A 69,366-nucleotide genomic window follows, 5' to 3' on the forward strand; every position below is an offset into this window, starting at 1 on the left:
GGAAGTTTGGGGTCACCAGGGTCCCCGTCTGCTCCCCCAGTGCCGGCTCGGCTCTGGGCTCTGCTATTGGCACCGTCAGTGCCCCAAGCCCGTTTCTGTGCTGTCCAGGGCCCCCCTGAACCCCGCCAAGCACATCTGTGCTCAAATCAGACTCAGCCCAGAAGTCAACTGTCCAGCCCAGTCCTGCGTGGCGGCCCTCTGCAGGGGTAGCCCGTGAGGACCAGCCCGTGCTTGGTCTCAGGAGAAACTTGCCAACTCTCTGGGCCAGAGTGAGCCAGGGAAAGCAGGACTCCCTCCGGGACCCAGCTGAGCAGATGTCAGGGGCACAGTTCACTGTTCGTGGTCCCTACAGCATGCAGCTGTAGGTGGGCCCCAAAGAAGGCCCCAGCTACCAGATCTACCGCAGGCCCAGGGTCCTTCTGCTGGCCAGTCAGGAGGCTCCTGGGCAAGCGGGGGGCAGTGGGTGATGTGGCCTGGGAGGCAGAAGCCCTGGGTTCTAAGCCTGACCATGGGTAGCCTCAGAGAGTCCCCCAGCCTCGGCAGGTCTCCAGCTCCCATTTATAGAATGTGGGGAGCAGGCTGTGAGCTGGATGAGGCCTGGGAGCTTCCGGGGGCTTTGGAAGGTGTGGCAGGGCGAGGGGTGCTGGACTCCAGCTGCGAACGGGAGGTGGCAGGGGGCTTCCCACTGCGGAGGGGACAGGCTGGGCCTCACCTGCCCGGCAGAGCCTCAGGTGGTGAGGTGTGAGTGTGAGAGTGCGTGTGTGCTGGGAACTCAGCGTGCGTGTCTGAGTGTGAGTTCTTATGTGCGTGCTGTGTGCTTGAATATGAGCACTCTGGGTGCACTTTCATGGGCATTGCATGGCTTAGGTTCCCTGTGAATGTGCTGTGACACGGCTCCTGTTCATACACGCTCACACGGCGGTGGTGTGCATAACAGCCAGTTACACAATGCCTCTGTACCGCTCTCAGGGTGTGTCTCTGCCCCAGATTGCAGCTGGCTTCCAGAACCCTGCCAAGGAGCTGCTGTGGCCCTCGGTTCCCCGAGGCTCCTAGGAGCAGATGCTACACCTCTCGGCTCCCCCTCCCCTGTGGCTCACCCCCCACAGACTCCCCGCTGGTCCGGAGTGGGTCCTGCTCCATGGTCCCTCCCACCTGAGCACCATTGTGGGGCGAGGCTGCTGGCGGGACTGGCAGGTCCCCTGGCTCCTTGCAACCCAGAGTCGGGAAGATTTGGAAGCAGCGCCTTCACCCAGTCTGGAGACCCTCTGGGGCATGTGGCTCCTGGGGACGTGTTTGTGTGAACTGGTGGGTAATGAGTGCTCCCTCCCTTTGCCAGGCGTGGTGGCAGATACCGGTCATCCAGCAACTCAGGCTGAGGCAGGAGGATGGCAAGTTCAAGGCCAGCTTGGGCAACTTAGCGAAACCCTGTCTCAAAATAAAAATATAAAAAGGGCTGGGGGCATGGCTCAGTGGTAAAGTATCCCCGGGTTCAGTCCCCAGTACCTCAAGATCATAACAATAACAATAATGATAATCAGCAACACCTTTGATGGGATCCAAAGTATTTTTAAAGCCATTGTCTTCTGGAACCCAGTTTGGGAAGTAGGAAGTAGGTGGACTCATTGGCCCCATTTTACAGTGAGGAAAACAGGCCCAGAAAAGCCAAGGACAGTCCAGGGAGGAGCAGCAAGTGGGCAGCCGAGCCCAGCACCACCCTCCTGCCTCACAGAGCCGCTCTCTGCACCCGTAGCCGAGAGTGAAGGCCCCGGAACCGCTCCAGGGGTAGAGAATGGCCACGGGGCCCGGCCTCGGCCAGCAGAGAAGCGGCCAACAGGGTGGGGGTGCCACGGGCCAGCACTGGGGCTGGGGGCCAATACCGCAGGCACCTGGAGCCATTCCAAGAAGAGGCGCATCGGTGCCAGAGCCCTGGGAACAGCAGCCTCCTGGCTGGGGACTTTTGGGCCACTGAGGCCTAAGGATGCCCAAAGCCTGTCAAGACTTGGCACAGCTGTCCCCTCTAGCCTCGACCTGCCTGGGGTGGGCTGGGGAGGTGGCTCAGGCCTCTCTCACCACCCGCCAGCCCCAGCCAGTGGGACTCCAGAAGTCAGTTTGAATTGAATTCTGCCACTTGCCAGCAGGGTGACCTTGGACTAGTTCTATAAGCCCCAGTTTCCTCCTCTGTAAATTGAAGATAATAGTATACCTCACAGAGGTTTATGGGATTAAATGAATTTGTGCACATTGAATTTTAGTACCGTGCCTGGCATGTAGTGTAGTACGTGCTCAATCAGCTGACCATAACAACAGAGTGTCAACAAGAACAAGACCAGGTAGGACGGGTCGTGGGGGCGTCTTGCCAGACACTGGCCTTTACAGGGATCTCTTTTCCCCCAGGCCTCTCGGACAGGCTGTTCATTCCTTCCTTCCTTCCTTCCTTCCTTCATCTCTACATGTTATAAGTGTTTACTGAGCATCTTCTGCCCAGCTCTGGGCAAAGCATCAGGGAGACGGCAAGGGTGAGACCAGTGTCTCCAGCCTGGTGGATCCACCCAGCGCACAGAGGAGGCCTGTAGGGGACACGGGGAAATGAGAGTCTGAAACACTTAACACCTTTGGAAACACTGTCGAGAGCAACCAGGAGACAGTTGGCTGGGGCCTAATAACAGTGTTCACTCAGAGACCCCTGTGGCCGCGCAGGCAGGGGACCTCGGGAGGAGGGTGGCATCTCCCTGAGATCTAAGGCCAGGGGAGGAAAAGAAACAGCCAGACAGAGAAAGAGGGAAAGGGCCCCAGACAGAGATGGCGGAGGTGAAGGCCACGGGGAAAGACAGGCCGAGAGATACACACAGGGAGGGTGTCCACGGGTCTATCGTGACACCCTCCCTGTGTGTATCTCTCGGCCTGTCTTTCCCCGTGGCCTTCACCTCCGCGATCTTGTCCTGAGGAACAAAGGGGCAGCCTGTGGCAGGCCCAGAGCTCCCCACCCTTGCAGGGAATGTAGGCCCCTGAAGGCAAGTGGGACCTTCTGGTCACTCTGTCTGGCCTTGCCCCTTCAGAGGGGTTTCCCTGCAGGGAGGGGATCCAGCTCCACCTGACAGAGTTATTAGAACACCTCTCTGTGTGCGTGTAGGTGTTCTCGAGCGTGAGCACGTGTATGTGCACCGCGTGTGTGCGGCCCTAGGGAGGGGTCTCTGGAGCAACGCAGATCTAATCTGATTTCTACTTGGCCACCCAAAGTGACAAAAACCTCTGGGTCTCAGTTTTCTCCCCTATAGAGGCCAGTGGTAGAGCCCACCTCGAAGGATAATTGTAATAATGATGTCGGAGTCGTTCAGTCATGGAGCGTTGATTGAGCACCTACTATGCGCTGAGGACTCAGTAAACAAAAGAGACAAGATCTCTGCCCTGGTGGATCTGAAGGGTCGGGTGAGATAAGGAGAGAGACAAGGTGAGCTAGGGAGTGTCTGGATGCCAGGTCACGCGGTGTGGGCACAGACTGATAAAGAGGGACTGGGAGACGTGGCGCTCTGAGAGGGTGGGCTGCACACCCGGAGGGCCCGCTGGGTCTCGCCAGAAGCTAATATCAAGCAAACGCCTGAAGGAAGTGAGTGAGCCCACCACGTGGGCCCAGGGAGAGCGTCCAGCAGAGGGGTCCTTGGCGCCCAGCCCCACAGGAGGAGCTGCCGCCACGCCGTGGAGGCCTCTTCTCCCATGAACTGGAGGACCACAGGGAAGCAGAGGTGGCCTCTCCAGGTCCTCAAGTTCTCGTCCCAAGTCCCAGGCCAGACGCCTTGGGGAATTCAAAGCTTTCCCAGGACAGAAGGTAAACTGCACATGCTCTGTGTGCTCCGAATATAAGCAAGAAAGTCTGGGCGGCGTTCCAAAGTCAAACGCATTCCCACCCGTGCAGTGAGACAAAACCTGCACACAACTGGACCCTTGAGTGGGGCCCTGACAGGCCACAGAGATGGGGCTTCAGTTCTGACCCTCCCACCAGCTAGGTATGTGACTTGGGCAATCTCTTAGGTCCTCTCTGGACCTCAGTTTCCTCTTCTGAAAATGGGTCTGAACATGATCCTGCCCCACGGGGCTCAGGGTGAAAGAGCTCCCATGTGGGAAACAGCACTGGGGTATGTGAAGCTCTGAAACAAAGGGAGGACATGTCCCTGTGACAGCAGAGATGCACTATCTGTCATGAAACTCATGCCAATTCAGTTAAACACACCAGGCACCGGGAAGAGAGAAAAATAGCTGCTTAAATAAGCAAAGGCCACTCTGACCACCATCCGCTGCCTGTGTGTGGACGCAGGCCCTGTGAGCCAGATTAAACTCCAGTCTGCCCTCTCAGTTTCTTCTGGCAGGCTCCATTCCCCTCGCCTCTCCTGGCTTGGGTGATGCTCCAAATGTTTTGCATTTGAAAAGGCTCCCAACCATATCCCAACTCCTTCATCTGGTGCTCCAGCAAGACCCAAAATGTTGGTCATGTCTGATCTTTGGTTCCCCGGAAGCCCTGCTACTATTTCAAGATGGACTCGGCACCTGACTAATGCTCTATCAGGAAGGTGGGGATCCTGGCCTCCAAGCCAGCCAACGCGGAGGGTGCCAGGGGAGAGATCCTGCGTCCTCCCCCAGAGCCAGCCAGACACCGAGTTGGATGCTGGCCACGGTTGGTGAGAGCAGTACAGCTGTTGGAGGGGACTGTCATCTATGAAGAAAAGGGTCATCTGACTTCCCAAGCACACAAAAGCAATTGCTTGGCTTCCTTCTCTATAACAGTGGTGACAGTCCCCATCAATGAGGCTTCAAGGAAGAAATGGGGTCGGGGTCTTCTGTTGAAAACCCTTGCTCTGGAGTTTGTCCCAGCTAGGAGTGAATCCACTGTGATCATTGTCAATCAGGTACCAGCCCTTCCCTGGCTGCCCACCAGATCCTAAGCTGCCCACACCCTGAGTCTCCATTTCCCAGTGTGTACCAGCCACAAACACCACACAGGACCTCTGAGTGGATCAGAGGCAGGGACAGGGGTCCAGGATCTGCAACCAGCGGGCCTGGGCTAAATCCTGTCTCTGCTGAGCCCCCTTAGGAGCACAGTAGCAGCCTCGTCGTCTGTAAAACAGGATGCAGCCTGGCGCTCCAGCAACACCCATCTGCGATTCCAAAACCGGGACTCGCTGACAATCTCTGACAAATGCAGTTGGTGTTGAGCCGGACCCGATCCAATGGGAGGCTGCGGATACTCTCGTTGCATCCCACCTGGTGTGGAAATTCGTATATTTCACTGCGGACGACATCGTGTGCTTAAAGCCAGAACCCTCCAGACGCAGAGAGAAAGAAGGGTGCCCTCGGGTGCTGCCAGATCAAAAGGCAGCTGCCCGGGGCTCCCGGTGAAGCAGCCCAGAACCAGGACACCCTCTTTTTCGAAAATATCTTAGGATTTGTTCAAAAGCAAAACAAAAGAGAATCTTTTATAAAACTGGCTCAAATGCATGAGGCTCTGAGTTCACTCCTCCACAGGATGCGGAGCTGAAGGCCAAAGTGGGAATCCTTCTGAGTGGGGAGGGAAGAAGGATCTACATGTCTCCACGCCACCCTCAGGAATTCATCTAGCCTCACCAAAACCTCGGGGCAGGCCAGGTCAAAGTGACCCAATTTCTACAGATGCAGGGACAGTGAGACTGGCGCCTGGGGACAGTGGGAAGTCCCTCCGACTCTCTGGCTTTTAGGACATAGCAAGTCCAAGCCCTGGATCATGGGGGCTCGAGGGAAGGTGGGTGGGGAAGGAAAGGGCCTCTGAAGAATCCTCATGCCCAGCCCGCCGCTCCGAGGACGGTGGTGGACGGTGGGTGAGGAGATGGCGCGATGCTCCCATCCCCTGCCCCTGGAGGCCTGAGAGCCCCAGAGCGCAGCCCTGAGCCTCGGGCTGCAGGAGTTCTCTCTAGAAAGAATGTGGCAGGACTGAACTGCAGCCCTGAGGGGTCGGGGAGACCGGAACACAGGGCTCAGAAGAAGCAGGGTATTAGTCAGACACCGGGGAGGATCCTAGAAAAATGAAAATAGGTGGTGGACGATCAAAACCTGAAAGTAGCACTGGACAGGTAAAGAATAGGCACTCCACGTCAGCCGCGCATCTCTCTGCCCACCTCGGCCCCTCCTCCCAGCTCCTGAGATACATTAGGAACTACCTTATAGAGCATGGAGGTTTTAACCAAGAGGAAGGTAAGGGGTCATGGAATAGCACTTCATCACCTTAAGATGAGGAAACCGAGTCCAGAGAGGTTGAATGGCTGCCAGTGTCACACAGCAAGTCCCTGGTTAAGTCTTCCCGTGGCACGTGCATGAACTGAACAAAGTCATAAGTTCATTCCCTTCCATCAGGGCTGCCTGCCAGGAACATGCAGGAATTGGGGACACTGAGCAGAGCACCCCAGGCCTCCCTCGGAAGGGAGGAGAGATAGCTTGGTCTAATGGGCAAAGCACAGCCTCTGCCACTTGCAGCTTGGACAAATTATTTAACCTCCCTCATCTACAAAATGGGGACCAAAAACGATGACACCCACTATACTGCCTTGTGGTGGGGATTGAGAGAGTGACGCACAAAAATATCCAGGGGAGTGAAAACTGTAAAAATGCTGATAGTGGTGGTGATGGTGATGGTGATATTGGTGATGGTGATATTGGTGATGGTGATGATGGTGGGGATGGCAATGACTGTGGTGGTGTTGGTGATGGTGGTGATGGTGGTGATGGTGATGGCAACCATGGTAATTTGGTGATGATGATAGTGATGGTGATGGTGACGGTAATGGTGATGGTGATGGTGGTGACAATGGTGACATTGCTGATGGTGATGGCGATGGTGATTCTGGTGACGGTGATGGTGGTGGTGATGGTGATGGTGACGATGGTGAGATATTGGTGATGGCGATGGTGATTCTGGTGACGGTGATGGTGGTGGTGATGGTAATAGTGATGGTGGTGGACAATGGGTAGAGGACCAGGCAGGCTCCCAGAGGGAGGCAACGCCCTGGAATGCACAGACGGCTTTTCTCAAGAGCACTTTCTTTTTCAATTCCACTTGGTTCCCCGGCACCTCTAGTCTTTCCTGAGAACGTGCTCTGAGCAGCAGCCGTGCTGGGGTGTGCGGGATCTGCAGGATGGCCAGGCCCAGTCTCTGCCTCCAGGGACTTCAGGGTCTGGCAGCTCCAGCCCTCTGGGTCGGGGTCTAGGTAGTGTCCATCTCTGCATCTTCCAATGTGATGTTTTGGAGACAACGGCTGGGTGGCTGAGAGCAGAGGGCACGATTTTGAAGTCAGAATCATGGTTTGAATCCAAGGCCTACCACTTGCTAGCCATGACACACTGGCTGAGCACGTGCCTTCTCCCAACATTTATACCACAAACACACTTAAATCCCATTATGGGGCTGTGTGGGAGAGTCGCCATAATCCCTGTAAGGAACCATCTCAAGTTCCCGGTGTGCAGCAGGTGCTCAATAATTGGTAGCTGCGGTTAATAATGAAAGTTGACTGTGAGCTCTGAGGATGCAAAGTTCCCACTCTATATTCCCGCATTCCCTGTGCTCCCTGGGTTCTGGCCCCCTGTGCTTCCCAGACAGGGCCCCTCCTGCCAGAGCAACTCAGGAAGGCCTGCCGTGCCAGCCACTCCTGCCCCAGCCCGGTACACTCTCCAGACCAGCAGCCCTAGCTCTCAGCACTGAGCCGGGGCCAGGGAGGCACGGGGCTTCCCCGGAGTGCTTCAGCTCATCCTCTCAACGTCCCTAGATTGGTGGTCCCACTCTCATTCCACACTGCCGACGAGACTTGGTCCCCAGGCCCACAGGCAAGAAGTGACAGAGCCGGCTCAGGCCTAGAACACTAAGGAGTCATGAGTGCCTGAAAAGCAGCCCCTGGGTCATACGGCAGCCAAGGGCACACCTAAACATCTCTCCCCAGGGACTCCTCCAGCTGCCTAAGCCCTCGTGCTGTAGCCAAAGGAAGTGGACTGCCCTGCTGCCACGGGGCAACCAGACCATGGGGAAGTAGGAACGAGAGGCGAGGGGTGAGAGGGGAGGCGAGCCAAATGGTCTCCTGCCACCTCTTTCAACATGCTAGCCGGTGCCTGGTCCACTGCCATCAGATGTGATTGACAACTGGACCCTCCCTTTCCACTCAAGCCAGAGCTCTGGCCACTGCGCCAGGCCCAAGATTCCCTGTTTGTAAGAATCAGCATCCCTTCCAAGGCCCAGTGTCCAGATGATTGGGATGGTGTCTCTTGAAGTAAAGGGAACTTATCACAGGGCCACCACAGCTCACTGCCAGGTGCCTTGTGTGGGAGGAGGACGCACCCCACCCCCGCCCCTTGAGAACACTCAGGAAGGACAGGCCCAAGTTTTTTAAGAGCCAACAATAATTTCTCCGAAGCAATTGAAACAGCTGTTTCCTATGTATAAAGCAGCTTCCCCGACCCAGGGCTGTCCCCAGCTTCCAACAGAGAAGGAACCCCAAGAGCCAGACAGATGGAATGAAATACCTGCTTCACTCCATAAGACGGGTCTCTGAGGCCACAGGAGCTCTCTGTCCCACCCCGTCCCCACCCAGATGATACCTCGTCCCCCACCACAGCCACAGGCAAGCTGGCCTCTACCAAGCACCCCACGCCATGGGCTGCCCGGAGGAAGAACCCCAGATGGCCACTGGGAAGACGGGACAACGGGCTGTGCCAGCCTGGGCCAGTCCTGCCATCTGAGCCTGTTGTCCTCTGGAATCCAGGAGCAGTTAAAGACAACTCGCCGCCGTTCTCATCTGTCTAGAAAGTAGCAAGCATAGCCTGGGGTTCCCTCGGACTGATGGCTCAGTTCTCTAAAACCAGAGAGGTTCAACTTTTGGAGTGAAAGCTACACAGGGGACAGTTTTGCGTTGCACCCCCAACCCATAAAAAGAAGTGATGCCCACCCTCCCGATGCACTCTGTCATTCTCCAGTCCCTTCTTTTATTTATTTATTTATTTTTTGATATTGGGGCCCTTCACACACTAAGTCACATCTCCAACCCCTTAAAATATATATATATAATTTAGAGACAAGGTCTTGCTAAGTTGCTTTAGAACCTTGCTAAGTTGCTGAGGCTGGCTTTGAACTTGCGATCCTCCTGCCTCAGCCTCCCGAGCCACTGGGATTACAGGTGTGCTCTCCATTTCATTTTTGAAAGAAAAAAAAATAAAAATAAAAAAGCAATGGTCGCCTTACTACAGAAAGATAGCATGAGGAATCCCTCTGGGCGCCGGCACTGGTATGCATCTGTCTTGATGCGGATGGAGGTCATATGGGTCCTGGGCGTTAACGGTCATAGAATCATGCACTCAAGAAAAATCCGCTTCACTTTGTACTCATTTAAAAAGTTTTTTTTTTTTTTAAAGAAAAAATAATTAATGGTTGCAATCCATTAAATTGATTCCATGATCACTTAGGGGTTCTGAGCTGTGGAATAACAGTCCCTGACTCGGAACCCACGAGAGTGGTCCCTGGGGGCAGCCAGGGCCATTGCTCAGCAGAGGGTAGGTGTGCGTGGGAGAGGGCGAGGGAGAGGGCGGAGGCCTCACTTCCTGACCTTCCTCTCTCCTTTCTGCAGTCACTTCCTGCCTCGGTTGGTTCAGCCTGGAGGACCCAGGTAAGGAAGAGCCGGGTGAAGGGCGGCCTGGGGCTCGGCAGGGGCTGGGGTGCGAATCCACAGGCTGTGGGGGACCTGCCGATTAAGAAGTTGTCACCGGCACCAGAGCGAACCCCACCACAGCGAAGAAACATGATACATATTTGTGAGCTTAGCAGTTCCCCACATTTCACCACGCCCTGTTTTTCACACCGGCTGGGATAGCACTGGGGAGAAACGAGGCCACAAGTCTTGTGAAGTCACTGTGCCATCAGAAGGAGTCACAGGGACTTGGCAGGTCCTGGGCTGGGGCCTGGACCCCACTGACATCCCAGCCCTGAGCTCCAGCCAGTGTTCTATGAGCCTCCAGCTCCCCACCTGTGAGATGGGGAGAAAGACCCTCCCCAGAGGAAGATTCTGGGAGTCAGCCAGCTGGGCGCAGGGTCTGCAAAGTGTCCTACCTCAGTCAGGTGTTGGATCAACCTGCTTTGCATCCAAGTAGCCAGGTGACCTTGGGAAGCCCCCAGCCTTGCGCCCAGGCCCCAAGCGTCCTCATCTGTGGGAAGAAAACAAACAGCGTAACCAGTGGTTCCCCACCAGGAAAACCTTCCACCTCAGAATCCCCCAGAAGAGCCTTGTACATTGAATTGTTTTTTTCTTGAATAAGCAATTCATTAAATTGCCTGGCAATTCTTTATAAAAAGATCTGCAGTGGAGAGTCTCCCTTCCATCACTGTCCCCATCTGTCCAGCCCCTCCTCACCCAGTACCCCAGGTAACAGCACGTTTATTTCTTTTTTGTATATTCTTCTCTAAGCTCTTGGTACATACACAAATATGTATACAGTGAGCCCTCTGTGTCTGTGGACTCAATCAACGGCAGATTAAAAAATGTAGCCAGGTCTAGGATAGCTGTGTCTCTACTGAAATGCACTGATTTTTTGCTTGTTATGAAAATGGCATGGCATTTGCATTGTATCAGGATTGTATATAATCTGGGGTTGACCAAAGTACATGAGAGGACGCATGCAGGCTGAATGCATATTTTATTTATTTTTCCGCTGCTGGAGATGGAGCCCAGGGCCTTGCACATGCTAGGCAGACCCCGCCTCTCACTAAGCTAAATCCTCAGGCCCCCTTTGCCATTTTATGTAAGGAACTTGAGTATCCATGGATTTTGGTATCTATAGGAGGTCCTAGGACCAATCCCCTACCAAACCAATCTGTGCTTATGTGTGTCTATATTTTTCCTTCCGCTCATAAAATCACAAAAGCCACGTACCTACTTATGTCCCAGGAATTCCACTCGGGGTATTTACTCAAGAGAAATGGAAATTTGCCCACACAAAGACCTGAGCAAGAATTTTCACAGAGCTTGATTCATAGGAGGAAAAACCCAGGAGCAACCCAAATGGTGCATAAAAAATCAAGAGTGGCAAATCCACACAATGAAATATTATTCAGCAATAAATGGGACGGATTACTGATACATACAGCAACATGCATAGACCTCAAATACATAAATAAATGAGGAGGGAAAGAAGAAAAACCAAAAAGAAAATAAAACCCTTGCTCTATGATCCTATTCAGATGACATTGCAGAACAGGCAAAACTAATCTCTCATGACAGAAAACAGATCAGTGGTTGCCTACAGCTACATTCAGGGAAATTAACTGTCAAGAGACATGCAGGAACTTTCCGGGTGATGGACGTGTCCCATATCTAGGTGGTGGTGGTTACATGCTTGTACACATTTGTCAAATTGCTTCAACAGTACTCTTAAAATGAGTGCATTTCACTATACATAAATTGTACCTCAATAAAACGGATTTTAAAAGTGAAAAAAAAAAAAAAAAAGATGGCAGACTCCATCTCAGACCTATGTTCACAGAATCTGTAGGAATGGGTGACTGCACTGGACAGTAGGTACCCAGAATATCTTACCCACTGCTCCAAGTTTGGAACCCTAGCTTCAGGGCCTCCTGGGTGCCCCAGCTTGAGTTTCTAGAAAGTTCCTGTAGTGCCCCAGAAGGGACGAAGCTCAGAAGGAACAGGCAGTGGGGCAGGCGGGAACCCAGCTGGCAAGGGGCCCAAAGGGGAAGGGGACAGTCAGGGCTCCAGGGGAGGGCCCTTCCTCTTCACCCCACTGACCCCTGCCACCACTTCTTGACCCAGATCTCCAGGTGAGGCTAACCGGCTCCAACTCCAGGTGCCAGGGCCAGCTGCAGGTCTTGAGTCACACCAGGAACCTGTGGCACTCGGTGTGCAGTGAGAGCTGGAACGGGGTGCTGCACCACCGGGAGGTCTCCCAGCAGGCCGCCAGGTTCTGCCAGAAGCTGCGCTGCGGGGTCTCCTTGGAGCTGACCACCTACTCTCACTTCAACACACCCCAGAACCAGATCATCTGCCATGGGCCCCGGGGGTCCTTCTCCAACTGCAGCACAGACTCACCCTACAAGTGCCACCCGCTGAGCCTCGTCTGCTTAGGTGGGTACTGGCCAGCCGCACGGACACCCTTGGACCGGGCGCCTCCCCAGTTCTGTGCTCCGGACGGAGGCAAGCAGGTGGAAGAGAAAGGGGTCCCTAGTTGAAAACCGCCCCCCAGTCATTTTTACTGCTTGGGGGACAGAGGAGGAAGACTGATGGGCTGTTGGCACATGGGGGATGAAGACACAGGCCCTGTTCCTGCCAACTGCTGACAGCCTCATTCCTAACCTCCTCCTTCCCATCTGTAGCGTGGAGGACTGCCACCTAGCGAAGGTGAGGGTCAGGAGGGCGTATTGGGCACTTATGTCACAAGCTCCAGATCTTCCTCACACTGCAGGCTGCCCCCAGCCCTCCCCACACCCCATCCTTCCCTCCTCCACCCACCCCTCCCTCGCTCACCAGAGTGTCTCATTACAGAGCCCCAGACGACGACACCTCCACCCACAAGCCCCCCAACCACCATGACTCCAGAGCCCACAGGTAAGCGGTTGGGAGGCCTCCTGGAGAGAACCCAGGAGGCCCCGTCACGTAGGGATTTTGGAGGAAATCTAGGATAAGCGTGCCCTGTGCAATGTCTGGGATGCACCACCTCCCACGCCTGTTAGGGATTACCTGCTGGGGTCCAGCAGCGGGCTGTGCTTCAGCGGGCACAGCACTCAGGACGGCTCCCTTCTCCCGTGCCCCCTCTCTCAGCACCCCCCAGGCTGCAGCTGGTGGCGGGGCCCCGGGGCCTGCGGTGTGCCGGCGTGGTGGAGTTCTACAGTGGCAGCCTTGGGGGCACCATCAGCTACGAGAACCACCACGGGCTCCAGGGCCTGGGAGACCTCCTCTGCGGTGCCCTCCAGTGTGGCTCCTTGAAGCAGCCTCCCGAGGCCAAGGCAGTAGAACCTCAAGACCCAGGAGAGCGCTGGGCACGCAGGCTCTTGCCGATTCGATGGCAAATCCAGAACTCCAGCTGCACCTCCCTGCACCAGTGCTTCAAGAAAACGCCAGCCCAGGAGGGAGGCCAGGCTCTCAGCCTGGTCTGCTCAGGTGAGTGAGCCCAGCAAAGCCCCCAGGCCTCCTGTGGCCCGGAAGTGGTCATGGGCCGACGGCCAGGCCAGCTCCAGAAAGCCTTGTGCAGCCCAGGGTACAGAGACACCAGAGGATATGAGCACACTGAGCCTGAGACTCGGGGAAGGACAGGGAGCGGGAAGGTGGACAGGACTCCGTGACCATGGCTCAGCTGCCCCCTGGGGAAGTAGCTTTGGCAGGGCTTCCAGGAGGAGGCAGGACCCTGGTGGGTTTGGCAGAACAAAGCGGAGAAAGTCCTGCAGGGAGCACCTGATGGGTGGGCCTTGCAGGAGGGGAATGTGAAAGTCCCCAGGGATGAGTTTGCAGGATCATGAGGGCTGGCTGGGGGGTCCCTGAGGCCTGGGGCTAGAGCAAGCCCCCAAGAGGGCTCTCTGCCCGGGTCCCTGGGTCACCTCTGACAAAAGACAGAGGTGGTGGTGGTAATGTGGTTGAGGCAAGAACCAGGGAGGCTGAGTCTATGGGACTCCAAGGGGCCAAACCAGGATCAGTAGACAAAACCAAAGAGACCATAGTTCAAAGTCAGGCAGAACCATCGCAGCAGGCGGGGAGGCCGTGGGCCCACATGTGAAGCCGCTCACCTACCTGGTTCCAGGACCGCCACCGGCAGTCTTGAGTTTTCACAACCACTGTAGGAGGCAGAAGCTATTACTATTCCCATTTCACAGATGAGGAAGCTGAGACTCAGACAGGTTCCGTTTCTTGCCCGACATCACAGAACATTAGGTGGGGTTTCTCCTCAGGCAGGGCCAATCCAGACAACTGCTGCACCTTGGCTATTCGAAGCTCGGTCCCTCTGTGGCAGTGCCAGCACCACCCAGGATCTGGTGCAATGCAGAGTCTCGCCTTGGCTGGACCTCTTAACTCTGGGTTTCGGCGGGGTCCCAGAGATTCCCGTACCACGATAGGAGGCATGGCTGTGGACCCCTGGGTTCCCCTGTAAGCAGGGCTGCCCCCCCATGGGGTACCTGGTACAAACTAGTAAAAGGCTGTCCCCTCCAGGCAGAAACCCCCTCCAAGGGTCTCTTGGTCTGAGGAGGGGACATGGCCTGGCCCCCAGCCCCTCGTCCTCAGCTAGAAGCCCTCATAAGGCAGACTACAAGCTGCAAAACCATACCCAGGGGTTTCTTCTAAACAGAAGATTTACTAGGACTTTGAAGATGGATGTTACCATGGAAACTGGCCCAAAGCTGGTGAGATCACAACTCACTCTAAACCGAGCCGAGTGGGCCTCCGCCAAGGGCTCCCATCTCCACCCTGCCGAGCAGAAATGAATGAGCCTCCAGCCAGCCCCGAGTCCCTGACAGTCCAGCCCTCAGGGCCCAGGGCCTGGCAGCAGGACTCCTGGGTTCTGCCCGCTGCGAAGCATGAGGACTTAGAGCTGGGTCTCAGCTCCCCATCCCTGCGCCTCAGTTTCCCCCTTCTGAAAAGCACTCTGTCCCTGCGCTGTGTCTCAGGACGGACGCTGGCATCCAGAGGCCCCAGGGAGTTTGATCAGGGCAAGTGCTGGAAAGAATGCCAAGGGAAGGAAGGTCGAAAGGAAGGCATCTGCCCCCGCGTCCTCACAGAGCCTCCTCGCTGCCAGGGCCCCAGCTTTGCCGGTGGCACCGGCTCCAGGGGCCAGGCACGTGGGCTGGTGCCAAGCCTGCCACCTCACCTCTCATGGTCTTCACTCCCCAGATTTCCAGCCCAAGGTCCAGAGCCGCCTGGTGGGGGGCGGCAGTGTGTGTAAGGGCACTGTGGAGGTGCGCCAGGCCACCCAGTGGGCAGCCCTGTGTGACAGCCATGTGAGCAGGGGCCCAGCTCGGTGGGCGGAGCTGTGCCAGGAGCAGAAGTGCAACGGCCTCGTCTCCTACGACACGCTGGACGCCAGTGAGCCCTCCAGCGGGTTCTCCTGTCCCCAGGAGAAGCTGTCCCAATGCCACGAACTTCAGGAGAAAAAATCCCTCTGCAAGCGGGTGTTTGTCACATGTGAGTTGGCCACAGCCCATGGCGGGGAGAAGGCAGGGCTGGACTTTCCTTCTGGGACCTGGTTAGTGAGCATGTCTCTGGAGGACAGTGCCCCAGAGCCCTGGAAGAGGATGGCGAATGGCGGGGGGACGGGGGGCAGGGGGGCGTCAAGGAACAAGAGACAGCTTGACCAGAGCTCAGGCAGCTATAAGCATGAACCATGAAGAGGGGACAGGGCAAGGCCACAGGCAGATCATCGTTAGGCAATTGATGGGTGACAGAACTCTACCTTCTGTCTCCTACTCTTCCAGGGTGGAAACTAGAAGATCAATGGGTAGACAGTATATATTTACTACATAAAGAATGATTAATAATTCATAGGAGAAAGATGGACAGATGGATGGTGGGTGGATGGATGGTAAACGGTGGATGGATGAATGGTAGATGGTGGACAGTGAAAGGTGATTGGTGGATGGATGGATGGTGGATGGTGGATGGATGGTAGATGATGGATGGATAGAAGAACGGTAGATGGTGGATAGTGGATGGTGATGGATGGTGATGGATGATGGATGGATGGTGGGTAGTGGATGGTAGTGGACAGAGAGCTGGCTGCCTATTGGTATGTCAAATATTGGTACAAGATGGTGTATGAGAGGAAGTTGGTAACAAAAGTTGAGAGTTGATGACAAGAGTGGCCAATAGCTGGATAATCAACTCTAGATGACAAGTTGTGGATGGGCCAATTGGTAGCAGGGACTCCTAGAGAAGGAAAGAGGGACAGCCACATACAGAATTCCCTTCCACACATACTGGTGAGTTTCCAGGAGGAGCAGGGGCTTTGGGGTAGCTGCCCTCGGAGTGGACAGCTGTGGGTCCCTCAGGACTGGGACTGACGGAAGCCTTCCCTTTCCCAGGCCAGGACCCCAACCCTGCAGGCCCGGCTGCAGGCACCGTGGTGAGCATCATCCTAGCCCTGGTGCTCCTGGCCGTGCTGCTGGTCGTGTGTGGCCCTCTCGCCTACAAGAAGCTGGTGAAGAAATGTAGGTGCTGGTACCCAAAGCCGCCTGCCCTTCATCACCCCATCTTTCCCCTCCTGCTCAAAGTAACAGAATGTCAGGAAAATCATACTCTCCAATTGGCCCATATCTGAGGCCCAATAGGGCCCACTACAGGCCAGATGGAGGCTGTGGCCATCCTCTGGGATGTGGCAGGCCCGAGCTGGGTCATTAGCACAGCCTCTGGCGCTGGAGACACGAGGCCTAGGTAGGCCCAGCTCCACCAACCATATGTCAGCTGAGCCACTTCCTCCCTGAGTGCTCATCTACGCAATAGGTAACTGCACCCCTCCCAGGGCGTTGAGAGCCCTGCCCCGCAGAACTAAGGAGAAAATTACTCAGAGACAAGGAAGTGAGATTAAGGATGCTGAGAACAGAGAGCCCGGAGGTGGGCAGTGCTGGCTCCCTAATGCTCACCCAGGTCTCAGTTCTGGCTCTAAACATCTGTGGTCGCTCTTCTGGGAAACCAGTTGCATCGGCACCCTCCTGGGCACCCTCCTTTGGCCCCTGATGACTCCAAGTCCCCTCCCTAGGAAGTCAGAGAAGGAGGCCCTAAGAGTCTGGAGCGGGAGGACCCACTGCCTGCCTTTGGGCCCCTCCCCCCTCCTCCCACCGTCATGCCCTGTGCCCTGACCTGATGTGCTTTCCTGTCTGTTGCCCAGTTCGCCAGAAGAAGCAACGCCAGTGGATCGGCCCCACAGGAATGAACCAGAACAGTAAGTGTCCCCAGAGGTAGGGTCCCCCTCAGGACTCAGGCCACGGGGACAGTCAATGCTGATCATAGAGCTGGTGGCCACTGGAGGCTTCTGATCTCCACCACATTTGGTTAAGGTGTGACCGTGGCCAACAGACATCCCCACACCCGGGAGGGCTGAGGCTTCTTCACAGGGCAGACAACTGAGTGGTTTTTGCCTCTGAAGCCTCAGACACCATGGTGTCCCCCTGTCTCTGTGGTTGACTTAAACAGCGGTCCCTATAGCCTTCACCTACCCCAGCAAAATTCTCCAACACAGCGAGCAAGAGATGCTGATAGGTAGCACTCACAAAAGGGACTGCATGATCAGAGAGAGCTGGAAAACCAGGAGCTGAGCAAAGCTAACACGGTGCTACGTGTCAGGACTTACCAGAGCCTTCCAGGGCGTTTTTGCAGTGTTTGTCTCCAAGGCAGGGAGCATTAAGAAAGGTTGCCCCAGCTAATTTTGTCCTAGAGAAACTTAAAATTTCAATGCAATCAGTTCGCTCCAGCCCTGGTCTTCAGCCTCTCCTTCTGGTCGCAGCCAGCACTACCCTAATGGATCCGAGCCTAACTCTTTCCTGACTCCCGTTCTGCATCCTTCTCCCCTTTACAAGTTTAGGGCTAAATCCTTCAAGAAGATTCTGAAATTGTTCAGTCTTTTTTTTTTTTTTAATAATATTTCAAAATCCCTGGGGGACAGGGATTCCATCTTCCTATCACTGTGCTCCAAGTCCCTCTGGGTAAATGCCTATGGACGGACTGACGGCCTCAGCTGGCCAATTAGATTGCGAGCCAACCTCAAGGTACTCCCTAAGTCTGCCACTACCCTGCTAGCCTGACCCCCCCAGGGAGAAAGGACAGGGAGGTGCGTTAAAGGGACTGTGGGTGTTCCTGCCCTCCCCACCCCACCCCACCCCCGCACCACCTAGTGGGAACAGGATGAGCCCTGGGCCCCTGCTGGGAAGGAGAGAGCACAGATCTAATGAAGCCTCCCCTGCATCTGTGCAGTGTCTTTCCATCGCAACCACACTGCGACCGTCCGGTCCCAGGCCGAGAACCCCACAGCCTCCTGTGTGGATAATGAGTACAGCCAGCCCCCCAGGAACTCCCACCTGTCGGCCTATCCAGGTGAGCAACAGGGGGCTCCTAGGCCAGCAGGCAGAGCTGGACCGGTGCTGTCAGGATGGTCACGTGATGTCCTTGAAGCGCCAGTCCTTGTCCAAAGAGAGAAAGGAGACCCCAGGGGGCAGGGGATCAAACTACCCACTTGACAGCAGGTCACATCAGGGCTGTGGGAGGGACAGTCTTCATAGTCCTCAGCTGTCCCTTTTGAGGCCTGAACCACTCATCTAGAGAGAAGAATGCACTTGGATGGATGTCATTAACCCCAGCCTCGCTGGGACCTAATGGGACTATTTCCCTGCAGGGAGGGCCGTACAGGCTGGATAGTAAGTGAGGCTCCTCAGATTCCTCCAGCTCGAAGAGAGCCATTAAGTGGCCTGCGGGAGCCCTGAGCCAAGGCTCCTCGCTGGTGCTAACAATTAAGCCCCAGGGAGCCTGGAGTTCAGCATCATTAGCCATCGCTTGGCTGATTTGATCAAAACAGATACCAGGGGCTGTCACCAGCTCATAAAGCCCCTGTGATCTTCTGAAGGCCCTTTTCTTTCCCCAGCTCTGGAAGGGGCCCTGAATCGCTCCTCTGCCCAGCCTGACAACTCCTCTGACAGCGACTATGACCTGCATGTGGCTCAGAGGCTGTAGAAGGTGAGTCTGTCCCTGGTCTAACGCCGGCACCAGGACCCCCAGTCCTGGGGACGGCACCAGGGTGAAGCTGCTCTCCTCATCCTACTCCCATATGTGAACAGGGGCCTGAGCACCTCGATTCTCAAAAAAGGGCAAGAATAAGCACCAGCAATTGAGGTGACGGGGCCAACCTGGCGACTAGCAGAGGAATCGTGGATCTTAAATCCAACTCAGAAGACAACGCAAAAAGATCCCTACGTGGAGAAGCCCCTGGCAGCAGAACAGCCACTGTCCCAAGACTGAGCTGGTGTGGGCCAGTCCCCAACTCCCCAAATCACCTCCACAGAGCTTTCCCCCACTGCCCCCGACTCCTGTCCTTCTCACCCCAAAGAACTGGGAACCAGGGACCAAAAAAAAAAAAAAAAAAACCTAGAGCCAGACCAATCTGTCCTAAGGAAATGATCGTCACCACTTGGAAGCGATGCCCCGGTTTCCACTCCCAGCAGGACTTGGCCTGGACAGAGACTGGGGTGCCTTTCCCACACGTCTTCTGCCCTCCATGGCAGCCCAGCTCTCATCCCCGCTCACCCCCAGGCCCTGACCCAGGGGAAGCCAGCTGCAACAGCTTGGCACCTTCCGGGCACCATCACGGTGAGAAGATGGCACCCAGAGGCGAGCCCTTCCAGGCAGACTCGGGGTGTCCAGAAGGGTCCTGTTTCCTAAGCCTGGGCAGCCCCTTCCCCGTCCACTGGGGTGAAGCACTGAGTAGAATCTGGCCTTTTCCTTGGACTCTGGCCACGTGAAGAACAAGGAGGAACTCACACGTGGTGGGAGGCTGTTTCTCTGTGTAGTTTAAATCTGTTCTTTGTAAATAATGCTTTTTCTACTTCTGAGAACTTAAGGGTTCTGGCTTCTTCTGTCCAGGGTCCACTCCTATGGATTCTTCTGGGAATGCCCACAAGAGAGACCTCCCGGGAAAGTCTGCAGCTGTCACGGTCAGAGCTGCACAAAGACAGCTCAGCGTGCTCAGCATCTACCAGCCAGGGAGGGGTGGGTATCCAGGCTTACATGCCACACGTCTGACTCCCCAGGCCCCACATCTGAAGATGCCTTCCTCTCCAGAAGGGCTATCAAGGGCAATGATGCCACCCCAGAGGCTGGCACAAAGGGGCACCTAGTGAGTCTCGGCCCATTAAGCTTTCGGTTTTAAGTGGCAGTTGAAAGTCCCAAGCTAAGGAAGTTTCAGCCAGTCACAGTTAACCTGTAACACGAGAGTCAGAGAAACAGCCTCATATGTTCCTCTGGATTAAATCATTCCTACAGCTAAAATAGTCTCCTCTGCCACTTGGAGATCCCAGACATACAGCTAAATCCAGCAGCACCGTTCCTTAACTTCAAGGAGAGGGTACCTAACCAGGAGCCCCACATCTGATACAGGGAGGGGCTGTGCTAGGCCACTGGGCCTTTGGCATCTGGCAGCCCCCTCAAAAGATGAAGCAGCTTGGTGGTGACCGGTCCTGGGTGGAGCCCTTCTCCACTCAACACGGCCCTGTACCTCCTGGGAGCGGGGAGATGCTGTGGTGTGTGCAGCAGTGGGTGCAGAGTTGGGGTGGGGGGCAGCACTCCAGAAAAATGCCTGATCGGCGCTCTGCCCCCATACACCTTCCACCCAGGTTCTGACAGCCTAGATGGCTAAATCCAGGTCACAGATGTGCCCAGTCGTGCTGGGAATCCAGAAGCAGGGTCACCCACTACCCTAGTGTTACTGGACAACCCCTGGAAGCACTGGCGTGCAGCCCAGGACCTGCTACCTTTGCCTCGTGTTGAGGAAGGCAATCCAGAAGGAAAGCTCCTTAACCTCTGAGCAACAGGCCTCGCTCCCAAGTTATCGGCATTCAGGAACCTGGGGTTCAGGACGGGCCTGGGGGTTCAGGACGGGCCTGGGGGTTCAGGACGGGCCTGGGGGTTCAGGACAGGCCTGGCATCATAGCAGAAAGGACGTTTCAAAGGGCCTCACCCAAGTATCCCCACTAGGCTCAGAATCCCTTCCAGGCTGTATGAAGGGTCTGTCCCCTGTGCAGCCAGAGGCCCCCCGAGGTCTGGTGAGGGCCTGAGGAACGCCTGAGTGTGCCCCACCATCTCAGGCGCGCCGCCCCAGGAAGGAGCATGGAGAGCAGCTGGTTGCAGCTCACAAGTCTTTCCTTAGAAAGTTGGTCCTTGGTGCCCCTGCTGCTCTGGCACCCGACTAAGGCAGGTGACCTGCTTCTGTGGCCACAGTCTATAGCTTTCCCCTACAGCTGGGCCATCCTTGGTTCTCCCTGAGGTCCTGTGTCCTCAGCCACAGACACCCACAAGGTGAGGCCAGTGTGCAGCCAGGACAAGGGCAGTGAGCGCTGGACTGGGCTGGGGGTGCTCAGCCATCCTGGAGATGATTCTGGCACCACAAAGGCACGGCAGAGTCCTGCAGCCTCTGGGATCCCACGGACCCGGGCCCCTGTCCACCTCTGCCCCCAGGACCCGGGCCCCTGTCCACCTCTGCCCTCAGGCTGGACAACCTGGCCACCGTCCCACCTGCCCTGCAGTCTCCTTCCTATTTAAAAGTAGGGCTGAAAGGGCCACCAGAGGCTCAAGGAGAAAACATGCATGAGCACAACAATGCTGTGCAGCCCTGGGGGGACACGGTGTTGGCGGCTGGGCACCCCAGTGCCCTCCACAGGAGGCCTGCCCTTGTCACCTTGTGGGAAAGAAAGGCAGAAGGGCTGACTTAAGGGACCCGCAAAGCTGCTGGTCCTGAGGAAAGCACGACGCCCTCCCCGGCCTCTGACAACCAGCAGCGGAGCACAGGGAAATGCCAGGAAGAGGGCAGGCGGGTCCTTAGTGGACAGCCAGTTTAGTGTCCCCTGCCCCTCTGAGCAAGCCCTGCAATTCCAGCTTCGAAACTGGATGGGCCATGGCCAGGTTGACCAGCACACTGCTGCCAGCCCAGCAGGTGGCAGTAATGTGCATGTCCCAAGCTGGGCTGGGGCCCAGGCGCCCCCTAGTGGGAGTCCATGGCCTTGTATGAAACAGCTCTCCCCCAGGACAAGGCACGGGTGCAGGCTCCACCCAGAAAATACATAATGAGAACCAAAGAACAGGAGGAAAAGGACGCCAGAAAAGCCAGGCCCAGCGGGTGAAGGGCTGGGGAGGGCAGCAGCTCAAGAGTGACAGCCAGCCAGAAGGTGTTCTGTGGACGGGAGCTAGAGGCCTTTCAGCAGAGCGTGCTTCTGAAGGCTGCAGAAGAAATTCAGGACCCCCAAGCAGCCACATCTCCATTTCTAAGCCCACCAGAGTCACAACACTACAAGTTACTCATGGAAGTTTATTATGGCAATTAATTACACGAACATACAGGCGGTCATTCATCCAGGCCAGAAGCACTCAGCAGACTCCATTAGTGATTTTCTTCATAAATAACTTACAAGAAGCAAGCACAGTTGGAGAAGAACTGGCAGCGCTAATCTAGCATCACGCACACCCACAGATGGCACGCAGGCCCGGGACGGGGGCAGGCACCAGAAGGTGAGGTTTCCTCCTTGGCCCCCCACCCCCAGGCCCACCAGAGGCTGGGTACTCGGGGAGTGGATGTCTCAAGGCACATACAACTTCCTAACCCGTAGCAGCTCCAGGATCCGCCGAGACCTGGTTCACATCTGGTACAAAGTTAATGCTTCATTCATCACCCCCTTTGGCCTAGTGTAGTCATTTTTACTACTGCACATGTTTAAAAGCCCAGTGTGCTAGGGCTGCATGTGACCATCACAATCCCTGCCCTTTACATTCTGAAGACGAGAGGTGCAGAGAAACTGACCCCGGTGTAGTGATGGTGTTTTAGAAAGCACCATTGGGGAAGTCACTGTTAAGGTGTCTTTTGACAACGTCTACAGGGATATGGGGACCAGGAAGGCATACACGGGAAGATGAAGGACAGAGGGGGCTGCTTGAGAATGAGATTCAAGGCACTAAAGGAATAGGTAGGTGGGTGGGTGGGCCTCAGAAAAGCCAGCCAGAAGTGGGGGGTCCTGAGAAGGAAAGGGTGGCTGGGAGGTACCCCAACTCCTAGCTGAGCCCAAATGTGAGCACAATCTCCCAGGCTAGAGCTTGTCCATTCCCCCAGCCAGAGGGTCCAAGATGACCCCTGGATTCTCCAACCTGCAAGCAAGGTTAGGGGTCGGCTTCACATCCCGACCCATTCGCTATGCAGGCGCCGCTGGCATTCAGAGCAGCACACGGAGCTTCTGTCGCCAGCCTACTGGGGTTAAATTATGGCTTCACAGGACATAAAATCACTGTTTTTTCCTAATTCTCTTCTCTCCCTCCAGACTACCCCTAGCTGGGGTATGTGAGGCAGAACATTCTTGAATGGTCTTACACCAAGAGCTGCATCCCTTGGATTGGGACTCCATGTCAAATATGCCAAATCCCAGGGGAGAGGTAGGGGGTGGGCGGGGTGGGGACCCCAGGCCACTTTGCCACTGAGATAACTCTGCAAGGAATTCAGATGTCCTTGGAAGTGACACAAGAGGATGTGCACAAATGCATGCACATGCCACTAGCCCTGGCTCCCGCTGGCCTGCAGGACCTGCAGCCTAGAGCCAGTTACCGACAGGAGCGGTTCCCAGGAGGGCCTCTGGCCGGAAGGTCAGCAAGTTCTGCGAGCTTCTGTCATAGCCAACCTGTCACACACACCCTCATTGCCTTTGGGGGTCCTATATGCCCCTGGGGCCTCCTTGTGCTGATGCAGGCCCACGGGGAGCACTAACTCACTTCCCATTAACCTCAAATCTCAGCGACAGGTGGGCTAAAGGCCGTGGTGCAGGTGGAGGAGGGAAGGGCCAAGGAGCCAAACCACGGCTAGTATCCAGGCCAGGCAGGGCCTGGGGGTGGGGAAAACCCATATGGAGGAGTGGGCCCTGGGGGATACGGGGGCCGAGGGGGCACTGAGGGCTGGGGCTGTCCTGGGAAGCCTGGGAGCAGAGGCTGTGTTGGGTAGGGAGGCTTTCCTCCTGTGGGGAGGTAGGGGGTCTGTTGAGGATAGCCAGGACTAGGGGCCCTGCCCCCCGCCAAGGGGTACCCAGGGCCAGAGGTGCTAGTCGGGGCTACAGGAAAGCCGGGCCGAGGTGGAGTGCTCCTCTGTGGGGACCAGGGGTAGCCTGCAGCAGACCTGGGTCCCGGCTGGGCTGGCGGGTAGGCAGGGCCCAGAGGCCCACTGTACGAGGCAGAGGGCTGGGCCACCACGGGGAAGGGGGCCGGCTGCAGGGCTCCCTGGGCAGTGGGGCCCATGGGCAGGGCGGGGGACGGGCTGTAGGGCAAAGGGTAGGGAGGCACAACAGATGGCTGCGGAGGCGGCTGTTCTTCAGCCACAGGGGGTGTCGCCTGAGGGCCTGGTCGCAGGGGCAGGGGTGGCGGGCGGGGTGGAGGGGCATCTCCAGCCAGTTCCTGGGAAGCTCGGGGCCTCCTCACCACGTCTTGGAGCTTCTCCACTCGGACCCGGCGCAGATGGGACAGCATCCTCATGGAGGAGAAGTCCTCCAGAAACTTTTCCAAGGGCACCTCGCCCTCCAGGAACTTCTCAGCCATGGCCTGGAAAACAGGTCAGGTGACAATGGGGGCCTCCCACTTGCCCCTGGGTCAGGACTCTGCCAAGGCCTGCACTGAGCCCACCCCGGGCTCCCCAGCCTTCCCAGCCCCACCCTGGAGCTTCTCTTTGAGGTGCCTCCTCTTCTGACCCATCCTGTGACCTGTGTTCCGTGTTTCCTCATGAGAAGGACAGCTCCTTAAGGGCAAGAACTATGTCTGTCATGGTCACCCCAGTGGCCTGCCCCTGACCTGCTAGACCCACAGTGGTCACTGCACGTGTGCTGCACAGCTGGATGAGTGTGAGCTACTGGGTGGCAAATGCATGCTAGCCTGTGGGCGAGGAGGACCTGGGAGCTGCTTCCACCCGGGGCAGGCGGAGACTGCCCACAGAGGCCGAAGCAATGCCCAAAGGAAGCAGCAAATAGGGAAGGGAGGAGCGGGGACCAGGCCCGAGGTCCTCGAGGCCCCTGGTGCACCGCCCTTCCATCCAGGTCTGTGAGCGGCCAACTATCCAGCTCTGCTTCAGCTAGCAAGGACAGGTCCCTGCCACAGTACTCCTAACTTATCTCCAGTTTCTGCTACCCAAGGACAACGCTGGCCCAAAAATATTAAATGGAAAATTCTGGAAATAAACATTTGATGAGCTTTAAATAACTTTCATTACAGCACACTGTAATAACTGTTCTACTTTATTATAGTTATAGCTAATCTCTTCTGTGCCTAATTTCTATATTAGATGAACAAATACAGGAAAAAAACACCATAATGTATACAGAGCTCAGTACTAGCCAAAGTTTCAGGCATCTACTGGGAGTCTCAGAAAGTGTCCCCATGGATAAGAGGCACTATGTATTTGTTTCCAAAGGGTCTCCACTGGACCCCAGATACACTCTTCCTTTGCCACCTACCAAGCCCCCCCCATCTCTTGCTCTACAGACAGGAGTGTTCATCATGAGCGCCCTGACCCACGGACCCACACCCGTCCAAGGGTCGCTTGCAGAGGAACATCTACTCTCCACCTCACCTCAGACTCCTCCTCGATCTTCATGCCTTCGATCTGCAGAAGGTCCAACAAGGTCCCTGGCTGGAATGCTGAGGAGAACTTCTCTGGAAGGGAGGGCAGGAAAGATTGGCATCTCAACACTGCCTGCTCCTTGCTGGAGGCAAGACCTCAGGAGAGGCGCTCAGGACACCCTCTGCACATACAGAGCCCAGCTGCCACCTGGAGTCTATGCAGAGTCCCCTGGGGGAGGTCTGTCACTTCCCTCTGACGATCCCACTCCTGAGTAGAGTGGGGCAGGAGAGCCCACTCAAGGGCTCAGCCAAGCAGCTCCCCGATACCAGCCCCAGAAGGGAAGGGACGAGATCCTGATGTGCTTCGCCCCACAGGGGAAAGCTCGCCAACCTGTCCGCACTGCTGGCCAGCCATGCAGGCCCTCTGGGCTCCAATCCCAACACCAGTTCTAGCTTTGTAACCTCAGGCCTGGACCTCTCCAAGCCTCCTCTTCCTCATCTAGACAAGGTGAATAACAGCAGGACCCCTACTCTTACACTGCTTTGTGTATGGAGCGCGCTCAGCTCAGGGCCTCCCTGGCTGCAGGCCCTTTCCTGTCCTCCAGCTGTCCTCCCCAGTCCAACCTCGAATGGAGTCCCTGCATTAACAGGGGAGCCACCAGGGCACTCTCCAGGGCCAGCTGTCCCTACCCAGCTTTGCCTTCTGTTCCTGGCACCGTTCCACAAGCCTCCGCAGCTCCTGGTATTTGTCTGAGAGGTTTGAGCGGCTGATCTCTAGGGGTCCCTGGAATTCCAGGTTCCGCTCAGCCAGGCTCCGGTTGGTGGCTAGTGCCATCTCTCGCTCCAACTGCAGGTCCTGGACCTAGAAAAGTAGGAAAACGAACAGTAAGAACAACTGTCCCTGGGCTAAGGGCTTCTGGGTTCATTACTCATCTTGGGGACACTGGGTGATGCTCAGCCTTTAAGCACAGGCAGAGGAGCCTGGGTTCAGACCCTGCACTAGGCACCCTGGTCTGGGTGCCTCACTGTATCCACGACATGGCAGCCCGGTGGGGGGCACACAGGAGAAACTGGCATTAAGGTTAACAGCCTGCCAAGGTCACCATGACTGCAGAACTCCAGGGAGGGAGGGAAGCGATTTGTAGGAGAAGCCAGAGGCTTCACACAAGGGACAGGATCAGAGTCCCAACCACTTAATCCCACACTTGAGTCAAGTGGACTAAGGAGGACTAAGATGGCCCAGCAGAACACAAGCTGGACATTCCATGATGCCCGGAAGTCAGGCTATTCTGAGGGGACGGGGGAGCCAGGATCCTGGCGTCGACCATGATGCTGATGCAGGAGACCCTCCGCATGTGTCCTGCCTAGAAACTGTACAGATGAGCCACCCTGGACGTGCCCTGGAGTGCCCTGCTGAAAACACTTCCCAAGCCAGGCAGCACTGTGCCCCTCGGCCGGGTGGTGCAGCTGCCAGAACCCTGCCCAGCCACCCTGTGCACGAAGCCTTGCCCATCTGTTGAGGAGGTTTGGAGTGTGAGGCTCACCACCCCAAGAGGGTGGGGACCACATACCACAGCACCTCGTGGCACCACCAGAGGGGACCACCACAGGGGTCAGGGTACAGCTCAGCAAGACCAGCTTCCCAGGGAAGACGGTTTCCTTGAGCCATTCAGCTTCGCCACCAACACTGGGGACCTAGGCCAGACTGGCCCATGCTCCACCAGCAACAGCAGCCCACGGGAATCCAGGGAGTCCTGAGGAGGGCGCTGGGGGAGGTCTTCCCACCTGCTGATTCCCTGCCACAGGGCCTCAAGCCCACACTATGAGGCAGGCCACTAGAGAAAGGAAAGCCACAGCTTCCCCCTCCATAAGAGGCTTCCATGACTCAGGGACAGCAGCGCCCAGCGTATGCCCAGCCCACAGCCCAAACGCTCGGCCCCTTCGCCTGGGTTTGCTGCCACACACACCCTTTTCAGCAACCGGTTAGGCACCCTGACCTGTAGACCCTGGTGACTTTCACTCTATCTGTCAGCCGCGGAATTCATTTTCACTCATGTGGCTGAGTCAGAGGGCATGGCCTCCTGTCCGGGCACCCAACGGCCGGGGCCTTCGGGCATGCCCGTGCCTCTACACATTTTCCTCTAAAACGTGTCCTATTTCTGCTCCCTCTCCCCACAATCACCTCAATTTTTTCTCCTTTAGGGGGTCACCATGAAGCCTTCTTCTATTCCTTTGTACACCGTCAACACGCGTCCTACGCCCTGCTCCAAGCAGATCACTCGGCCTGCGCTGGTCCCTCAGTTCACTGTCTTCTATGCAGAAAAAACAGCTCCTACCAACTCCCTTTTCAAGCCACGATCACATCCCAAACCACATGGGCTCCTCTCTCTTCTCACAATTCCAGTTACTCAATTATCTTTTGCCATGGACCATGGCAAAAGAGCTACTCAAAGGTTCTTGGAAAGTCTGAGTAGCGTGCCCTGTTTTGTTTCTGCCCAGTCCACACTGAATAATTTTCTTCCCTCGGAGCCTTCAAATTGATTGGTCAGGCACAGCTACATGCCACAAGATTCCAGTGCCTTTTGCCCAAGAGGTTGTTTCATCAAGGGTGTTTCATAGAGGCTGAATCAGAGCCTACCAGCCTGCTCAGCTTGGAAGTCAACTAAAGATAATTATGTAAAGGTTTGCTTCTGCCAAGCTCCATGCACCACTGGAACTGGAGTCCCCATAACACTGTGCTCATGACAGACTCATGAAGTACTTGGTGCTTAACACACACGGAGTATCCCTAATCCAAAACATCCAAATCTGAAATGCTAAGAAATCCAAAGCTTTTTGAGTGTCTACAGACACTTAAAAAGTTTTGAATTTCAGATGATCTCAGATTTGGGGATTTTGGAGTAAAGTTTACATAAATATTCCAAAATCCAAAAAACTCCAAACTCTGAAATACTCTGGTCCCAAGCACTTTAAGTAAAGGATAGTCAACCCACGTGTGAGAAATGAGTAGAAGAGAAAAGAACGAAGACCTGAGCCAGCTCAGCACCTGTGCCAGGTAGGACAGGTGCGGGAAGAGCTCACAGCCCAGTTAACCATAGGAATTGGCCGTAAGCTTAATTAACCAAGACAGCCTCTGCTTCCCATCCTGGATGAATAAGTTCACCCTGCCTCAGGACAGCAGGACACACCATGCGGAGTCTCAGGACCTCTCCTGGCGCTGTGCCCACCATGAGAGCTTCCAACCTAATCCCCAGCCTCCTCTGTCCCCCAGGTGGAGGAGCAAGGGTGGACAGAGGGCACAGTGAGGGCAGAAGCAGGGAACACATTGAACTGGGCATCCCGAGAGCAAGGGAAGGACTCTGGGGAGGGACGAGCAGGGAGTGCTGGACAGGGCAGCTTCCTTTGATTTTTTTAAATACACTGTGAATCCACAGAAGACACTGTACCAGTTCATCAGTGAATATGAGAATATACTCCAAATGTGACTCAGGTGAGCTGGTGCTGTCTGTGCTTGTGTCTCCCCCACATTAGGGCCATGAGGCCGAAGCATCTAGAGCACTGGGCAGGCCGCAGCCACTCAGGAGCGACCAAGCATATTTCCAGCTGGGTAGCCACAATCAGTCACCTGGCCTCTCTCATGTGCGGGAAGTCACAGGATCACAGGAGGTAGATAGAGACAGGGAGAGCAGGAAAGTCCAATGTTAAGTGTAAAACTGTGTGTATTCCCACGAGGACTCTGTGACTAGGATAAGAAGATGAGGTACCAGTTCTGACAGGAACAGATCAAACAGCAATGAGCTACACCCAGCCAAGAAGGGTGCCTACATGTGTAAGAGTCACTGAAAACTCAGGGTCACACAGGTCCACTGTGGGGAAAAGGCAGGCACCAAGCCACACCTTGAGGAACCTGCTGACTCAGGCTGGAGCAAGTGTGCAGTCTCCCGGGGCTGCCGGGTCCCTAGGAGGGCTCAGGGGTCCAAGTCCACATGGGGGGCTCCCTAACATTCCCTAGGTTCCCAGATGACCCAAGAATTGGCATGCAACCTCAGGGGACCCTCTGGTTGGCCCAAACCTTATCTCCCTTTTCTGTGGATTTTCTGAAATCCACAGAAAAGGGAGATAAGTTTGGCTAAAACTCCCAATAAGCTAAAATCCTTGAAAAGTTTGCTGGTCTTCCTTGGGCCTTGCAACAGCCTCTCTACCTCAGGGGACTCCAAAGCCATCCGGTCAATCGCCTCCGGGTCATTCTGCATCTCCTCCAGCTCCTGCAGGCTCTTATCTTTCAGGGTCTCCATCTTTCCCTGCGAACAGAGAGTGACACCAAAGTGAGGAAGGGGCAGCAGGAAGGGAGAAAGGCAGACCTGAGCCCACGTATTACTTGTCAAAAACAAACAGGAGTTCTAGCGTGGCGCCACCTCACAGGGGAACTCGGGGGGGGGGGGGGGGGTGGGCAGAGTGGAGGGAGACACTCCTGCAGCTCCGCCCGCGCTCTCCCCAGGGAGACCAAGGTGCCTCCTGCACCCAAACCATGAGCAACAGGGCATGGGAAGGCTGCTGCACCGCCACAGGCAAGATCACCGTCCACAGGGGCACTAGATACAGCTCTGAGGAGCGGCAGGAAGGAAGGAGTGCGTCAGGCAGTAGGAATGGAGACTAAATTTGGCCGAAGGCCGCCTGCCAGTGCGGAGGCCACCCTGCCCTCTGGTGGGCGTCTATTTCTGTCTGAACCAGAAATATACCAACCCCACACGCAGGAGCGCTGCTGCTTCCACACCACAGGCTCCGCTGTGTCCTCGCTTGTTATATTTAGAGCACCAGGTTTCCCCGCCACTGCAGTCCTCTCCGTGCGTCACCAAAACGAACTGTCATATGTATGGCCTCATCGGAGCAGAAAAAGAATCACTGAATTGGCCTCTCAGGCAGTCAGGAGGAAAAGAAATCGACTGACCCAAACAGGATGCCTGCTCTGACAGAGAGCTGGTGTCAGTGGTCTTCTCCCTGCCACTGCCCAGAGGGTCACCCATCATCTGTGTGACAAAAGGGTCACAGCCAGCCCAGAAGGGAAGCTGGGACAGAGAAGAGGAAGCACGGACCAGGCATGCCCTTCCTCTCTGTTGGCAGGATTCTCCATCTTTATGCCTCTCGCCAGGGCTGGGCCTGAACCCAGAACCTCACTCATACTAGACGAGCACTCTACCCCCGAGCTACATCTCCAGCCCATGTGGTTTTTTATTCTGTGACAGGGTCTCACTAAGCTGCTGAGGCTGGCTTTGAACTTGCCAAGTGATCCTCCAGCTCAGCCTCCCGAGTCACTGGGATTGGAGGTGTACGTCATGGCGCTTGGCTATTTTTATGCTTTTTATCTTTTCTAGCCATGCATTTTATAGCTACAGTTTGGGCTCTTCTCATTACCAGCGTTGCTAGTTTTCAAACGCTTCCAGCACCACAGCAATCAAGGGTCCCAGGGTCCCCACCATCCCCTCTGTGGGCACTCAGCTCGGGAGCCACGCTATGGCTCAGCCAAGGTGTTTGGGAAGCAAGAACCACGGTGACAGACAGAAGTCCCCTCTCCAGGGCTGCTTCTCTACCAGAACAGGGAGGGAAAGGCGTGTCCTAGGGCTGTCGGGAAGGTGAAAGGGGAGACTGACCAGGAAAGTCTGGTCTCCACCCTCGGTTATGCCCTATTGATGGTAATGCCTTTAATGCTCAAAAATATCCTGCTTTAAAAAACAAATTATGTGGTCACCCTACTAATGAAGAGCTATCCAAAAAAGGCATCACCAGTATTGGTCATTCACTGAGGACTGAACTAGTTCCAACCTCTAAGCCAGCGTGGCCAACCCATCACCCTGCAGGTAGCCAGCCCACCTGCAGCCTCCCCTTCAGCAGGCCAGGCCAGGGCCAGGACCCACAGTCCCTCCTGCAGTCACGAAGCAGCCGGTCCAGGGCCAGTCTTTTGGAAAGAGAACGCCTCAGGAAAGTCCTGTCACAATGGAGCTCACTGGCTTCTGAATAGCCACAGCACAAGTTTCACCCGCACAGTTAAGAATACAGTGGCAGCAACTGTCCCATACACCGATGGCGGATCAGAAAGATTAGGTTGGTTGTGGCCAGCAATAGCAAAGCCAAAATTCAAGACTGGCCTCTGTCTATGCCTCACCCTGCTGTGCCAAAACCCTCGCTCTAGAAGCTGGAGCAGAGAACAGCAGCCTGAGAAGAATGTGGAGTGCAGCAGAGCTTGTGAGGCACACTGCTGTTCCAGCGCAAGCCCGCAGGCCTGCCATGACCAGGAGCAACGCGATGAAGACTCATGAGCTCACAGGCTCCAGTCACAGAGCCAGAGCGAGTCTAGAGCCTGCACTGCCAGCCGTGGGCCTCACCCAACTGGAACCTCCCTGAGTCTCAAGCATCTCATCCACAAACTGGGCCAAGCAACAGCGCCTCCCTCGCAGATTCAAGGAGATAACACAGGCCAAGCCTGGGCCAGCACAGGCCTTGCTTAAAACAAATACGAGTGCAAGATTTCAACATCACAGAGATTGTGTGGGGTTACCACGGCCTCCAGAGAAACTGCCGGGCCACAGCAGCATGTGCAGAACAGCACCGTCCAGGGAGAGGCCTGCCACCGAACAGCATCTGCTCACTCCTACAGTCAGGGCCAAGTGCAGCACATGCTGCAGGTGGAGGATGGAAGCCCCGCATGGGCAGCTGGCTGACCACACACCAAGAGCACCATCAGCAGCTCCATCTGCAGAAGTAGCCCACAGGGTCAGGACCTGCTCTCACCAATGGAAGTTCCTACGCATCTCAGGAGCCCTGGGACAGTCCCCAACTTCCCCCAATTATTTATCCTGGAATGGTATTGCCAGGTGCTGAACTTTAAGGCAACAGAGTCTCAAAGAGACTGGCAAACTTTTTGTCTCAGGACCCTCTTCACTCACAATATTACTAAGGTCCCCAAAAAATTCACTCATGTGGATCACAGCTTTAGTACATACCATATTAGAAACTACAAATGAGAAATGTTTCACACACAAATATACACAGCACACAGCACATCAGCCACCAGAATGGCATGCTCTGAAAACGCCACCGTGCACATGAGAAGGCAGTAAAAAAGGCAAAGGTGTCAGAACTATTAGGAAAATTGCTCTGAGCTCATGCATAACCAGGAAGGGCCTGGGAGACCTTCGGGGTCCTTATGAGAGTCACTGGCCTCCTAGAGGTTAGGAGAACAGACTCTGAACTCAGACTACCTGAGTTGGAATCCTGGCTCCCCCATGAGCTGGGTTATCTAACCTATTGGTGCCTCAGTTTCTCCATCTGACAGAGGGGACCTGGAACATGGTAAGTACTGTGTGAGCATCTGAAGAGCCTGACAACCATCGTCAACAGTGGGCGTGGATATTACCCCATCCCGAAAGAGGAAGGCTAGAGGAAGCCACTAGCCGCACAGCTTGGAAGTGGCAGGGCCTTAACGGGTCCAGGGTTCTTGGCAGGTGCATCAGAATCACCTGGGATACTCCTTTAAAGCCAAAGGCCTCAGCCCTCCTCCAGATGTAGAACTTCAGAATCTCCAGGGCACAGAAGTTAACTTTAAATGCAGTCTTAATTTTAACTAAGCTGCTGGGGTCAAGCTGGTTTGGCATCTACTGTCTTTATCCTCCCCATCCTCAACACTCCCCAGGAACTCAGGTGGATAGAGCCCTCCGACATGAAAAGGCAAGGACCCCAGGGGACAAGGGGTCTGTCAACAGGGTCACAGCAGAGGCAGGTGAGAATGTGAGTTGTGCTGTTCCTGCCAAGTGAGGCTCTGCCCAGAACCCCAAACGCACTTCCTATGGTTTCCGTGGCTGCCCTGTGTGGGCATGGAGACGATTCCAAGCTGCCCATCACACCTGGGCTTGGGCTCCAGATTGGCAGTCCCACAAACAAGGAGGTGAGGTGGCCGCCGCATTACCAGGATCCCAGAGCAGACACTGACCGACTGCTCATGAGAAGAGAGCCCAAGCTGTGGCCAACACCACACAGGAGGCGCACTAAAAGATGACGCTTCTGCTACTCCAGGCTTCCCATGGGCCAGGAAACCCGGCCCACAAGGAAGGGCCGAGGTGCTTCCATCCACTCTCAGGGTCCTCTGCCCACAGGCTTCTCTCCTCAGGTTCAGAGCACACTGCTGACCCGTGGGGACACACACCTTCAATTCTTCCAGAAGGAAGGGTGCTCAGGACTTCCAACCAACTCTGCCAGACAGCTAGAGGCCAAAAGTTCCCCTAAAGGGGCTCAGTTTTCCTCGCCTCTAAAAACGGGTAAACCAACCCTTATGGTCACGTGGCCCATTTCTTCTGATATCAGAGCCCTTTGCAAACCCTCCCGTTCATTCATGTAACCACCCTACTAAGGAAAGTGAGCACGAGGCTGGCTCACATCTATTCCAGAGATGAACTGGGGCTCAGAAGAAACAGGAAGGGTATTGCTCAAGGTCTTATAAACCTCTGGGGGTCAAACAGCCAGAGGTCCCTGTCTCTTCCCTCTTCTGGTATTTTCCTCTGTCCCTGCTCTGCCCATAACAGGGGTGTGATAGGGACTGAGTTTATTTATAAGATCCAGAGATCACAGCCACACAAGCAAGCCACCGACCCCTGGGCCCCGCCTCCCAGGTAGAGGTGGCTCACAGGGCTGCCCCCATCTCGGGCCAGGCAGGCACGGGCTGTCTTTTGAAATCCATCACAGCACCTGCCACCAGAGGCAGCCAGTGCCCTGCTCTCACAAGTCAGGTATCACCCGTTCCTCAGTGCCACCCAGCAGGAGCAGAAGCAGCAAGCAGTTCTCTGGGGGCATAATTTACAAAAGGAGGGGAGAATGGGACACCACTGTGCCCAAGGCCCACAGAGCAGGCGTCTGAGGAAGCGGCCCCACAGCCGGCCATCTGCTGCTGGCAACACTCTCACTCCCCCCGCCAGCCAACAGGGTGGGCAAATCCAAACGGCTGCTTCTCGGCATGCCACACCACCAGGGATGTCACAAAGCGGGGTGGGGGGCGGCGTGAGATGTTATGTGGCGAGCCAGAGTCCACAGGCTTTTGCTTCTGGACAACCTAACAAGTCCAATTTCCTCAGGCTGTGGGCACGGGGTCCTGACCCAGACCCTTCCCACCACCAATGGCCAGCGGAGCTGGGTGCTCCTCTGGGGGATTCTGGAATGTACCATTGGGGGAGGGGAAGAGGAAGGCAAGGTGAGAAAGGTAACCCCCCTGTACACAAGATTGCTTTATTCACCTTTGTACCCCCTCTGCCTGGCTCACAGACAGCACATCAAAGAGCTTGCCAATACAGTCAGTCAGCTGGTGGACAAGTACAAGGCACAGGGACCTGAGAACACAGCCTCCTCCACTTACTCATGCTTCCTTCACTTCTCCATGACTTTACCGAAGGGACATTTACTAAGCAATTACTATGTGCCAAGAACTGTGCAAGGCCCGAGATCAAAGGATGAAGGAAAAACGGGGCAGAGAGATGTATCTGTTGGGTTCTTCCTAAGAGCGTTAACGTGTAAGCTGAACCTACTCTCAAGGAACTGTTTGGTTTTAAAAAGCCAATTTAAAAAAAAAAACAACCTTGTGAACACAGTAAAAGGAACCAGAGAGGCGGGGTCAGTGAAGCAGGGTGTGGGGCAAGTGGCTGAAGGGGCTACTCCTGCTGCATCGGAGCCACTGGGATCTCAGTGGCCTACAGGGAGCCAGGACGGATGGCGAGGCCCAGTTGCACAGCATTCACAGGTACAGATAGAACAACACCTCTTTGGGGGGCGATGCCATTAGTAGAGAGGTGATGAGACTGGGAATGAGGAGAGAAGCCATGCCTGAGCTCATATCCGCCGTCTCTGCACCACAAAGAGAAATGAGTCCCCACTGTCTGCCTAACGACCCCTGAGAAGGAGCAAGAATTTTTTCTTTTTTCCCCGTTGTTTCTTTTTAAGTTTTGTCTCCTCCCCAGTTTTCACCTCTACCAGAGGTGACAACCCCAGCCACCTATGAAGTCCTGGCCAGCAAGTCAGGCCAAGCACCAGGGAGTGTGTCCCGCTGGCACAGAGCACGGACCCAGCTGGCTCCAGGTCCCTCCTGCAGGGAAGAGGGCAGGCAGCTCAGCCAGGGCAGGCAGCTCAGCCAGGCCCGCCAGCTCCCTGGGGGAGACCAGAGATCCAGACCCAGGCGCATCGCCCAGCTGTAAGTTTCAGCAGACAATTCAAAGTCAAGAGAGATGCATGCATGTACAAATATATATAAATATAAATGCTTCTCTCTCTCTCTCTCTCTCTCTCTCTCTCTCTCTCTCTCTCTCGGTGGACCACCAAAACCCATGAGCTATGGTGTGTAGCCTAAAATCAAACCATACCCTCTGCCAGCCACGTATGCAGGGATGACATAGCACGAGAAATGGGAAGGAGAAGTGAGCAGAGGGGAGTGCAAAGACATGTCACAGGCAGCCTGCAGACACTGCCTTTGGCCACAAACCCCTGAGGGGGGTAGTGGGGGCAGAGGCTTTAAAGCCAGAGTGTCACCATCAGAGCCAAGGAGACAGCATTTCCAGCAGCCCAGGCCTCACAGGCCTGCATCTAGACCTGCTGCTGTGAGCACAGCTTTCAGCTTCTTTTCATTATTTCAGTTTTTTTTTTTTTTTGGGGGGGGGACCAGCAGGGATTGAACCCAGGGGCTTGCAGCTCTACCACTGAGCCACATCCCCAGCCCTTTTTATTTCATATTGAGGCAGTCTCACCAAGCTGCCCAGGCTGGCCTCAGACTTGCCATCCTCCAGCCTCCCTCCAGCTGCTGGGATGACAGGTGGGGCCACTGCACCGGCTCTTGTTACTTAGTGTCTTAACTAAATTGTTCCACGTGCCTGGAGCAAGAGTAACAGGATCTAGTGGAGGATCTAGTGAAGGCGGGAGGCCGGAAGGCAGACGATGGCCAGTGGATTTAGACCAAAGGTAGTGCCATGTCTGGCCACTCCTGAGCAGAAGCAGCTGCAGAACCTCTGGGGGGAGCAGTCCAGGGCCCAAACTTGAGGCAGCCTCCAGATCCATTCTTAAAATAGGAAAAACAAACAAAAAAGCAATGTATTTATGGTTCTTGATCAAGAATGAACTCTGCCATGATTGTTCAGCAAGAACAGAGTTCACCTGGTCAGACAGCCTTCCCCAGAAGAAACTGAAAGACCAAGTACAGCCAAATATCAAAACGCAGAGATTGCTAAGCCCCGAGGACACTGAGATCACAGTGTCCATGCCAGTCAGAGAGTCTTTCAGGACCCCTTGCTTCTTGCCTCTGCCCAACCACTTAATGCCAGCTCTCTCTGCAAGGATGCAGAGGGAACAGCACAGTGTTCCCACACAGCCAACCTGGGTTCACGCTTGACTCCAGGCTCTTTAACTGTGTGACCCTGACTAAGTCTCTTAACCAAAGGTTTCTAACCTGGAAAATGGGGCACCATGATAATTCTCCCTTGGGGTTATTGTGTGATTCAGATAAGCGAGCACCCTGAAAGGGCTTTGCAAATTCCCAAGCACTTAACAAATACTATTTTTTTCACCTCTTGGGGTCACCTGATGAATAGGGGCAATGAGGCCCCTGGGGTGCACTACTGAGTCGAGCAAAGTGGCTGCTACTATTGAATCTCCCAATGGCCCTGCAACGGGGCAGGGTAGCTGCAGCTCCAATCGCACTCCTCATGCTGCCAGCCAACTGAACTTGCCAGCAAGCCTGAAATCACACTGCAAGGGGAGTTGTAAAGCCCCTCTGTTTCTTATAAATTTCCTACATCCACCTACAATACTGGAAGAAGTTATTCATAGCAACCTGCAAAGTTCAATCAAAGTTCAAAACGTGTTGAAGGAACTGGCCCCAGCTGACCCCTCACATCAAAAACACCTACTATTGCCTTGGAAACTTTCCTAATCCTGCCACTTAAGGAGGAAATATTTGCTGACCTGATCTAGTTTTTCTTTTCACAGAATGATTCTAGCCACATCAGACTCCTGGCTTCCCAGAGGAGGCAATGAAAAGAAATCAAACCATCCTGTTCTCCTCACCTTTCCCAAAACATCACTGACTCTGTCTTCCCCAAGATTGAAAAGCCGGAGTATGCCAGGCACGGTGGCACACCCTGTAATCCCAGTAACTCAGGAGGCTGAGGAAAGAGGATCACAAGTTCAAGCCAGCCTCAGCAACTCAGCAAGGCCCTGAGCAATTCAGTGAGAACCCATCTCAAAATTTATAAAAATAAAAGGCCACGGATGTAACTGAGTGATAAAGTGTCCCTGCGTTCATACCCAGTATCAAAAAAAGAATAAAAGAAAAAAAAGAAAGTAAGAAACTGGAGCATAAGCCATAGAAAGAGAGGATTTTTTGGTTTTCATTCCTTCTAAGCAATGGCTGGGCTGGGAGTTGGGGGTCCCGCCCCGCCCTCAGCACTGACTAGTTAAGCAGCCTGAAGTGTGGCGGAAAGAGCATGAGGTATCAGAGCCTCATGTTTCCAGATTTAACCCCGCCTGACCTTTTCACTAGCTGTATAACCTTGGGCAGACTTTCCAGCCTTCCTCATTCCGTAAGATGGACTGACACCACCTCATCACAGGCTGCAAGGGCTTCATGAGAATCCCACTCCAGGTGCTGGAAGGAGCCTGCGGCAGGCTGGCCCAGCAGCACTGGGTGGCTCTGACTCACACACCTCACACCTTATGGCCAGGCAGCCAGCGAGGCACACGCCAAAGGACTGTGAACGAGCTGATCCCGGGGATAGCACAGGGTGTGGCCTTCTAAAACAGGCACCAAATCGACAGAACAAAAGCTGGCAAAAATAAGCACAGAAATCCGTCTGTGGGGCCGTGTCCACTCTCAGAGTAAGGCTTCCAGGAGGCATTATGTAATGACCTACAGCTCCTCAGGTCCACTGGGAACTCCAGACCAGGGTCCCCAAGTGAGATGGTCCTGGAGGGACGAGCCCATTTGCCATGGGGCCCTCGGGAGTGGCTTCTCCATCCCTGCGAAGAACCACCAGCTGCTCAGGGTGCTCTGCCGCAGACAGCAAGCTGCGGAGCCCACGCCCCAGCAAGGACCCAAGGACCCAGGCATTTTGCTGTCCCTACATGACCCCGCCCATCTGTACAAAGACTCCTCCCAAACCTGACCACCTCTCACCTGCAGTCCTGAGACTCCAACTCCAATTTTTCTCTCCCCCAAACCCCACTCCCCTCCCAACCACACTGCCACTGCGAGCTCAGCCTCAGTCACTCAGCGGGCCGCTCACGGCTTTGCCTGGTCGTCTCTGGAAGCCTCCCAGCACACCCATCGCTGCCCTGCCACAGGCACCAGACTTCTGCCTCCAGTGTCTCCTCCTTACAACCTCCTGCCATGCACCTCTGGGTCAGTCTGGCTTAAAATACTGTTCCTGCTCCCTCTGCCTTCGGAAGGCTAGAAAGCTCCTCCTGCCTCCTCCCCGACAGCGAAGTCTGAAATCACTGCCCTGCGGATGGCACATTCGCCGCCCCCTTGCCCAAGGCCCTATCCACTCCCTGTCAGCGGTAATGTCTTACCAGCAGGGCACATGAGAGGGCTCTGCAGCAGAAGGGAGGGTCACAGCAGGCTTTACTACCTACCTCTCTGTTCCCCTCCCGAGCCACACAGTCCATCAGTAAAACAGGACCAATGACAGTCCCTGTGGACAAGATTCACAGAGTGCTCGGATGCTGAATGCGCTGAGGGCACAGTAGAGCACGCAACCCCCACAGCGCTGCAGCCGGGAGGGCGCTCTCGCAGAGGAGAGGCGGTGGTGGAGCCTGAAGTTCAACCTGGGTGGCCTGGTAGGGGGCCAGGTTCTCTGCACCACACATGAAACATAGTGCCTGGCTCTGGGGGGATGAACTTAATAAATGTCATTACTGACAACTGCCGCTAGCCTCCTAAAGAGTAGGACCCAGGGCTGGGGCTGGGGCTCAGTGGTACAGCACTTGCCTGGCATGTGTGAGGCCCTGGGTTCAATCCTCAGCACTGCATAAAGATAAATAAAAGATCCATTTACGAATAAAAAAAAATATTTTTAAAAAAAGAGTATGACCCATTAGATTGTGTTCAGAATCCAACCAACACAACGCAGTCCCAACCAATTCTAGCACTGAAACTCTGCTCCTTTACCAGGGCCCAGGCTAAAGCCCCACATCCTCAGGCAGGCACAAGGGACCTGGCGCCTCCTCCAGACCCTGGCTCTAAGGGGCAGACCCAGGGGGAAGAGCTCAGCGTCTAGAAGGCGGACAACCCTGAGTGCTGGATCATCTGCTGGCTGGGCCGCGTGCGGGTAATCACCTCGCTGTGCCTCAGTTTCTTCTCCAGGACAGGGCTGTGGTTGGGGTTACGGGGGCTAGCACCTGGAAGCTCCAGCACTTCCCACCATGGCTGAACGCAGGGCCTCCGCTCATTCTTACCTCCGTAACTCAAGCACCCCCACAGGGACTCCGAGGGAGACAGTGAAGATTCCTCCAAGACAGCGTCTGTCAACAGAGTGGCATAACTCCAATGGCTGGATGTCATCAGATCAATAGTTACCAGCTTCGATCAATATGACAGCCAAGAAACATGCGATTTAATAAGTAGCCTCCCTGACAGTAAAACCCAGCCACTTGGTGAGGTCTCTTCTTTGGCCTGCGGCTCTGACTTGAAAGAAGAACATCCTAAATCTTCCACCAGACTCCCATTTGTTTCTCCTGTGTCCCGACTGCTCAGTGGGCCGGGAAAGGATTTTCACCTGCAGCTGTCAGTCCTCCCCAGCCCACCTTTCTAATCTGCACAGAGCAAGCTGAGCAAGCAAGTTCCACCATCCCTTAAGGAAGAATGAAGGTGAAGACCAAGCAAAGACACATTCAGGACAAAGATCCAAGAGTCAGTGCAGGGTCATGCCAGGTGTGTCTCTGCAAGGCACAAGATGAGAACGCTATTCCCACTGGTTTGTGGCAATCCTGGGCTGTGGCTGGTGGGGTGGCTGCAGAGCCCACCTCTGACAGTGATAAGCTTGACACTACGAACTTCTGGGTCCAGCAGATTTACAAACCGGCAGAAAGGTGTGGTGAGGGCAACAGGACAGTCACAGAAAAAAAGAAACTGAGCCAGAGCCTCCTCATATCTACTTCTCAGGCAGGCCACCATCGGGCAGGCTGCACTGAGCTCTGGACTCATCTCAGGCTCCTGCAGGATGCCCATCCCAGGCCTCCTTTCTAGCAGCCGCCTGCCTGATTCTAAGAGACACACCTTCTTCCACACATCCCAGGAACCTCCAGACACACATTATACGGGATCACTGGGAGCCACGGAAGGTTGTGAAGCTCTGGTATTTTGTTTAAAATCTTGTGTTCTTGGCTTTGCAGACAATTATCAGCTGACCCTGAACTTCCCTTCCCAGCTAGCCCTCCCTCCACCACCCCTGGGCTGCTCACTCCACCCTAACTTTCCCTGTCCTACTTCTACTCCCAGGACAGAAAGCAACGCTCCAGTCACTTGACCAAGACAGGGATCCTGCCCTCGGGGAGTTCATGGCATCCAGCGCCTTGCCTTTACACCTCGGTTCCCTCCACAGGAACACTCTTTCCTCCCACTTCATCATCAGGAAAACCCTGCTTATCCCCACGGGCCAGCCCCTCCATGGAACTTCCTTGCCACTTCCTCCCATGCCCGCCCATGGTTCTCTGTAAATGCCACGTAGTCTTTATGATCTAGCAACCAGCAAGTTCTCCAGCAAGAATGTGAGCTCCCTGGGGGCTCAGCCTGTGTCATTCGTTTCTGCATCCCAGCACCTACAATCAAGGCTGAACACAGGTGAGCACCCACAAGTGCTCGCTGGACAGGGAACTTTGGCTTTGGGCCAACATAAAGGAACAGGGATGCCTAAAACAACTAAAAATCCACACAAAACATGAACCAATCATTTCCAAACACTGGACATCAGAAAGCCCAGAAGAGTGATCCTGAGAACAGGAAACAGGTGAGTTCTAGAGCTGCCCCAGCCTGCTGCCTAGAGTTTCCAGGCACGGCATGGAGTTGGGAAGCACTGGGGAGCCCAGGAGGACCAAGGCAGCCAGTGTTCACAAGGTAGAGAACCAGGGAGAGCCACGTGAGGTAACTCCAGAAACCTGCAGGGGGTCCCTTCCACTTCTTCACTAAGCACCATTCAGGACCCATCAGAGTTAGAGGGAATAAACTTAGGTCACAAATTAGGATAGGAATGTGGCGCCACTTGCCACCGTGGAAAGCCTCATGGAACACAGGTCATTGGGAAAATACGAAGAAATGCATTAGCTCTGGTCCAGAGGCTGCTCTGGTCTTAGCTAACAAAGCTTAAGAGCAAATGTCTCCATGTAACTTAGAAAGCCTCCCAAAACAATGAAGAGAATATTTATGTGAGTAAAAAAGATCTAGCACCCAGAAAGATAAAATTCACAACATCTGACACCTAATCAAAAATTACCAGCAAGCACTGGGGTTGTGGCTCAGTGGTAGAGCGCTTGCCTAGCATGTGTGAGGCACTGGGTTCAAGGCTCAGCACTGCATAAAAATAGATAAAAATAAAGGTCCATTGACAACTAAAAAATATTTTTTAAAAATACCAGCAATGAAACAAGAAAATATGACCATAATGAAGAAAATGATCGGGCTGGGGATGTGGCTCAAGCGATAGCGCGATTGCCTGGCATGCGTGCGGTCCGGGTTCGATCCTCAGCACCACATACAAACAAAGATGTTGTGTCCGCCAAAAACTAAAAAAAAAAAATAAATATTAAAAAAATTCTCTCTCTCTTTCTCTCTCTCCTCTCTCTCCTCTCTCACTCTCTCTTTAAAAAAAAAAGAAAAGAAAATGATCAATGAAAACAAACCCAAAAATTACATAGGTAATAGAATTAGCAAGCAAGGACAGTAAAATAGTTTAACCACATTCCAAATGCTCAAGAAACTAAAAGAAAAACTAAGCACAGTAAGTAGAGACTTGGAAGATTTTTTTTTTTTTTTTTTTGGCCCAAATCAGTCTTCTAGGATTGAAAACTACATTGTCCATGATTTAAAAGTACATGGATAGAAATATCAGCAGATTAGACATGGGAGAAGAAAAGATCAGTAATTTGAAGATACAACAGTAGAAACCATCCAAAATAAATCACAAAGAGAAAGAGAGACTGGAGAGAAAAAAATGATCAGAGAGATGTGGAATAACTTCAGGCAGCACTCTTATAAACAAATAATTGAAGTTCCCAAAAGAGGGGAAAAAGAAGAATAGAAAAATATTCAAAGAATTTCTTGCTGAAAATTTTCCAAATCTCATGAAAACTATAAACACACAGATGCAAAGAGTTCAATTAATCCCAACATACGAAACATCAAGAAAATTACACCCAAAAAAATCATAACTAAATTGCTTAAACCCATGATAAGAAATCATCTAGAAAGGAGAAAGAAACGTTTTGAACAAAAAAAGCAAAACTAAGTTCAGCAGCAGATTACTCATATGAAGCAATGCAAGCAGAAGATTCTAGAACAACGTCTTTTAAAGTACTGAAAGAAAAATAGTCGACCTAGACTAATTCTACACTCAGGGAAAATACCTTTCAAAACAAAGCCAAACTAAAGACTTGTTAAACATCTAAATGCTGAAAGAAATCATCACTAACAAAACAGCACTATAAGAAATGTTAGAGAGATTCTGGAGATCCACTAACACTAATTTTTTTTTTCAGTACTGAGGATTGAACCCAGGGGTGCTCAAACCACTGAGCAACATCCCCAACCCTTTCTTATATTTTATTTAAAGACTGGCTCCCAATGAGTTCCTAAGTACCTCTCTTAAGTTGCTGAGGCTGGCTTTGAAGTCTTCAAGTCAGAAGGAACATGGAACAAGTTGGAACCCCAATCAAAACAGAGGAATAAGGAGCACTGGGAACAGTGTACAAGAGCATAAATACGAAAGGCCCTCCCTTTCTTTCTAATCTCCTTCAAGGTAAATGACTGTTTAAAGCAAAAGATGATGACAACGTATTGTGAGATTTATAACATACGTAGAAGGAAAAAATGGGACAGTAACATTTGTTTGAAGAAATAAAAATACCAAGACTAGGAGGGAGGAAAAGTCCTGCAGTGAAGTGCTACAGGATCACCTGAAGACAGATGCCACCATGTATCTTCAAGCAGGCCCTTTTTTAAAAGTATTATATATAGCTCACAGGCCAACAAAGGAAAGAAAATGGGAGTAAAAAACTGCTCAATCCCCCCCAAAAAAAAGTCAGAGGAAAAAATAAAGGAAAGGAGAACGAAGAACATGGGACAGTTTGAAAACAAATAGCAAGCCGGTAAATTTAAACTCAAACGTCAATAATCACATTAAATGTTAAGCATGTCAACTAAAAGGCAAATTGTAAAAAATAAAATATATAGAAATACAAGGCAAATTGTAAAACTAAAAAAAAAAGTAACATCCACCTGTATGCTGCCTATAAGAAATCCATTTTATATAAAGACACAAATAGTTTAAAAGTCAAAGGATTTAAAGACAGACCATAATTTTTAATCTATTTTAAAACTGTAACAATATACACATAATATTTACCATTTGGGGCATTTTAAGTACACAGCTTAAGTACACAATTCTTTGACATGAAGCACATTTTCTTTATGGCACAATCATCACAACTGTCCAACTCTAGAACTTTTTCATTACCCTAACCTGAAACCCTACGCCCACTAGACACTACTCCCCCCTGCAACCCCCAAACACCAGGCATCCCCCTACTCTCTGCTTCTATATAAGTGATTACTCTAGAAACCTCCTCTAAGAATGACACAAGGTTTGTTCTTTTCTGACTGCATGTTTCATTCAGCTTAACATCTTCAAAGTCCATCCTATTGCAGCTTGTATCAGATTTTCCTTCCCCTTGAGACTGAATCATGGTCTATCTAAGGTATGTAGCACATTTTGTTTACCATTCACCTGTCAATGCACAAGGGATTACTTCCACCTTTTTTCCTCTGTAAACAGTGCTGCTATGAACATGGTGTAGATACCTGTTCAAGTTCCTGCTTTCACTTCTTTTAGATGTCTACTCAGAGGTGGAATTGCTGGGTCCTGTTTCATTTTTGAGGAATTAACATACTGTTTTCTAAACTGGCAGCACCATTTTGCATTCATACCCAAAATGCACAAGAGTTTCGTTTCACTTTTTCCACATCCTCACTAACACCTGTTTTCTTAAAATAATAATCATCCTAATGGGTGTGAAGTCCTATCTCACTGTGGTTTTAATTTGCATTTCAAGTGCTACTTGTTTCTTTTCTTTGGAGAAATATCTACTCGAGATCTTTTCCCATTTTTGAATGGGTTATCTGATTGCTGTTGGTGAGTTGAAGGAGTTATTTGTGGATTCTGGTGATCCACTAACACTAATTCCTTTTTTTTTTTTTTTTTGGTACTGAGGATTGAACCCAGGGGTGCTCAACCACTGAGCCACATCTCCACCCTTTTTAGATATTTCATTTAGAGACAGGGTCTCACTGAGTTGCTAAGCCCTCTCTAAGTTGCTGAGGCTGGCTTTGAACTCCGTGATCCTCCTGTCTCAGCCTCCCCAGCCACTGGGATTACAGGGGTGCACCACCTGCCTAGCCACTAACACTAATTCTTAGACTGAATTAGCTAAATTAATATTAGGCGCAGTAAATTTCAGAGCAAGGAATATTTCCAGGGATTAAAAGGGTCATTTCATAATAAGGTCAATTCATCAAGGAAATATAATACAAATGTTTATGCACTTTTAGAAATTCAAAATATATGAAACCCAAACTGACAAAACTATAAGGAGCACTAGACAAACGCACAACCCCCTTCAGAAGCTGCAATACCTTCTCTGAACACCTGAGAGAACAGCAGGCAGAAAGTCGGCAAGGGCACAGAAGACATGGCCACACTATCAACCAACTTGACTTAACTGAAACTTCCAGGACACTCCAGCCGGAGACCCCAGAATACACATTCTTCTCAAGTGCTCACAGAACATTTATCAAGACGGACCATATCCTGGGCCATAAAACAAGTCTCAGCACATTGAAAGCAAATCAAATCATACAAAGTATGTCTTCTTTTTATAAAGAAATTAAATTAGAAGTCAGTATTTATTAGGGGAGAGAATAAAGTAATACTACAATGCTTGGGTCGCTCCTCTTACTACTTGTACTCTGGCTGAGGAGGGGCAGATAAATGAGCAGAGGGATTTAAATACTGACAGGTCTTCAATGCTGGGCCTGCCTCACTGGAGTTATGTGGTGTTCCTGGAGATGGTCCCTCCCCTCCTTTCAGACCTATCCCAAGCCCCAGGGGCCCCACTTGTCAGCCTCAGTTGAATCAAGACAAACCTGTTTGATATTTGCTTGGTTCTTCACCCAACTGGTGAAATCAGAAAGAGGAAAGAATGGAAGCAGCACCTGCTAGCAGACAGGCCTCTGTAGCTAGCAAAAGCTACGAAACTATTGCCATTACAGAGATCTCTCCACCATGGGGCAACCATCTGGAAACAAAATAATCTTCCAAAATCTCCAGATCGTGAGAGGAAACTGCCAACAGAATTCCCACAACGGAGGTCCAGTTGGGTTAAAAAAAGGTCTTCAATGACTTGATTATGTCAATCTGGAAAAACCCTCTACTACTAGCCAACATTGTCCAGGAATGATTAATATGGCTATTTATCCCAGTGTCCTTTTTAACAGCAAATTGGCATGCTTCAAAGCAATAAGCAAAAGAAAACAAGACTCCTTAGTAATAATAATCCATTTCCAAGATACCAGGGGCCCAGCAAATCCACAAACTCTCAATCACATAACGCACTTGTTAAAAAGAGGTTCCTGGGACGGTTCCTCCTGGGTTTCCCTCCAGGAAATATCACAGGAATTTCCAGAGGCAAGGCTCTGTTTGGGGTTTTGTGTTTTGTTCTTTTTTTTTTTTTTTTTTTTTTTTTACAAGCATCAGAGGTGATTTTTAAGGTCAAGCAAATTTGGGAAACTGAGGAACCTGGGGCAATATCACAAAATTAAAGACACACTCACTTTGAAATGAGACTGAATTCCAGTTCAGTCACTTACTGGCTGACACTAGCCAAGTTATCTGACTCACTCACTTCATCTGCAAAGTGGGATCACCATATCCTTGGATGTGTTCTCAGAATCCAGAATGTTCAAACTGCTGCCACAATAGTGACCAGCACGTAGCAGCCAAGCAAGAAATCAGAGCTAGTGCTCTGCGAAACAGCCACCTTCTAGCAGCTGCCCAGATGAGGACATCTTTAATGAAAACGTCCTCCTTAATGGAAATGACAGGGGCCGGGAGCCAGAGTTCCAAGATAATCTAGGAAAAAGACTTGTCTGGGCAGGACCACTGCCAAGAACACAGACTCAGGTCAGCATCCAGTATTTTACCCCAACAGTCCTTCCTCCCACCCAGAACCCCAAAGATCAGGGCTGCACAGGGCTGAGACTCTGGACAATAGCCCCAAAAGAGCCTCCCTCCCAAGTCCTTCTCACAGCCACCTCCAGCTGTAGGGTCGACGTTCACAGAACTAAGTCAACTGGCCTCATTTGGGGTGCATCAGCAGGAACTGGACAGAAGGGGCAGAGCCGGTGAAGGGTGAAAAGGGCCTGGGGCAGCAACTGAAGAACGGGGATATTACTGAGGCCAAGGAACAGAGCCTGTGAAGCTGCCCGAGGTCAAGAGAGGCATTCGCAGTATGCACGCCCTGGTGTGGCCGAGACCCCGAGGTGTGGCCGAGACCCCGAGGTGTGGCCGAGACCCCGAGGTGTGGCCAGCTCTCCCAGGAACTCAACACCGCCGCAGATAACCCCTTCCCAGCCCACAAAGTGGGACAGCGCCCGGCCGGCCGTGGGGGCAGCGGAGGAAGCCGGCACACACCGGGAACACACCCCCTGCAGGGTGAGGGCTGCTCAGTGTCGCTGGGCTGTCCCACTGGGAATCCTGGGTACCGGACGCGAACAGAGTCCAGGCTGGAAGTTCCGTCCCCTCCCTGCCCTGGGGAAAGGGCACTGGCCAGGATGTCACAGGCCAGAGTCGTACGCCGCTCTTGGGCCTCAGTTTCCCCATCCGTACAAGGGACAAACTGGCCCTAACGACACCTCTGTGACCGCAGGACGCTCGGACGCGGAGCCAGGGGCTGCCCAGGGCACCAGCAGGTGGAGGGCGGCGGGGGCGGCGGGCAGTCACGCGCCCCTCGCGCCCAATCGCCGGCCTCGGCCAGGGGAGGCGGGCGGGGGCCACCGGGAGCCGCGGCCGGCGCCGCCCCCTCCTCGCCCGCGGCTCCGCCCGCCCGCCGGCCACGGACCCGGACCCCCCAGAGCCCCGCTCACCTGCGAGCCGCCGCCGCCGCCGCGGGAAAGCCGCAGCCGCGCCCACACTTCCGGGGTCCGCGAGGCCCGCCCCCGCCGGATGTGACTCTCCTCCCGCGTCCGGGCGCCGGAGCAGGCCGCGCTGCTCGTCCCGCGACGTTGGGCGCCCGCTCCGGGGCCCTCGGAGTTGCCACGACACCGTCTCCCACGGGTCGCGGCCTCCAGCGCCGCGCTCGCGGGACGCCCACCGGACCCCGCCCCGCCGGCCCCTGGCCCCGCCCCTCGCCTGGCCCCGCCCCTCGCCTGGCCCCGCCCACGGGCTCCGGGAGCCAGTGCGCCTGCGCGGGCGCCCGCGGCTTCTCCCGCGGCCCTGGGTGTCCGTTCCGGACTCTTGGAGGTCTGCTCAGGGCGCCCAGGAGGAGCCGCCGAGGGGGAACCAGCGGAATCCCAGCACCGAGGGAAGGCCTTGGGTGGGTTAGGCTCAGTCCGCGGACTCCCCGGGGCCCCCGCAGTCCTTTCCATAAGTTGGCCATAGGACTGGCCATGGATCCAAGTGTCCCCTGACAAAGGACTCCTCGGAACAGCTTCCGTTTTCCCCAAAGTAACCCCTTTTCCAAGCCCCTAGATTGCACTTCGATTCCCTTATGTGCGGTTAGTGCTTCTTAAACCGCAGCGGGCCTTTTATGCATCCTCATTTGTCTAGCAGTGACAAGACCCATGGTGACACAGCAGGTCTCTGAGGCTACTGCTATCTGCTCGGTGCAGCTTGTATCAACCAGGCCTGCAGGCGAATGCCATTCCTTTTGCCTTTCAGCAGCTGTGAGCTTAGCCCAAGGGCACCATACTCCTAAAATTCCAAACCTAGTCAGAAGTTGGTTGAGACCATTCTTGCTTACCCAGAAACCAGCTCCAACCAGCTTGTGGGAAATGGGATCCAGGGGCGATGGTAGCACCCAGCGCCAAATCACTCCAGGTCTTATCCTTCTCCACTTGACAGCGTTCTTTCTTTTTTATGTCAGCACCCTTTCAGTAAATTCCCTCAAAAGTGTTTTTTTCAAATTCTACAGTAAATGAATCTGATTGGCTAAGATAATCATCTTGCCCCTAGTGTGATTCAACTTTGTGACACTGTGTGCCAAATACCTGACAAGAACAACTTAAGGGAGGGAAAGTTTATTCGGACTCCAAGTTCCAGAAGTTTAGTCCATGATGGGCCGGGTCCATTGCTCTGGACCCAAGTAAGGCAAAACATCAAGGCGGAAGGGTGGGACAGAGAAGTGCCACTCAGCTCATGGCAGCCAGAAAGTGGAGAGAGAAAGAGAGAGAGAAGGGGCTTCGGGAAGATGAACCCTTCCAGGTCATGCTCCACTGACCCACCTTCTCCAGCCATGTCCCCCTGCCTAGAGTTACCTTGCATTCAGTCCACTAAGGTGGACTGATAAGGTTACAGCTCTGATGATCACTGCACCTTAGAATATCCCTGCATTAACACAGGAGCTTTTATGGGACACCTCATATCCAAACCAGAACATTCAGCCCCTAGCCCTAAAAGCTCATGTCCATCTCACAATGCAAAATGCAGTTAGCTCACCTCTAAAAGTCCCGTAGTCTTAACAATTTCAGCATTGTCCAAAAGTTCAAGCCCAAATATCAAAAGCAAGTTACACATGTCCAACATACAGTGGCACAGAGTCAACATTTCCATTCCACAAGGGAGGAGTGGGGGCATGGAAAGAAGGGATGGGACCAAAACAAAACCAAAACCCAGCCAGGCAAGCAGGTCCTGTATCCATACAGCATCTAGCACGGATGACAGCAAGATGTGCTCTCCAAAGGAGAGTCCCTCCCCCTTGGCGGGTAGCAATGCACGTGGGCTCCTTTAGCCTGGGTCTGTCCGCAGCCAGCTGCCTTTCTTGGTAGACAATCCATGTTACTGGCCTCTCTTAATTCCTGGGGTCTCCATGCCAGCTTCAGCTCACCTTCAGAGCTTCCTGCATCACCCTCTCCAGGCAGCCCACAGGGATTCTGACCCTGCTTCACTTTGCCTGGCTTCCGGGGCCTTCCTTGGAAATCTCAGTGGAAGCCTCCATGACTCCTTAATTCTAGCATCCTGATCATGGTTGTAGTGGCCTCCGGGAAGCTGAGCACAGTTACTTCCTAGCCCACCCTGTGTGAGCAAGGTGCCTCCTGTGATCAGGTCTCAAAGGAGTTTTCCCTTCTACACCCTTGATCCTGCAATACATGTGGTCCTGCAAATTCCTGAGATGCCTGCAAGGCTTTTTCCCTCTTGTGCAAAGTACTCAGCGTCTCTTTAGTGTCTATAACCTCTTTAGCAATCACAGCTTCCTTGGCCCCAGGTTTACACACATTTTTCTTTCAGTCATGCCACGGGTTTTAAAAATTCTTTAGCTCTGCTTTCTGTTCTCAATTCTTCACATTACACCCAGATAAAATCTACCAGCAAAATCCAAGTCACTACCTAAATACTGTGTGCTGCCTTGAAATTGCCTCAACCAGATTAATTAATCCATCATCTTTAAATTCAGTTTCACATAAAATCCCAGGACATGGGCAAAGAGTAGAGAAGTTCTTTGCCCAAATGTAACATGGATGGCCTCTAGTCCAGTTCCTAACAGAGTCCTCATTCCCCTCTGAAACCTCAGGACGTTAGTGTCTCCTTTCTGATCTGCGGGGCTCCCACCTGGATCACCCACCTCGCTCCCGTTACGACATTCAAACCCTTTTCCAGCCGGCATCCACCACACTTTTCCAAACGCCTCCTGCAAACTAGCTCCAGAGGCTTTTGAATCCCGTGGTCTGGTTAGTTACAGCAACGACCCCACTTCTGCTACCAATTTCTGTGATAGCCGGCTTTGCGTCACTGTGACTGAAATCCTGACAAGGACAACTCAGAGGGGGAAAGTGTATTTGGGCTCATGGTTTCCGAGTTTCAGTCCCTGTCAGCTGGGTCCTCAGCACTGGGCCCGAGGTGAGGCAGAACATCATGGTGGAGGGGTCCTGTTCACCTCGTGGCATCAGGAAGCAGAGAGAGGAAGGGGCCACAGGGCAGACCATAGGCCACCAGACAGCCTATGGACTCATGCCCCTTGCACCAAATGGCCACCCTCTCTAATCAGTGGCCACCCCTCAGAGCACAGCCTATTCTAGAAGGGAGCAGCGAAGGAGCCAACTCAGCTGCTGCCCCCAGGGCCTGGCAGTTCCTTGGGTTACCTTGTGGTTGGTTTTGCAAAAGCATTTTACTTTGAGCCTAATGTAAAACTAGCATTGGCAGTCGGTGCCAGAAAACCAAGTTGAACTATTTCACTTAGATCAGGAGAGCCAGGGCCAACGACCTTGTTTTTGCACAGTCCCTTCTGAGCTATGCATATCAGTTTTGAGGGGGAGAAAATTAGAAAGCACTACAGATGGATTAGCTGGCATTTATGTTCAACGACACTTTCACTCACTCATACCATGCTGGAAGGTGGAACGTGATGGCTGGAGCTAAAGGGGTCATCTTGAACCATGAGGCAACTATGGAAATAGGGACCACACCCAGCAGCACGAAGAAAATAGTAGACCCCTGGACCCTGACACCACAGAGCACCATGACACTGCTGGATTCCTTCCTCTGGACTTTCACATGAGAGGGAAATAAGCCTTTGAGTAAGCCACTGTTGTTTCCAGTTTTCTATCACTATTTGTCCATTAAATGACTCAGATTCTGCTTCCTCTAGAAAGTCCCTCTTGTATCCTGAAGGTCAGGCAGGTGTCCCCTTGTATGTTATTGACGTCCCCCACATCTCCCTCCATGAACATTCACATTTTTATGCACTTAACCTCCCCCACCCCTTCCCTCTAGGCAATAATTTCTAAGGACGGGCAGAGACCCGGGTTCCTGCACCGTCTCATGCCCACGCCAGGAACTGCTAAAGCTAAGGACCCGTGAGTGCCACCGGCACCTTGAAGTGCCAGGTCAAGTGACAAAGCTCTGCATTCTCAGTGTCCTGGATCATTGCCAAGCCCTGGGGGTGGGCTGGGCCCTGCTACCACCAGAGATGGGGGGCCGGGGCAGAGGCCGGGGAAGGCAGAGGCCGGGGAAGGCGGAGGCCGGGGAAGGCAGAGGCCGGGGAAGGCGGAGGACAGGTGGCCCGACACATGGGTGGGGGATTTCCTAAGTTACAGGACAAAGCCAGTCTGAGAAGCCTGGCCTCCCTTCCTCTCCTTCATTCAACCGTTCCACGCCCCCCACCACCTGCCCGCCCACGCCGTGGACACACGGTGAGCAGGTGCCGTCCCCAGGCTCAGGGGAGCCACATTCTTCACCGGGGTTGAGGGAAACGGGGGTCTGCCTTATCCCACATATCTCCGCCCTTCAATTGACCTTGATCAGGAACGAAAAAATACTCAAGTGGAGACTTCCAACCGCTTCCTCTCTGCCCTCTTCTTTGGGTTTCCGTCCGGCTTGTCCACCGGGTGGGTGGGCTGCTCGGCACCGGGGCTGGTCACGCTGGTGCAGAGGCCGGCGAGGGGCTGGGCGCCAGGGAGGCTGGACAGAGCTTGAGGGAACGAGGCCACTGTGGAGACCTGGGGAAGGGGGAGGCCACTGTGGAGACCTGGGGACGGGGGATGGTCACTGTGGAGACCTGGGGACAGGGGATGGCCACTGTGGAGACCTGGGGAAGGGGGAGGCCACTGTGGAGACCTGGGGACGGGGGATGGTCACTGTGGAGACCTGGGGAAGGGGGAGGCCACTGTGGAGACCTGGGGACGGGGTTGGAAAGGCAGCGTTTACAGGCGGGGTCACAGGGCGGCACGCAGAGCCCCTGATCCGGTCCCCAAGACATGTCAGTGAGCACCGGGTGCCGCCGTCATTCTGGATTCGGAAGTCACCCTCATCCGCCCGTTTCTCCCTGCACCTTCCTCCGTGTGCGCAGCCTCCACAGCCCAGAAAACTGCTGCGCCTGGCGGCAGGTCCTGGGTGCTGCCTACAAGTATCCATTCTCCACTTTCCCCAGAAACTGAGGCTATTGTAGGTAGCAATGCGCTGCAGCTGAGAGATGACAGTTCTCAACTCCTGTGCTGCTAGACATGTCTGGGTCATGTTGTGACAGAATCAGAAGTGTCAGGTATTCTGAAGGCTTCTTTAAAGGAGCAGATTCAGCTGGGAGGTGAGTCTTTGTGACATCCCCCACCTTATTAATTGCTCTCTAAGATTTCAGGTGCGATGGCTGGACCCCCTGCAGTCATCCTGGACTGTGAGGTGAGCTTGGAAATAGAAACTGCTCAAACTCTGTGAGACCTACTTTCAAATTTGTTTGAGTGGAAGAAAAAAAAAAAAAGGCAAGTTTCATCTTGCTTAAATTATGGTTCTTTTAGATTTTCTGTTAGGTACACTTAAGCCTGGTACTCCTATATGGTTAACATGTGTCTTAGAGTGCTTGGGCTGCCATTAAAAAAATGCAGAAGTCAGTTGCAGTGTGGTGCACACCTGTGATCCCAGTGACTCAGGAGGCTGAGGCAGGAGGATCAAAAGTCTGAGGCCAGCCTCAACAACTCAGTGAGACCCTACTCAAAAAAATAAAAAGGATTGGAGTTATAGCTCAGTGACAGAGCACCCTTGTATCCCCAGTATCAGAAACACACACACACACACTCACACTCACACACTCACACTCACACACACACTTGGGCAACTTAACCAATAGAAATGTATTTTCTCACACTTCTGGAGGCGGGAAGTCCAAGATCAAGGGACCCCCCTAAGGCCAGGCTCTGGGAGGGCTCTCTCCCTGCCTCACGTGGTGGAGAAAGAAAGAGCAAGCAAGGGGCCTCTGGGGTCTCTGCTCAGCAGGGCACTAACTCCTCGGGAGCACCCCATGCTCCTGACCCCTACGTGCTTCCCCCAAAGCCCGTCTCCATCCAGGTCGCGCTGGGCATCAGGACTTCAGTATGTGAGTGGGGTAAGGGGTGTCCTCCCCTGCAATGGCATCGAGATCTGTAGCTGGGGGAGGTCCCGGGCCGTGGGGGCCCGCTGCTGCTGCCGCCGCCAGGTGCTCTGAGCAGGACCACGCCCCCAGGGGGGTAACAGGGGGTCTACTGTGACCCGTGGAATGTGGGCAGAGGGGACGGGTGTCAGTTCCTGGTGGAAGCAGAGTCCAGCTTGCCACATGTCCCCTTGCCTGCGTCACCAAGGAGCATCCGTCAGCCTGCGTCCCTGAGGGACGGTGATGGCAGCCCTCCCTGGCAGCCTGTTGACTGTGGGCGAGACGTAACCTGGCTTCTGTGGAACCACAGAGGGTGGGGGACTGCGCCTCTCCACAGTGTGACCGGCTCGTCTTCACTGGAACAGGAGGACCCTGCAGAGACCGCTCATCGTCTGCCTCCCCCTTTAGCCTTGAAACCCCAGCTTTTACCCTAGACTACAGCCACCAGCTAGAGACTACATTTCCCAGCCTCCCTTTCACTAGGTGGGACTTCCTTATGGCCAAGGAGCAGAAGTGATATTTGCAACTTCTGGGCTATGCCCTTTAAGGAAAAGGAATATCCTGCTCTTCCTTATTTCCTGGTAGCTGGAATGCAGATGTAATGACAGGAGTTGGAGCAGCCATAATAGACAAGGAGACAAATACCTCATATTTGAGGATAGCGAGGCAACAAGAAAGAGTTTGGGTCCCTATCACTGTAGAGTCACCTGGACCGTCATCTGTGAGAGTAATGAAATTGTCTTTTATTGAAGCCCCTGTTGTTTGGGTTCTGCTTAGAGCAGCTGTGATGATCAGGGAAGACAGAGGACATGAGCCGTGAACAAGTCAGGTGGTTCCCTGCCCTCGGGAACATGGCCCGGCAAGGGGTTCAGAAAACCCGGCCACAGCCACACTCCCAGGCAGGAAAACTTCAGGGTACTGTAGCAGCCACTGGAAGGGAGGGGACCCTAACCCAGCGCACAGCGCCACCCGCTTATCTCTGCTGGAACAGGAGGACCTACAGAGACGTCCTCACCTACCTCCTCCTTCAGCATTGTCGCCTCTGCGGCTGCCTGGACCAGGGCACTGCCTCAGGCACCTCTGCAGAAGTCACCTGGGACAGGAGGTTTGTGACAAGCGACGCATTTCAAAGGTGCTGCTGGAAGAAATCAGAGGGGGGGACAAGAAGTAGGACAGGGAGAGGGTGAGTCCTGCAGTGGAAAGGTCCACCGCCCACCGGGATGGAAAGCACCGCTGGCCGCGACCCCAGGCAAGGGAGAGGCTGTCCCGCTCCCACCCACGGCCCTGGCCACAGGCCCGGGCCACAGCACCTGATCTTAGATCCTCCATGGTCAGACCGTGGGTCTGTTAAGAGGAAAAGCACCCCAAGCCGGACGGGAAATGAGCCTCAGACAACCCCGGGTGGTCCAGGAGGTCTCCAGGTCACATCAGGAATCCTGCCACAGCTTTGGGGAAGGGCCCCTCTGATACCCAGAGGCGAAAACATCCCCAAATAGGAAACAGGCGTTTCTTTTCTTTTTTCTGGTCCTGGGGATCAAACCCAGGGGAGTTCTATCATTGGATTACATCCCTGGCCCTTTTTATTATTTGATTTAGACGCAGGGTCTCACCAAGTTACTGAGGCTGGCCTTGAACTTGCGATCCTCCTGCCTCAGCCTCCGAGGCTCGGGGATCACAGGCCTGTGCCATTGTGCCCTGCTCCAGACAGACGTTTCCTAGGAGCCACGTGGAGGGCAGCAGCCGGGCAGGGAACCGACGTCGGTCCCTGCTCCCACAACCCGCAGCCCCCCAGCAGCACAAGCAGGCAGCGGGTCCACCATTACCCCGCGCTCCACTGAGACTGCCCCACCCAGTCCCCCTGGTTTGGCTCCCCAGGACAGTCACACGTTTGGTGCCACACTGCAGGCCCCACCCAGATCCCTGTGGGCACCGGTGTTTGGGCAGGAACCCTCCGTGTGAGTCCTCAAGCCTTTGAAAACAACTCCTATCAGCTGCGATAAGGTCCCAGAAAGTCAAACAAACCTCCCGGGACCCACCGGCCAGCTGCCCAGGCCAGCTGAAGGGACAGCTTCCCTTCGGGAGGCCGGCAGCCCCAAAGCAGCCCCCGGGGCCACCTGGAAGTCAGCCGCTCCCGGGCTCTCCCCGGCCCGCCAGCGGGCGGCACCGCGAAGCAGCCACTCATCCCGCGGCTGGACAGCCCCGCAGCTGACCCGGGCAGCCCCTCCAACCCCAGACTTCCAGCCCCTGCTTTGCTGCTAAATCACCTTGACCTGGGTCAGGCGTCTTCCGTTTCCTGGGCCTCGCTTCCCCGTCTGTCTGTCATGCCGGGGACTGACCCAGCAACTTCCTCGTAACCCGAGATCCTGGACAAGCTCCCACCTACGGTGGGTAATAGGTATGAATTTGAGTCCAAAATGGTGCACACTACCTCACTTATCATGGGCCTAAGCACCCTCTAAATATAACTCATGCCAAGCATGTCTGTAATCCCAGCGGGCTCGGGAGGCTGAGGCAGGAGGATCATGAGTTCAAAGCCAGCCTCAGCAACTTAGTGAGGTCCTAAGTAGCTCAGCCAGACCCTGTCTCTAAATAAAGTATAAAACAGGGCTGCAGGTGTGGCTCAGTGGTTAAGTACCGCTGGGTTCAATCCCTAGTACCAAAATAATAATAATAATAATAATGAACTCATTAGATTGTTATTTTCTCTATATAAAGAAAGGGAAAGCAAGGCACAGAGAGACTAAGTAACTTGTCCAAGGTCAGACAGCACAAAGATGGCTGAGCCAGGATTTGAACCTAGAACCTCTAGCTCTGCTACTGGGTTTTTTGGCTTTCTGTTTGCAGTGCTGGGGATTGAACCCAGTGCTTTGCACATGGTGGACAGGTGCTCTTCCATTCAGGCACACCCCAAGTCCCACGACTGAGTTCTTGAGGTCCACCCTCTTAGCTACACTTCCTTCAGCTGCTGGGTGACATACCAATGCCCTCTGTCTCCAGGAAGGTGACAGAGGTGCCCCTCGAGGGCTTGGACCAGAGCCCAGGCCAGTCCTAGCTCCTTTCCCGCGCTCCACAGTCAGCCCCAGCATCCGCAGACCTACGGTCAGAAGTTCTGCCTTGGACTGGGGCTGCAGGTCAGTGGTAGAGCCCTCAGGGGGCGTGCACGAGGTCCTGGGTCCATCCCCGAGAAGTCCTGCCCCTCCCTGCAGCCCCCCACCAAGCTCAGAGCCCGGCCTCCCCGGCCCCCACGGGGGGCTTCCTGCTCCTTTCCTGGCCCTCAGGGCTACCCACCTCCCACCTGAGGGCAGCCTCGCGTGACCCACCTTCCAGACACTGGCCCCGGGGGTGAGGGGGGCGGTTCTCTACGGTGCATCTGGAGCAGTCAGTGTGGCCATGTGACTTGTTTGGACCAATGAAATGGAGTAGAAACGACATCACTCCTGGCAGATGCTTTGACAGCCGGTGCGTGAGTTGGCATGGGTCCTTCCCCCTGGCAGATGCCAGCGACATTGCAGATGGTGAAGTCCCCATGGGTCTGAATCCGTGAGTGAAGGTGTCTCCAATCAGAGCCCTAGACTACTCCCCATGGACAAAATGGAGAGCCAGAGAGGGCCCTTATTACTTTAGAACTGGGTGCGGCTTGTTACAGCAGCAGGCACTGCCCATTCTGACTAACACGACGTCAAGGAGTTCCAGGACCTTGCAGTCTAACCTTGCCAGGCAACATGTGACCCCTGGGCCCCGATGATGCCAGTGCTACCCTCACAGTGGTCTCCACCCACGCCCACCTGGCAAAGTCCTTTCCTTCCCTGAGACGAGCTCAGCGGCCCCAGTTTGGGTTTCCTGAACTTCTGACCACTGGCCCCTCGGCCTGGCCGCTGTGTTCTGGGCACCTCTGTACCTTGTCCTCCTGGGTCCTGCCTGCAGGTTCCCCCTCTTGCAGCAAGCGTCCTGTGGACCTGGCTTGGAACATTCTCAAGACGTGAAAGAATCAGTGGTTTCCAGAAGGTGGGGCCCTCCTCAGTCATCACCTCCCTCCCCCGCCTACTCCTCCTGGTTTCCCGCTGCACCATTTCCTGATCCCCCAAACCCAGCACTAACAAGCAGCAGGATGGTCACGGTTGTGGCCTCTGTGGTCAGAGAGACCCAGGTTCAAGTCTTGACTCGGCCACTCGATGGCCGTACATCCTTCAGAGAGTGTTTAGCTCCCCCAAGACTTGGCCTCCTCATTTGTGGGTAGGGACAGTACAAACTCCCTAGGGCACCCGTGAACGGGACGTCCATGGGCTGTGTGTGGCCTGTGCTGCGCAGAGTAGCCTCCTGAGGGGACAGGCCTGGCTCTGCGACCTCCCTGTCAGGGTCCCACCCAGCACCTGAGATGGTGTGACTCGCCAAGATGTCGATCAATCTGAAGCCAAGACTCCACCTTGAAACCTTACCCTCCCCTGATGTCTCCGCTATAAAAATAAAGGACACGTGGGCTCGCGGTCTCTTTTCCGGTGCTCTTTCCAGCGTGGAAGCTGGCCCTTAAGGTCACAGAGCCATCCCTCCCTCAATCGGAAAGACTTCTCTCTTGTGTCGCATAGTGTTTCACCGCTTTCTTAACTTAATGTTGCAGCCAGCTCTTTTAAACTCAGTTCATCTCGTCTACGCGGGTCATGGGTGGGAAACAGGTGCCTACAGGGCTCTTCCAGTGAGAGACCAGAATGGCCAGGGAAGGAGGAGAAAACATGGGAGATGACAGCCGAATGTTGAGAAGGAGCCAGATACACAAAGAGGGAATGTCCATTTCCTGTCACTACGACAAAATGCCAGAGGCTATGACTTTATAAAGAAAAGAGGTTTATTCCAGCTCACAGTTTGATTCAGGAACCAGCATCCACTTGGTTTCTGGTGAGGGCCCCGGGCTGCCCCATGCATGGAGGAAAAGCAGAAGGGCAAGCAATACAAAGGGAAGAGATCACATGGCGAGAGAGGAAGCAAGAGTGCAAAATGCAGAAGCCAGACTCCGTCTATAACAACCTGTTTTAATAGTTTTCAGTCTGGTCTCAAAATACCTGACACAGTCCCAAGAGATAGCATTGATCCCTTTCCAGGGTGGTACCTCCATGACCTCTCTACCTTTTAAAGATCCTGATATTTCTCACCTGCTACATCTCAGGCTTCTCCCTGAATCAATGGGGACAAAGCAGAGAAGGTTCCAGATAGGAGGGACAGCGTTGCCAAGGCCCAAGGTACCCAGGCTCCCTGAGGGGCTGCTTGTCCATCCGTGGTCTCTCTCCCACACTTGGACACACCATTACCAACCTGGGGACATCTGGACCACAAATGACCCACCACGAGCTGGTGACCGCAGGGCATGCTGGATCAGTGGACGCAGAGCACGTTACGAGCAGCCGGTCCCCAGACTGGCAGGCGGCGCTGGGGCTGGGCTGCTGCAAACTGAGGTCTGTCCATAGAGCCAGGTGTGCTCAGCCTGGCTCAGAGCCATGGGGATTGGCTGGTTATCACAGTCGCACCAGCTCCCAGGGGCCCGTGGACGTCCCTGCTCCAACAGTGACTCTGGCCCTCTGGGTTTGCTTGTCCTCCTGGGTGGGACTCCCAGCACGTTGACAGGACCAGGACAAAAGTCAACGTTCTTGTCTAATCTTCGCCAGTGTGACCAGAGGGCACCCGGAGGCGGCCACTCCCTTGGCAGAGTCTGATTCCCCCACTTCCTTTACAAAAGGTGGCCAGGACCCCAGCATCAGCACTGGCTGTAGCCTGGCCCCGGGAACCCCACTGGCAATTAGCTGGGACCCAAGTGTGCCCCGCCGTTCCCGCGGGGTCTGCGTGGCCTGTCCTCTCCCTCCACCCAGGTCCACGGAACAAGGTCCCCAGGAAGCACCGCGGTTTCCTCCCCCATCGGGGCCTTCAGAGCTCCACGGTCCTTCCTGAGGGTCCTTCCCCAGGGAGGCAGCAAGTCCTGAACCCAGCCTCCCAGTCTGAGCCTCGGAGCTCAACTAAGTCCCCTGAAGAAGGGCTGAGACGCTGGGTTTCAGGTGTCCAAGTGCAACCAGAAAGTGCCCGTGACTAAGTACGGGTCAGTGCCACGCCGGCTTATGAGGGTCAGTGTCACCAGACAAGGAGGGGAAGCGGTGAGGCTGCGAGCTGGGCAGGAGCCAGGCACCACCTGGTACCACCGCTTCCTGCTTCCCGGTGCCCTCTGGCTGCAGCTGGCCGCACTGCCTGGCACCTGGGGGAGCCTGTGGCTGTGGGATGGCAGGTCTGGTGCCCCACAGGGACCCGAGGAGGCTGGGGAAGGAGCACCGGCTTCAGCAGGGAGCACAACGGAGCAGTCCCCGACCTTCCCTTTCTCCAAGCTCCCCGAGCCCGTGCCCCCGGGGGAAGAGGATCACCTGAGACCCCAGAATCCTGGTGCCAGCACTCCACAACCTTACCTTGCAAAAACCGGGTAAGCGACACCCTCCAGCCCTCAGCTTCCCCTTCTCTATAGTGAGGAGACCGGGCTGCTTCTAGAACAGCAGTTGTTCCAGACTGAGTGCCAACACCGGCTCCCGGGATGTGTGGCTGCTTAGGATTCTGGGGTCACAGCCAGCCATCAGGCGTGCTGGGATTGCCTGGTGATGTCTGTCTTGCACTTGGAATGGAGAGGGGCAGACCAGGGGCCCCTGCACCTGCCACGGCATGCACCAGAGGACCTTCCTGCCCCAGTCCCTCGGAACATTCTGCCCCTTGGATACTGGGGACGCAATCTGATGGCTCCAAGGCAGAGGTTACCAACCAGGAGCCTTGTGGATTCTTCAAGAGGAAGCTTCCTATAAGAATCAACAACAGGGCAAGAAGCCGAGGTCCAAGCCAAGAAGAGTTAGACAAATGAGTCGCTGTTTTAAAATCAGAGGGTTCTGGATGCCCTGTTCTTTGGCTGCCCAGCGTGAGCTGATCCCAACAGCCACGGAGTCCTCAGCGGACCACTGGAAGGTGACAGTTCCCTTTCCCACGGCTCGGAAGCAGCGAGCGCCAGCTACAGCCTCCAGGTGTGGAGCAGGAATTCCAGCAGGAAGGAGGCAGCCGCCAGAACCAGCTACCTAAGGCTCTAGTGGGTCTGGACCACCAGCTGGTACTGCAGAGTCCCACCTCTCCTCCCCGCGGCTGGACGCTCTCTGTTTGAACTGGGCCTTTGGCTCGCTGCAACCTTACGCTGCTGGTGGACACCCTTTTGCAAAACCTGTTTCCACTCTTCAAACCCTCAGCCCCTTCCCAGGCTGTCCCATCCTGGTCCCTCCGGGGCCCACACCAGCCCCCCTCCTCTGTTAGCGTGAATCTTCCTTCCTTCCCCTGAAACACTTGTCCGGCCTCAGGCCCAGGTTCCCTCCCCACCAGGATCCCTCACCCTGCAGGTGACACGCCAATGACACAGAAACCAGGGAGGGGGATAAATGGAAGCTGGTCCCTCCAAACAACGGCGTATTGTTCAACACGAAAAAGAAATGAGCTCTCATGTCATGAAAAAATATGGAGAGCGCTTAAATGCAGATGCCGGGTTTAAGAAGCCCATCTGAAGAGGCTGCGTACCATGTGATTCCAACTCTGTGACGTTTGGGAAAGGTCAAACCATGGAGACAGTAAAAACAGGAGGGCGAAGGGAAGGGAAGGACCCAGTGGCTGAGCAGAGAGGATCTTTTGGGGGGTGGAGGGAAGCGGGTACCAGGGATTGGACTCCAGGGCACTCCACCACCGAGCCACCTCCTCAGCCCTCTTTTGGATTTTATTTAGAGACAGGGTCTCACTGAGCTAGGCCTTTGCTGAGGCTGGCTCTGAACTCACGATCCTCCAAGCAGAGAGGACTTTCAGGGCAGTGAGACTGTTCTGTAGGACCCCACGATGGGGGCGCCTGTCCTTATACATGTGCCCAAACCCACAGAATGGACAGCCCCAATGTCAGCTACGGACTTTGGGAGGCTGTTGGCCAATGTAACTTCCGCAGTTGAGACCAACACACAACTCCAGTGGGGGATGGTGATAACGGGGGTGTCTGTGCCTATGTGGGGGAGGGGCGGTCCGAGAAACTTCTGTACCTTCTGCTCAATACTGATGTGAACCAAAATCTGCTCTAAAAAAAAAAATACAAAGTATATCTAAAGGGGGAGTCATTTGTCCTATAGAAAGTCCCGCCTGTTGGATTTGGACAACTGCTTTCTTGTTCCTTTATCTACATATTTCCTGAAAACAGGCAGCTAGGTCTAGACTTCAGCGCAAAGTTTTTATTGGAATACTTCTTAGGTGGTTCCTTATATTTCTTTTAGCGTCACACCAAGAGGTACATAATTTCTGGTTGTCCCACCTGCATCTGTGCTAGTGGTGACCAGTGGGCCCCCCTGTGGTCCACCTGATCATCATGAACCTCCTCTTCCACCTTCCCTGTTATGGTTTTAATGGCCACTGATGGACGACTTTGGCCACATCCATTATTCAAAGGAGCTCTGCAATAGCAGTTCCTGATTCTATGACTGCTTGTGAGTTTAATCATTGGAATTTCTCAATAAAGAACTTTGTTTTTATCAACTATTCACGGTCACCTGAAATACAGTTTATACAAAAAATAGCATGAGTATTGGCATTTCCCTTTACCTATCAATGATCATTAATATTTGATGTTTCAGAATAGTGTATTAAACTTATGATTTTTATGTTTTTTATTTGTTTCCATGGATATGATGCCTTTATCAGTGGGACCCTCTTTTATGAATCCTTGAGGCTTTAGGGCCCCTTAATGGTATTTGAGGTTCCCAATTTTCTAGCCCTCAAGATGAGCCTGGCTTACTGTGTGCATTTCTTGGTCCAGCTCTGAAATCAACCATTTTTTGAAGAATCCCTGGGTCTTCTTAAAGGAAAATGGCTTAGAAGCCATGAGCTATGCTCAGGGTATTCACTGTTATTAGTTTTGTCACTGTTGCTGAGCTTTCCAGAAGCCAGAACTAAGAAATAGGTATTTTCTTAGAAAAAAAATGAATAAAATAATAATGAATTAATACAAACTCATACCTCCAATTCAGGTTTTAAGATTGCAGGTCGTAGCATAACCTTGTTAAAACTTTAACCTCTCTTTTCTCTTACACTGAAAGTCTGACTCCATCACAACACTAACGTGATTGTTAGACTATAACATACATATAATAGTTTCAAAATACCAGTTATCTAGGCTTGGCGGCAGGAGCCTTGGTGGTGGGAGCCTCAGCTACTTGGGAGGCTGAGGCAGGAGGACTCCTTGAACCAGGCTAGGCAATATAGCAAGACCCTATCTCAAAACAAGTAGGGTCTTGCTATGATTAGCCAGGCACAGTGGTGCACACCTGCAATCCCAGTGGCTCAGGAGGCTAAGGCAGGAAGATCACGAGTTCAAATCCAGCCTCAGCAACTTAGCAAACCCTAAGCACTCAGCAAGACCCTGCCTCTAAATAAAATACATGACACGGCTGAGGATGTGGCTCAGTGATCGAGTGCCCCTGAGTTCAATCCCCGTACCAAATAAATAAATAAATAACAATATTACCAATAAGTATTCAATAAGATAATTGAATACCATTTCATATTTATTCTCTCTCTCTCTTTCTTTCCCTCTCTTATTTGTCTTTAGAAAATATCTCTCTGTGAATATAGAGACAAATTTCTGCGTTTAGGGGCTAGTGTTAGCTCGGTGGTCGAGTACTTGCCGAGCACCACAACACAACAAAACCAAACCCCTGCAGCTTAAAGTCCCTTAGTGTTCTGCTGTGCATAGCTGTGTCTACGACTAATTAACTCATTTGTTTCTGTTGGTTTTCAATCTTGAGAGTTTTTTTAAGATTCCATAAAACATTTACATGGTTGCAAAGTCAAACTATAAAATAAACAAAAAAAAATTTAATTTCTATACCTGCCCCTCCATAAATAACAATTTTACTCATCTTGGGGTTTACTCTTTCACTTTTTCTTTTTGAAAATGTGTCTATTCTTTCACTTTTTCTTTTGGAAAATACACACACATATATTTGTGCATATATATATATACACACACACAAATATACATGTGTGTGTAAAAGCCCCCAACTATAAACACCATTCTGCCTTCTTCCTTTTAAAAAAGAGAAAAGGCTAAACTGTATGCTCTGGAGACCTCACCCATTCCACTTCTTTTACCATCTGAGTGAACTCCACTGTGTGTCTGCTAACTGCAGTATAGCTTGTTCCACAGTCACTAACAATCGACATTGCTGATATTTTCTAACTTTTGCTACTTCAAATAATGTTGCAATAAATGGCGTGTGCATACTTCTGTTTGATACTGTGCAAGTGTATCTGTGAGATAGACTTCTAGAAACAGAATTGCCCAGTTAAAGGGCATATGTGTGTGTAATTTGCTAGATGATGTCACATACCATCTATAGGAACGTAAAACTGAATCTTATCAATGTGGAGAAGTGAGAAGACCGAGAATTCCCACCCCACCTACCACCCAAGACTGGGGATCAGACCAGACTCCCCACTTTTCTACCCTAGACAGGCCTACCAACACAGCAGGGTCCCAAAGGTCCTGGAATGGGCCATCTAATTCCATTTTCTTGAAGGAGGTGAGCCTGCTCATGCCGGGCTGAGCAAAAAGTCTGGGTGGTTCTTATCTTCTTTGATTGACAAGACTCTTTAAAAACAATTATTATTTTATATGTTTGGTTTAGCAGACAAACTTTTTCACAGTTTGGATCCTCTTTGGGGAATTATAGGAGGTGTTCATCCCATGGAAATTATTTTTAAAATTCACCGGTTTATCTGTCCCTGGTGGTCTTTCTTTAAAAATGGAAGGAAAGCCGGGTATGGTCCATGCCTATAACCCCAGCGACTCAGTAGGCTGAGGCAGGAGGATTGCAAGTTCTGGACTAGCCTGGGCAACTTAGCCAGACCCTGTCTCAAAATAAAAAGCAAAAAACTCTGGGGATGTGGCTCAGTGGTAAAGCACCCCTGGATTCCATGCCTGGTACCAAAAACAAACAAACAAAATGTGATTGACCCCAAAAGGAGCAATCTAATACTAAAAGATCAGTCAGGAAAATCCACCAAGTCTGGTCTGTTCAGATTCTTGGTCTCTCTGTGCAGCGTTTCCTGTCCAGGGTCTGAGAGAGAACCCCTCTGTAATGAGAAGGGCTTCTGTTCCACTGTCAGACAAGAGCTGGTTAGAGGATTTCGTATCCTTTGCTCCAAGCCAGAAAGACAGGGGAAGATTGGAGTTTCTATGACCTGCCCTGGGGTCCAGCTGCCTTGAGGGGAGGGGGAGTTTTGATTCAGGACCAGTAGATAAAACCCAAAAGATATGAGCCATAATATCACAGTGGCTAACAGACTAGGAATTTCACATAAATATCCAGACTTCCAACCTGTCTTGAAAAACCTGGCCAACTTGGCACATGGCTGCCTTCCAGCATGGCGCCCAGGGTGGGACCCGAGTAGAGGATGCCCCCTTGTGGTGGGACAGTGCACCCCACGCCCACCAGAGTCCCCCAGCCCTTCATCCATCTACTCTGCCGGCCAGGTCTTGAGCTTGTGAGCCCTGCCCTAGACTGCAAGTTTCCTGAAGGTAAGGACAAACCATATCTTTTTTTTTTTTTTTTTGCTTTTGTTTTGCTTTTTTTAGAAAAATTAAACTTTTGAGTTCATTAATTCATGAACGTGTCTAGCAAAAGCCAGACATGGCGGCACATGCCTATAGTCCCAGTTACTCTAGAGGCTGAGGCAGGAGTATTGCAAGATGGAGGCCAGCCTCAGCAACTTAGTAAGAACCTTGTCTCAAAATATAAAAAAATTAAAAGGGCTGGGGAGGTAGCTCAGTGGTACATGACTTGCCTAGCGTGTGGGAGTCCATGGGTTCTATCCCCACTACCATTAAAAAAAAAAAAGTGGAGCAAGACCTGCCAGTCTCCACACTCAAGGAAACTGCATGGGACACCATGAAATCACTCACAGCTTCGAGAGGGTCAAAGGGCTGGAGAGACGCTGTGCATTCACCATAAGGACCATGGGGCATCCTGTACTTGTGTCTACTGGGATAGTGGGACACTTGGGAGAGGGTGAAAAGCCATCTTCTTCCATCGGATAGGTACTGGACAGGAGGACCTACTAGAACAGAGCAGCCCACGGCGTCCAGGATGACTGCAGGGAGGCGGTGGCAGAGTCAGCTGCTGGGGACAAGAAACGAGGCTTAACAACAAACGCAGGCCAACCCGAGCCCACGGCAGCCAAGTAGAAAATGTAGACCGTTCTTATTTTCTCATGCCCGTGTCTTACAGGACTTGATTTCCCAGCATCCGGCCCAGACCCAGCACGCAGTTGGTCCTCAATAAATGCTAACTGGTGAACACAGTATGTTTTGGATGCAGGCAATGACATTTCCTGCAATCTTAAAATGGTGTAATTAGCGCGGCGTGGGGGTGCACGCCGGTAATCCCAGCGACTCGGGAGGCTGAGGCAGGAGGATCGCGAGTTCAAAGCCTCAGCAACAGCGAGGCGCTAAGCAACTCAGTGAGACCCTGTCTCTAAATAAAATACAAAATAGGGCTGGGGATGTGGCTCAGTGGCCGAGTGCCCCTGAGTTCCATCCCTGGTACCTGCTCCCCTGATCAAAAAAAAAAAAAAAAATTGTGTAATTATCATCCATCTCTCACCTCCATCCTTGAAGCAGATTGGCATCCCAGATGCCTCAAAATAAGCTGTCCCCCATAGACCCCCCTGTCCCCGTGGGCTTCCTCCATCGGGTGCACTGTGCATTAGACCTGGCCTCCCCCGCAATGTCCTCTCGGGACTGCAATGACAGCTCCCTGGCCGGCCGGGTGTGAGCGTCCGAGGCGGCACCTGGCACTTATTCTGATCACAGTCTCCACGGCCTTTATCTCCGAGATAGCCAGGGCTCCCCCGCCTCCTTAGGTCAGGTATTTGTGTTCCTGCAGCCGAGACCCAGGAAGAGATTACACGGGAAATCTCTGAATTCTGAGAATTTGAGGGCCCTGGCTGCTGATGGGGTAAAGATCATATTTAAAAAAAAAAAAAAAAAAAAAGGTTTGTATTTCTTATCGGACCCATTGTTGGCCCTGGGGGTGATGAGGGCTGGGCAGAGAGTACTTAACCAGCAGCCCTGGGCAGCCGCGCTCAGACCCACTCCCACCTGGGAGCCTAGACCCGGGAGGACATGAAGGGGCTTGGGGTCCTGGGCCTCGTGGCCCTCTCCGAGTGCTTGGTCACGTAAGTGGGGGACAGGCCGCACCAGCTCCTCCTGAGCTCTTTCTGGCCCCCTTATTCTCTGGCCCTCTATTCTCCTGCCCGTCCAGGGTGGAGAAGGAAATGGAATCTTCCTTGGCTTTCTTGAAGTTTAAGTCTCCGTTTATTGAAGAGTTGCTTGCCATGTGTCCTGGGGGACCCAGTCCTGCAGGGTCACAAGTCACGTCATCGGTTATGTGAATGGCACTCCCCAGAATTGTTCATATACAACCTGGGCAGCCGCAGGGGTGGACACATCCAGGAACAGCGTTTGGGCCACATTTATTTCTAGGTCTTCTCTGTTCTCTCCTCCTCCTCTCCTCCTCCTCTTCTTCCTCCACCTCTTCCTTCTCCTCCTTCTTCTTTCTCCTTCTCTCTTTCCATATATAAATGTTTTTCTGTGACTCTCTCTCCCCTTTACCTCTCCATCTCTTGGGCTTCTTTGCACATGGAGAACTTTCTTTCTTTTCTTTCTTTCTTTTTTTTTTTGTTTTTGTTTTGTGGGTTGGGGATACTGGGGATTGAACTCAGAGGCACTCAACCACTGAGCCACATCCCAGCCCTATTTTGTATTTTATTAGACACAGGGTCTCACTGAGTTGCTTAGCACCTCGCCATTGCTGAGGCTGGCTTTGAACTTGCGATCCTCCTGCCTCAGCCTCCCTAGCTGCTGGGATGACAGGTGTGCACCACTGCGCCTGGTTCCATCTGTTGACAGGGAGGGTAACTGTGACTTAGAGAGGTCACATGGCTTGCCTGAGATCATACAACAGAACCTGGATTCAAACATAGGTCTGTTGTTCATGGTCTTTCCATGGCATGCAGTGACCTGCACCCATGACACTCAGGAGAATACTTGTAAGATGCCCGGGGCGGTTACAACACAAATGCCACAGTCATATTGTAGCCCAGGGTTGTTGCTCATTTACCCTCCTTCCCAATGGTATTTAAAGAATCCCCCTGATGAAGATCAAATCCATGCGAGAAAACCTGCAGGAAAACAACGTGTTGGATGATTATCTGGAGAAATATCCCTACAGCCTGGCCTACAAGTTTCTTGACAACCTTCCAGACCCAGGAGTAGCCTATGAACCCATGAGGAACTACCTGGACGTGAGTGTGTGGGAGGTGGCTCCAGAGCGCCCCCTAGGGCTCCTTCCAGCCCTGGGGCTCCCCGGGGAAACGTGAGCCAGCTGGTGGGGGGAGGGTCCTGCAGGCAGAAGCAGGGGGAACAGTGGCCTCTCCCCCTAAGAGGCCTCGTTCGTGGAACAGTGGAGACTGGGCCTAACAGGGACCAAGTGCCAGGTAAGTCCTTTCTGTGCCAACAATCGTCGCCGGCACCCAGGAGCCACAGCGTTTGGTTTTTCATTCTTTCCGAAGTAGTGGATCACTGATCCCCGCTGAAGGGTGAGCCACGTCTAATCAAGTGCAGAACTCCAACCAGAGTTCAAGTTCCATACCCAGGTGGAGGCAGCTCCACCGCTAAAGCTCCAAGATTTGCGCAGATAAAGTCAGCGCACCTGGTGACGTGCAGGGTATAAAAACTGGGAACCAAGATCCTTGCCTCTTCTTGCAGAATCTATAGCCCAGCCAGAGAAATGGGCAGAGAATAACTGAAGGTCAAACACAAGGGCCGGCGGTGGAGTGCCTGCTTTGACTTTAGAGAAAGGAAGGGCACAGGGGCTGGGGTAACCTGGGTGCTGCATGCAGGAGAGGAGAGCGGGGTGGGGTGGAAAGGACTTGAGAGCCGCAGGGGAGACTGCGGGGTGGCCAAGTGGAGGCCCTGGCCTGAGCGGAGGCGGGAGTGGGGCAGTTGGGAAGTGGTTTGGGGAATTTGGGGCAAGCACCGGGGAATCAGAGGGATGGGCCGGGAGCCTGAGCCTCGCCCTCCCGCCCGCAGGTGTCCTACGTGGGCATCGTCAGCATCGGCACGCCCCCCCAGGACTTCAAGGTTGTCCTGGACACGGGCTCTGCTGACCTGTGGGTGCCTTCCGTCTACTGCCGCAGCGGGGCCTGCAGTGAGTGTCCCTGTCCCCTGCCCTGCCCCCTCGTGTCCCTCCATCCCCTGGGTCCTGGGCAGCCTCACTGGTGTCCCCCGATGTCTTGCAGCCAGCCACAGCAGCTTCGACCCCCTGCGCTCCTCCACCTTCCTGGTCTCGGGCCAGCTCTTTAACCTGGTCTACGGCTCGGCGGCCATATCGGGATTTCTTGCCTATGACACGGTCAGGGTAACGTGGAATCCAGAGGCTGAGGCAGGGCGGGTCCTGGGAGTGACCTCCACTTAGAGAACCACAGCAGGGTCAGCTGGGAGTACCTGCGCCTCCTGGAGTCTCCCCCTCCACCAACCCCCGGCGGTGACACCTTCTCTCCC

At 53.6% G+C, this 69,366-nt stretch overlaps 3 protein-coding genes across 6 annotated transcripts in view; 2 read left to right on the plus strand and 1 right to left on the minus strand.

Moving 5' to 3' along the window:
- Positions 1 to 6,775: 6,775 nt before the first annotated feature.
- Cd5 (CD5 molecule) lies at positions 6,776 to 18,707 on the plus strand. Its single transcript, XM_077108612.1, has 10 exons — positions 6,776 to 6,904; positions 7,782 to 7,839; positions 11,820 to 12,131; positions 12,549 to 12,611; positions 12,825 to 13,163; positions 14,883 to 15,173; positions 16,070 to 16,195; positions 16,873 to 16,926; positions 17,955 to 18,074; positions 18,619 to 18,707. The coding sequence occupies exons 1-10, from the start codon at positions 6,776 to 6,778 to the stop codon at positions 18,705 to 18,707; spliced, it is 1,581 nt and encodes a 526-aa protein (XP_076964727.1).
- Positions 18,708 to 22,036: 3,329 nt separating this feature from the next.
- Vps37c (VPS37C subunit of ESCRT-I) lies at positions 22,037 to 47,961 on the minus strand. 4 transcript variants are annotated; one of them, XM_076844669.1, is made up of 6 exons: positions 47,521 to 47,556; positions 30,066 to 30,200; positions 29,525 to 29,623; positions 26,013 to 26,184; positions 25,333 to 25,415; positions 22,037 to 24,311 (listed from the first exon to the last, which is right to left on the minus strand). In XM_076844669.1, exons 3-6 carry the CDS (start codon positions 29,615 to 29,617, stop codon positions 23,583 to 23,585), a joined length of 1,077 nt encoding a protein of 358 aa, XP_076700784.1. In that variant the 5' UTR covers positions 29,618 to 29,623; positions 30,066 to 30,200; positions 47,521 to 47,556; the 3' UTR covers positions 22,037 to 23,582. The 4 variants fall into 4 exon arrangements, with proteins under 4 accessions (XP_076700784.1, XP_076700783.1, XP_076700785.1 ...); XM_076844668.2 differs by lacking the exons at positions 30,066 to 30,200; positions 47,521 to 47,556 and adding an exon at positions 47,752 to 47,961; XM_076844670.1 differs by lacking the exon at positions 30,066 to 30,200 and having other exon boundaries at positions 47,521 to 47,572.
- An 18,966-nt stretch (positions 47,962 to 66,927) lies between these two features.
- The window catches only part of LOC143391897 (pepsin F-like), an 8,101-nt gene continuing 5,662 nt past the window's right edge, over positions 66,928 to 69,366 (plus strand). Inside the window, exons 1-4 of the mRNA XM_076844672.2 lie at positions 66,928 to 66,980; positions 67,949 to 68,108; positions 68,896 to 69,017; positions 69,109 to 69,223. Coding sequence (XP_076700787.2) covers positions 66,928 to 66,980; positions 67,949 to 68,108; positions 68,896 to 69,017; positions 69,109 to 69,223 — 450 coding nt within the window. The remainder of the gene's footprint in view (positions 66,981 to 67,948; positions 68,109 to 68,895; positions 69,018 to 69,108; positions 69,224 to 69,366) is intronic.

The sequence above is a fragment of the Callospermophilus lateralis genome, chromosome 2 (genome assembly GCF_048772815.1).
Source record: "Callospermophilus lateralis isolate mCalLat2 chromosome 2, mCalLat2.hap1, whole genome shotgun sequence".
NCBI lineage: Eukaryota > Metazoa > Chordata > Mammalia > Rodentia > Sciuridae > Callospermophilus > Callospermophilus lateralis.

Coding starts and splice junctions, on each gene's coding strand:
- Cd5 (XM_077108612.1), top strand. CDS start 6,776: ATGATAGTGATGGTGATGGTGACGGTAATGGTGATGGTGATGGTGGTG. Junction 6,905..7,781: donor TGATGGTGATGGTGACGATG/GTGAGATATTGG, acceptor CAACGTCCCTAG/ATTGGTGGTCCCACTCTCAT. Junction 13,164..14,882: donor TCTCAGCCTGGTCTGCTCAG/GTGAGTGAGCCC, acceptor TTCACTCCCCAG/ATTTCCAGCCCAAGGTCCAG.
- Vps37c (XM_076844668.2), bottom strand. CDS start 29,617: ATGGAGACCCTGAAAGATAAGAGCCTGCAGGAGCTGGAGGAGATGCAG. Junction 26,185..29,524: donor TGGCTTTGGAGTCCCCTGAG/GTAGAGAGGCTG, acceptor CTACTTTTCTAG/GTCCAGGACCTGCAGTTGGA. Junction 25,416..26,012: donor GGAACAGAAGGCAAAGCTGG/GTAGGGACAGCT, acceptor CCTCCCTTCCAG/AGAAGTTCTCCTCAGCATTC.